Below are 72,089 nucleotides of genomic sequence, written 5' to 3' on the forward strand. Positions count from 1 at the left end.
AAGATGCTGGATTCTGGAGTGATACCCGATCAAGTTTTGTTTTTTACACTAGTTAAGGAGTACCCAAAAGGGCATGAGCTTCATCTTACACTCAAGATTTTGAGTGCTGTTGCTAAATATGGTTGTGGTATCGACCCTTTAGTTACTACCAAGAACATCGAATACAAAATCGACTATCTTTTAGGTAGAATCATTGAAAGTAAGCCTCATCTTGTTAATCTAGCTTATAGTATTTACATTATTGGATTATGCATGGGAGGAAAAAGTGATGCTGCTTTGCATACTGTGGTTTTCATGGTGAATCTTGGATTTCAGCCTTTGATCTCAGCTTTTAACTCCCTAATCAAGTGTTTCTGTCAAGAAGGATTTGTTGAGCATGTGAATGCCCTCATTGAACTCATGGAAGGCATGGGCATTGTTCCAGATTCCACAACTTATTTGGTGATGGTTAGTGAGCACTGCAAGCGTGGTGACGTGGCATCTTCCTTTGATGTTTTGAGTCAAATGGATGACAAGAGAATGAAGCCTAATGTTGCTATATTTGATTCCATTATCGGTTGTTTGGGTAAAGAGAAGAGAGTTTTGGATGCACATGATATGTTCAGAAAGATGCTGCAAAGTGGTAAAAAACCTGATGATGTTTTGTATGTCAGAATGATAAATGTCTACTCCAAGAATGGACAAGCAGTTGAAGCTAACAGACTTTTTAACCGCATGATAAAACACGGGATACAACCAAGTTCACGTGCTTACTCAGCGATTATAAGTGGATTCATTAAGAAAAATATGGTTGAAAAGGGTGTCATGTATCTTGAAAATATGTTGAAAGATGGTTTTATGCCAAATAAAGTGCTATATACCTCCATTATTGATCAGTTTTTAAGAAAAGGGGAGCTTGAATTTGCATTCAGACTAGTTTCATTAATGGAAAGAGGTCATATAGAGTGTGATGACATCACCTACATCACATTGATCAGTGGCATATCCAGGAATCTTCAATGTTACACGGGCACATGGAATGATTCTCATACAAAGTCTGGAAAAGAAAGGGAAAAGCTCTATCAGTTACTTTGTGAAAAGACATTGTTGCCCATGGAGAAGGATTCAAGGATTTTTATAAGGACCCATGAAGATATGAAGTTATTCGCAACGAAATTAATAAAAGGGATTAAAGATACTTGCGATATGCCTAATTTATACTTATACAACTCCATTTTATCTGGATATTGTCGAATGGGGAAGTTTGAGGAAGCATATGAACAAATTGATATGATGCAAAAACAGGGTGTGGGACCCAATCAGGTAACATTCACCATTCTGATCAATGGACATATTCAGGCAGGTGAAATTGATATTGCTGTTGGGTTGTTTAACAAAATGAATTCTGATGGCTGCATTCCAGATAGAATTGTATATAATATTATGATAAAAGGATTTTGTAAGAACAAGAGACCGATTGATGCGTTATCTCTTTCATATGGAATGTGTAAAAGAGGTTTTGCTCCTAGCAAAATTGCTTATGAGTACATGCTTATTAGTCTTTGTGATTCTCGTTTGGTGAATGAAGCATTGAGTATATTTGAAGATATGATGATGGGGTATAATTATTTACCTTCTCAACATAATGGTGAATGGTTGTTTCGGATTTTAATGGAAGAAAAGAAATGGCATGAAGCTCAAATGGTACGTGACATGATGCTTGATAAAGGAAGAAAGTTACAAAATCCAATGCGGCAAAGAGTTTTAATGAGATCATGAAAGATGTAAGAGTTGATTTCATTTGGTAAAATACACATGGTTATCATGTAAATTGGGAACACATAGATTCTCATATCAAAAGGAGGGATCCCCTTGGGTAATTCTATGAACTTTTGGCTAATTTTTTTAGCTTTGATTTTTATAATGATTTGATGTGATTTAGACGTATCTAACATGAGGTTTTGATGCAGGAAAAAGATTGTAATGAAGTGGGGATTATCTTGATTTGGGCATCAATGTCATTCTGGTTATTAATATGTATATCCCAACTTTGGCTGTGCATCAGGTATGTAAAGTGTCACCTGTTGTTGTTTTTTTACATGTATTCAGTTTTGTAAAATAAAGGTTTGAAAATGATGCCAGATAGTTGCTTGAAAGAAGCAAAGATTCATATTATCATGAGCAAGTGGGCAACGACTCCAGCATATGCACAAATGATCATTTATATGTAAGTTGAAAGTTGATTCACCTCAAAAATCATTTTAATTTTTTTTAATAATTGGTTTGAGATTTTGGGGAAATGTCCGTGTCCAGGTTGGGGAAGAAGCAGGAAGTGGCATCATTTATATGCATATGTTTGTGTTCATAAGTTGGCACATTTTGTAGACAGAAGCAGAAAAGGATATACTATCTTTATTTATTCCAATGTAATATAATCAAATATTGTATACAAATAAATATAAATAATGAAAATATGTAATCACATTCCTGCAGTAAACGACACACCAGTGGCGGGCAACCATTGTCTCCCAGCTATAAGTCCTTCCACGGTGAAGTCGTACGCTTCACTCAAACTCATTTGTGCATGGTATCCGGTCCAGTTCACACGGTTTTCTAAGGCGGCCCCACTACCAAAACAACTGTATTCACCGTAATACAACGTGCTAAAAGCAAATTCAGTATTCCCCCATGGGGACCACCCTTTTGGATTGATAAAACTATCCATATACGTTTTCAAGAAAACCGTTCTAGAATATTCTTGCCATGGCCGACCTAAGTAGGTCTGAACGGAGCCCACCACCGGAATCAGGTCCGGAGATGGAACCACGCGACAGTTGTGGATTGAAATTCCAGTGTTTTGAAACGGATCGCCACGGCCTTGGGCGGTGATCATGTTTGCCTGACCGTTCAAGGGTTTTCTGACTAAGATTACGCAGTTTTGGAAAACAACGGCGGCGTTACCGAATATGAAATCGACAGTGCCGGAGATGTAGCAGAGTTTGTAGAATTGTCTTTGGGAGACAGTGAATAGAGTGTCTTGATATCCTTCGAAGCTACAAGCGTAGAAGACAGAGAGGTCGGAGGCTGATCGGAGTGCCACCGCTTGAGCTCCTTCGGGGCCGGCGGTGTTTCTGAATGTTATGCCACGTGCAAAGAATCCCGACCCATCCACTCCTGAAATATTCCATTTAAATTATAGAAACTTATACAACCATTTATTTTAAAACAATGTTTGATAGTTGTTGATTGAGTCAGATCTAATTGAGGGAAAGTCTAATTGATTTACATAGTCTTGAATCTATCTAACCAAGTAAGAGTCTAATTGAGGGAAAGTCTAATTGATTTACATAGTCTTGAATCTATCTAACCAAGTAAGAGTCGTATCAGAACTCAGAAGAGTTGGGATGGGACCGAGCAGAAGTTTATAAGTTTGATGTCAAATGGTCTTATCTGACTGACTCATACTCATACTCAAACTCAAACTCTTGGTAGGAGACAATCCCCAAATCAACAAATCCAAAACCAAAATTTGATTTTTGGAGTTCATATGCAAATTAATTTTGATACAATAGAAAAATCATTAACGTGCATGTAAAAGAAATACGATGCAGTAATGAAGGGAAGAAGTTATCGTAAGTATCTTCTTGTACGAGTCCACCTTCCACTTTACTTCACTTTTAATATTCGTACGATGAATATAATTAAGAAACATTTTTATCATGTTTATTTATAGAATTCGTAGATCAAGCGTGTCATTAAAATATTAAAATTCTGGATTATCGAAAAAATGTCAACCATTTGCGTAAGTGAAAGTCTTACCGACGGTTGCTGAGCTATAAGTTGTGGAACCTCCGGCGACGCTCCGGTTACCGCTGATAATAGTGTATCTGATTCCATCACCCACAAACATGATGTTATTAAAATCGCTTCCAATCAGAATGTTTTCATTATATACGCCTGATTTTATGTAGATTATAAATCTCTGATTCAGACGCTCAATACTTCCGGCATAATCAAGAGCCGATTGAATGGTGGGAAACCTACTCCCCGCCGCTTTGGACACCGTCACGTTCGCAATTGACTGGATTGTCGCTGTCGTCAGCAGTCTCCGGTCACGGCGTGTTACCCAACCCGGGAAATCATCTGTTTGATCGGAACTCGATTTTTGCTTCAAGAACAAGTGATTTATGGCCAGACTGTTGCTTATCATCTCTGTCAAGTTACTCGACCTGATCGGAGTTACAAAGTCAGTCACGTTCAGTTCAACGCAACCGGTAAAACAAGTCTGGAGGTTTGTCAGGGCGGCGCTCAGCCACGTCTGGGCGTCGAAGTCAGAGCTCCGGTTGTTTTTCAGGCCGATTACCGTTTGGTTGAGTTGGGAAATAGTGTTATTGAGAAGGTGGTAACAGTCGTTCCATACAGCTTTCGTCACGGTGGTTGAACACATCTTCCCGAGGTTTTTTGCACATCCCTGAGCTTCGTTAGCGTTATCGATCGCCGCCTGTAAAACCCGCATTCGAAAATCGGCCCTGTGTTTCGGCGGAGTATGGTGACCCCGACCCCGACCCAGAAAGTAGTTGCATTGGTTAGGATGAGGAGTTGTTTGGCACCACCAGTTTATATCGCCGCCGGTCTCCTCCGTCGCTTGTATAAGCAAACTAAATGAAGAAGATAAGATGAACACGTACAAACAACACGATGAAATGAAGTTAATTGAAGCCATTTTGGACTTGGGTTTTTTTTTTTTTTTTTTTCGTGTTTTAGATTGAAGTACTCGATCTTGATTGATTATGGATTGAAATGATTAGAAAATGTATGATTGGGTGTTGGTTTTATAATGAAATAAATATATGAAGATACGGATTGAATCGATAAAATGTGTAAGTGAAGTTTAGTGAAATTAAGTAAAACAATGAATGCAGATTAAGGTAGAAAGATCGATGTTTGCTTGCTTGATGAAGATCAATGGATTGATGGGTGTTTTACGCCATTGATTTCGTTATGTTTATTCCAATGCACGGTGGTCGCCGTCGTTTTTATTGTTGAATTTCAAATGCTTTTCTTTTTGACAAAGAAGACAACAACAAAAAAAAAGATTTATTTTTTCTGAGTTAAATCAAACAAATTATAACACTTTCAACTGAACATGAAATTATTTCTGCATGTTGTCATAAGGAGATTTTTCGGTGTATTAAATAAAAAATATATGAAAATATAATGTTATAACTAGGTATATATACAAATTATAAATTCTTAAAAAAAATGAAATTCAAATAATATTATATAAAAATATAAAAGCAAGAATGCAAGATACTATAATACATAAAATATAGATAAGAATACGCTATATGAGTCTTTAATTTACAAGAAATTGTTATTAAAAAATGTTAATACTTTTCAAATTAGAAAATTTAATGTTTTTAGGAACATAAACAATGTTGTGTTTTAGATATCACGTGGCCGATCTTGGAAAAATGAAGCAATTAATAATGTTGCTTGATGTACGATACTATCGTGTGTTAGTGTTAATAAATCCTCTAATCAATCTTTAATCATTTATATTGCAAGCAACCATCAACCATGTATGCCTCATATCAGTTTTTATGTTTATGTCGAGTGAAATATTACATATAAAACATTAAGGGTGCGTTTGGTTGTGAAAAATTGTTTTCATTTTCTAAGAAAATGTTTTCAGAAAATAGAGTTGAGTTTTCGCTTTCAATTTTCAATGAAAATTTTGAAAACGCGTTTGGTTGAAACCGGGGGAGTTTTCATTTTCCATCTTAGAAATTTGGAAAACTGTAAAAATCATTTTTCTAATTTACATACAATTTGGAAAACTGAAAATTTTCATTTTCTTGGAAAATTTTGGAAAACTGAACGAACCAAACGCGTTTTCAAAATTTATATATTTGAGATTTTATGATCCTAATTAATATAATTGTTTCATCGATTTTTGAATAAGTTGAATCTTGGTTTCAAGGTATGTATAGCTTTTGTTACTTCTAGAAAGATCCTATTCATACTTCATACTAATCTTCAAAAAGTATGTGGTGATTTTTTTCATTCTTTATTTTCACATGTTTGATATTATTGCTTAGGATATTAAAAAAACAAATTCTGTTTTACTTTCTAATCTATTTATATAATAAACTAATTTTTATTATGTTTGTCATGATATGAGTTATGACTGATATCCGATTTGTTTAGGCCAAAGGGTATGGATGAGTTTTTCACGCGTGACAGCTGCCGTGGAGGGGGTATTTATGCGTGAACACCGCCCCCCTCTATAGTGAGTGTGACACGGATTGAAGCCATTCACAGACGATTACGAGCAATTTTATTGGCTGAATTTTTCTCCCCAATCATTCCTCCCGTTTCTCTCTATCTCTCTCTTCCTTTTCTCCTTGTTCACTAGTGAACACCATCCCCATTGGCCTTATCGGTTTAAGTTGTTAAAATACATTAGGCCTTCGGGTATGGAGGGGATTTCTACGCGTGAAATCCGAGCTAGCGCATTGAGTACGCGTGACCACCGTCCCCAAGCCTGGTAGTCTTGTTGTGGAGTGAAGCTATTCATGGATGATCACGGAGGCTGTGATTGGTTGAAGGATCGAAGCCATCTGTTTCTCCTCTACCTTCCTTGTTCTCCTCTGCCTTCTTTCCATATTTCATCCTCACAATCAACTCTATTCTCTCGCCTCTTGTCTCTCTGTTGTGAAAAGTGATGGAAAGAACGAATATGGGATGGACCCGTCGGTGATGATGAACGGAGGTGATTTCCGATCAAGTAACGTCGCGTCATTTTGTAATATGGATTTGGAACCGACTGGTATTCCTGAATCAATTTATTCAGGAGGCACGTCTTTTCTTATCGTTGTTTTATCTGATGTCTTTTGCTATTGCTTAGGTTGGAAATATGTGAGGGATTGTAATAGTGAGATAGTAGATGCTTGATGCAATGCATATAAACTGTTTGATGAAATGCATCAATGAGATGTTTTGTCGGATAAAGTTTCCGGCATATAAACCGTTTGACGAAATATCAATGAAATGTTTTGTTGGATAAAGTATTTGATGTGCTGATAATGTGCTGAAGAAACTCATAGAAAGCCGTAGAGATTTTCCAAAGGATTAAACTAAAATCCTTGGAAACATTGAAGCTCATGACGTATGAGATATTTGGTTGTTTAAAACTTCTCTATCAGTATAGATTAACCATGAACTTTTTAAAATTATGTTTTTTATTTACTTTAATGTAAATGTAAAAAAATTATGTTTTTTACATTTACTTTAAAAAAAAATGTAAATGTATTACATAACTTTCACATGACGGTTGATTTAGTTATTTTCTCAATCTTTCTCCATTTTAATTAATATTTAAACATGTGATAAACAATAAAGCATCAACTATGTCTTTTGAACTTATGGATATAATGATTATTTTGTTCATGTGAAAGACCTATAATTATTGTTCTCCGTTTCGGATTGCTTTAAAAACAACTTTTTGACTTTTCACTTTTCCAAAAAGTCAAAAAAATTGAAAAAATGTTTGGAAAGTTAAAAAGATATTTTGAAAACAACTTTTGGGCAAGGGAAAAAGAAAGTGATTCTAAAAGTCATAAAATCTGATTTTTGAGACTTTTGTATCTTTTGGAAAGCAACTTTTGTCTTTTTCCATCAAAACACATTTTAAACATCTACTTTTGGAAAAAAATATTTTACAAAAAAATCTTTTATAAAAATGACTTTAAGGCTAGAAAAGATATCCCAAACACCCCCTCATAATAACTCTTAATTTGAAAGATTAATTTTCTTCACCAGACTTATTTACCATTAAGTTTCTTAGATTTCCGGTGCATTAAACTTTTAATAATTCAATGGATTGGTACATTAACATTCTATTAACTATACTATTTTACTTATTAAACTCTATATTGCATTAAACTTTATTAAAATTTAATGGATCATCACATCAACAATTTATTATATATTTTTATAAATTATATTAATACGTAAAACTAAGATATTACTAGAAATCAAAAGTTACGATTACGAATTACTAATTAAAGATTTAATTAAAAACTACTAACTACAAATTACTAATTAAAGATTGCTAAATTAATAAACTAAATTATTGAATATAAAATAAATTAAATTATAAATATAATATAAATCAAAAAAATAATAATATGTAATTTCTTTATAAAAAAAATTAAATGTTCGCTTTTCTATGATAAATGGGTGATGTTAGATTGGGTAAAAGCAAAAAAATACAAAATTTCATAGCACCGTTTAATGTGGCGATTAAACCCCGTTCATTCAAAGTGGGTTTAATGTATTGCATGTCACCTTTTTAGTTATTTGCTCATTGAACACACTATTAAATCCTCATTGGGAACGGTCTTAAGAATAAAGTGTATAGGTTTATTGGTTGTGTTGATCCATCAACATATTGAGAATGTTTTGTAGTTTATAGGGATGAGCAAAACCGAACCCAGAAACCCAAAAACCGACAAAACCGAAACCGGAGCATAAACTGACAGTTTTGGTTTAGACTTTTCAAAAATCGAAAATTTCGGATTGGGTTTGGTTTTTGGGTTTGGTAAAACCGAGAGAAACCGAACTGAACCAAATATTAAGAAATATATGTATTCTGTGAATTATCTATGTATATATACGATTTTCATGAGTTAAAAACGCATATAGAAGTTTAGTCTGATGGTTAAGGCGTCATGTTATGATATTAGAGGTCTTTAGTTCGATTCTTATTTGCTACGTTTCATGATTTCTTTATTTTTCCAATTATAACCTTACTGTGATTTAGAGAAATGTACAAATCGTTGGTTCAGTGGTGAAGTGTTTGGACATATAAGATTATACTCTATAACAGGTCTCGAGTTCGAATCCCATCCCTTCTTCTTGTCTTTTATATTGATTTTTATTCTGAATGTTAGTTCGCATCGCACATCGCCCCAATACACAAACATATAAACATTTCTTCTCTTATATAAGAAATGCCACTGATTCTCCATCAAGTAAGGTTATAGTTGGGTTTGGGTTTAAACCCAAAACAGACCCATTGAAAACTGAGAACCCAAAAAACCGAACCCATTGGTTTCGGTTTCGGTTTGGGTTTAAATTATTGAAAACCGTAATTAACGGGTTGGGTTCGGTTTTAGCCCAAAACCGACCCAACCAGGCCCATGCACACTTTGACATCCCCAATTTCACGGTTAGAAAAAATCGATTTGTTTATGCTTTATTTAAAAATCAGAGTATCCTTTTGAATAATAATATTGCATAATTTTTTCCCAAAATATGATAAAGATATTATCAAAGCATTTCCGAAGAAGTGTATTTTAATTATATTAAAAACGTTGGGATGTCATCGTCAATACAGTACATATGAATAAACGGAAATAACATACACCTTACAAACATTTATTATTCTACCGGCCTATAATCCATAAATCTCTCATCTGATCATCACACATGTGCTCTTGTGCCACTACCTGTAATACAAGAAACTGAGTGGGTCAGGCTTGGGAGCCTGGTGAGCACATAGAGTTTTCAACCCACAATAATTAAATTCTTTATTTTCATCAAATCATTCAACCCGATTACCCTTTCTGTCCCTAAAGCACCTAATTTAAGGGACCTATCCTAAGGATTATCTTCGGGATATACAATAATGCTTAGAGGATTCCTTAGCAATATATGTCAGTAAGACAAACATGAAGGGGATGGAGTACACCTGGTGAACACTTAGTTCAAAAACACCTACAGGTTGCGAGCCTGCTAGCGTTCAACTGGATTGTCTAAAACAGTCTGTGGTCGTCATCTATACTCCGCTAGACGACCGGATCATCTTTAAAGTCAAGACTTCTCATCATTCATCTTTTACTATGCAACCATGTGGTGAGCACAAAACGAACTATTCTTTCGCCTTTTACTAAAAAAATCATTCATCTTTCATCATCTATATCATCTTTCATCTACCCATCTTTAGCCAACATATTTATAGGTATAAAATATATATACAGTTTAAATCAAGTAAAACATGTATAAATCGTTCATCCCACATAGATATCAGGAACACAGATAATAGGCACATATAGCATGTAATTTATATTAAATACTTCATATCTATGTGTAAGATGAAAGTAACTATGCACTCACTTGTTAAAGTGACGATTCGAAATTCGGACAGCGTTTCGCTTCTAGCAACTGTCTTTTCCTTTGACGTAACCTAGTATCATTATCACTAAGTCTTAGTCTAATATTTATTGCGACTAGTTATTAGTCTATATTCATCATTAATTCAAAGTCTATTGATCTATAGTTGATAAGGGACAACCAGGCAGGATCATATCAGGGGTAGGGTTCGTTTGGTATACAAAGTATACTGTTTGTAAATCCCACTTTACACACCTCACTAAATCCGGCCTAGACATCATCCCCGTAAGTAGATCAATAAGTATAACGAATTGGAATCACTGATAAATCTTTTTTATAGGTTCATAATAATGATAATGAACTTAAACATAAGTTATACTTAAATTACGGTAAGCATAACTCAACTTACGGGTGGTTTAGCGAGAAACTAGACTTTTTGCGGGCAGAGATTCTAAGCCGAAAGCTCTACTTCTCGGGGCATTTGGACACTCCGGAGCTTCGCTACTAACACCTAGGAAGTGCTATAGAAAGGCATTGATGCCTTGGGGGGGGGGGGGGGGGGGTTGGGAGAGAGTAGGATGGAATGGTGTGAAGAATAGAGTGAATTTTGACTTCTATTTATAGGATGGAAGTGCCCAGTACGCGGGGAGTACTTAAACATTACGCTTGGCGTAATGTGCCACGTGTTAGCATCTGGTGGCAAGCCGTGGGGAAGAAGGTGTGGTGCCAGATCGCGACACGTGTCGCCCTCTTGTTAATCCAAAAATTAATTATCTTGTAAAATCCATAACTTTTGCATACGAGCTCTGTTTTTGATGTTCTTTATATTCACGTGTAGCTATCGATGTAATCTACAACTTTCGTTTAGACTCCATCGACTAATTTTGATATTATTTTTAAAGGTATATTTTAACTGTCTTAGACAGTTAAAGTTCGTTAAAAATTCATAACTTTGTCGTCCGACGTCCGTTTTCGACTGTCTTTATATCGTTGAGATCCTATTAACGATATCTTTAATTCTACTTTAGATTATCTTGGATAAAAATCGACCGATTTAAAATTCGATTTCTGAGCTGTATATTGTTACGTTGAATCTTAGAAAATGCATAATTTCCTCTAACGAAGTCAGATTTAGACATTTTCTATGTGCAGGCTCTCGGTTTAACGACTACTGCGACTTTTGTTTAGATCACTAAGGAAAAAAAGTAACTTATAAAAAATTTACTTTTTACGATACGCGGAGCTGTGCTGGTTTAATAACGAACTTCGTCGGGTCATAACTTCTTCGTTATAAGTCGGATTCTAACGTTCCTTATATCTACAGAATACTTGTCACGACTATTTCAACTTCCTTCAAAAATATTAGGTCTAATTTCTATTTTATTTTAGACGCCTATTTTATTCCTATTTTATTATATTGTTATAAGCATGTATATTGCACATAATTTACACGTAAATCACATAATACTCAAAAAATTATTCTTCATTACTTCAAAATAGGTTACAATTTGTTGACCCTACTATTACATCATCATAATAATGCTTAGCCAGAAACACGGGCGTTACAATTCTCTCCCCCTTAGGATGATTTTGTCCCGGATGATTTTGTATAGAAACTCGACGAGTTGGAGGCCCCAAACTCGTCGAGTAGAGGTGGATTTGGGACGCGGATTGTGAAGTCTAATCGACGAGTTGAGAGCCTCAACTCGGCGAGCAGGACTGGCAGGATGAAACCCTAATTTTCAGGGTTTTGCACCTTATTTAAACACGTTAACCTCCAAATGCTGACCTTATTTACAGCCTCCATCATCACAAACCCGAGCTATGAAACCCTAAGGAATTATATGAGCTTGTGAGTCATTTTGAGTGAGTTTTGTGTGCGTTGAAGCTTGTGAAGGAAGGAGAAGCTTGGGGATTCAATAAGAAGCTAGTGAGTCACCCTAAGGCATTATATGAGCTTGTGAGTCACCTTATTGACTTTTTGGTCCAAGAAACATGATCCTTGGGAGATGGTCGTCCCAAGTGAGTATACTTTCAGATCTAGAATCATGGAGGGCTTTCATGGCATAAATGTGCAAACTTTATGGCCATTGAAGCCCCATGCAAGCTTTAGGATGTAATTTTGGCCTTTTAAGCTCCAAAAGGCCATGCATGGAAGGAAAGTTAGAAGATTTACGTATTTCTGAAGTATCTAGGGTCCAGATCTCAATGTATATGCCTTATTTTGGAGTATTGATGGCTTGTGGACCAAGATTTAGGTCCTAAAGAGGTAGGGTTTGAGCTAGATCCATTAAATAAGGGTATTAACGGGTAAAGTTGGAAACTTTACCCTTAAAAGGACAATTTCAGAGTATATGTGGAGTATGGAGCTTAAATCTGAAGAATAGGAGCTTAATCCATTAAGAAGGGCTTAACAGATTGAAGAACTCGACGAGTTCATAGCGGAACTCGACGAGTTGGGTCGGGGTGTCCCGATTCTGTTGATAGGAGGAACTCGACAAGTTATGATAGAACTCGACGAGTTAGATCGTGGTTTTAGGGTTTTATGATTATGGAACTCGGCGAGTTGATGGACCAACTCGACGAGTTGAGTCAACCCAGAATGTTGACTTTGACCAGAACGTTGACTTTGACCAGAATGTTGACCTTGACTTGGACTTTAACCAAAGTTGACCCTTAAGGGGTTATGAGTATGAAAAGGGAATTAAAGGAAATATTCTATGTATAGGGGTCTAAGGCACCAATGTTGGCCCACCAGTAGGTGATTATAGTAGAAGTGGGTCTAAGGCACCAATATCGGCCCACCAGTAGATGCTAGTTCCAGTTATCGAGATGAGTTACCTTCCAGTAGAAGTGGGTCTAAGGCACCAATGTCGGCCCACCAGTAGGTGATTATAGTTGAGATGATTGTATTTGTGATAATTGTCTGGTATGCCATTATCTGTTATGCTTTATGTGCTAGTATGCTACGTTATTATGCGGTAGTGGTAGGGGTGAAATAGTCCCTGGATACCGATTGAAAGAGACCGAAAGGGTAGGCCAACACCCAGATATGTTAGGCAGTATGTGATATATGTGTATATGTTAGGGTATTATGTGGTAGTGGTAGGGGTGAAATAGTCCCTGTATCCGGTTGAAAGATACCGAAGGGGTAGGCCATCACCCATATATGTTAGGCGGTATCCGGTTGAAAGAGACCAAAGGGGTAGGTCAGCACCCACATATGCTAGGCGGTTACTGGCTAAAAGAGACCGAAGGGGCAGGTCAGGCACCCAGATATGCTTGACAATATGTTATTATATGGTATGTGGTATGATGGGGGAACTCACTAAGCTTTGTGCTTACGGTTTACAGTTTTGGTTTCAGGTACTTCTTCTTCAAAGGGAAAGGAGCCGACGTGACTGCAGCGCATCACACCATGATTTTCCGCACTATGATATTATTGGGATTTACTCTGACATTATTAACCAATGACATTCTTTTGAGACATATGACTTATGGGTTTTTATGATATGAGATAACTTGATGATGTTTTCAATAATCTGTTTTATGAATTTTTAAATTAAAAATGAAAATTTTGTTCATGGATTTTGGGATGTTACAGTAGCGACTCATCATGTCACTAGGAGGCGGGAGATTGAGTTGGAGCTCCATACGAGGGAGCAGAAGCAGCCTCCAATGTAGTCGCAGCTTGCGGCGAAGCGGTTTAAGCCCGCTTATGTGAGATCTGGGAGTCAGAGGGGCCACACTTGTGGCAAGTGCGGAAAAGTTCATGAGGGTCTTTGTCGATCTACTTTTGGGTGCCACAAATATGGAAAGGAGGGGCATTATGCCAAGGACTGTCGTCAACAGGTTCCAGCACCGACCACCAGAATCTGTTTTTACTGTGAGCAGGTTGGCCATGTAAGGGCCAACTGTCATTTGCTCATTGCGGGAACGACGCAGGCTCAAGCACAATCTACTTTTAGGATCAATAATGGGCGACATGGTAGGGCGGAGCCCCTGAGGGCTCGAGGTTACGCTTTTTCAGTTCACGGCAGAGGAGGCCAGGGCGGCGCCAGACGTCGTTACTGGTATGTTTCTATTTATCATTCTGTCGATTATGTTATGCTATGCTTATGTTTATGTTTCTAATAGGTACCTTCTTAGTGAATTATTTACCTACTCCTGTGTTGTTCAACTCGAGCGCGAGTTGGTCCTTTGTATCTCGGTCTTTTAGTAGGGATTTTGATATGACCCTTAGTGAGTTGGAGTTTCTGTTGCGGGTTTGTATCGCCAACGAACATGGGATTTCTACATCCAGAGTGTATCAGGGTTGTGTCTGGAGATTTTCGGGGTGACTTATCCGATTAATTTGATTCCTATTCCCATGGGGGATGTATGCGTGATAGTGGGTATGGATTGGCTGAGCAGGTTTGGTGCTATGATATATCGCGAGGGTCAGCGAGTGGTAGTTCGAACCCCAAGTGGGGGAGAACTGGTTATCTATGGAGAGGGTACTAGGACTGGGTCAGGATTTTGTTCGACGTCTATGGCTCGGCAGTACATTCAACATGGTTGTATGGGTTATCTTGCCTATGTGGTTGATACACGGGTTGGGGAGCATACATCGGTTTCGGATGTGCCGGTTATCAGAGAGTTTGCTGATGTGTTTCCGGATGAGTTACCCGGTGTGCCTCCCGAGAGGCAGGTTGAGTTCATAATTGACCTAGTGCCAGGTGTGGCTCCGATTGCTAAGGCACTGTACCATTTAGCACCACCCGAGATGCAGGAGTTGTCTTCTCAGCTTCAGGAGCTGTTAGGCAAGCAGTTCATCAGACCGAACATTTCGCCGTGGGGAGCACCGATATTGTTCGTCAAGAAGAAGGATGGTTCACACCGGATGTGCATTGATTACCGGAGTTGAACAATTTGACGATGAAGAACCGTTATCCCCTTCCACGGATTGATGACCTATTTGATCAGTTGGCAGGTTGCGTCTTGGTTCTCCAAGATCGATCTAAGGTCAGGGTATAATCAGGTGAGGTTAAGAGAGGAGGATGTGGAGAAGACCGCGTTTTAGACTTGTTATGGGCATTACGAGTTCGTGGTGATGCCATTTGGGCTCACCAATGCGCCTGCAATGTTTATGGATTTGATGAATCGGTTGTGCAGGCCGATGCTCGACCGATCAGTTATTGTTTTTATTGATGATATCTTGGTATATTCCAAGACCAGAGAACAACACGAGGAGCACCTTCGAGAACTTTTGGGAGTATTGAGGCGGGAACGATTGTATGCCAAGTTCTCGAATTGTGAGTTTTGGTTACGAGAGGTACAGTTCCTGGGGCATCTCGTTAACCAAAATGAGATTTTGGTCGATCCGGCCAAGATTGAGGCTGTGATTCAGTGAGAGGTCACGAAGTCCCCCTTATAGATCATACGTTTCTTGGGTTTAATAGGATATTATCAGAGATTTATCCAGGATTTCTCCAAGATTGTTGTACCCCTCACTCGTTTGACGGGGAAGGGTGTAGATTTCTGATGGGGTCCTGAGCAGCATATAACATTTGAGACACTGCGATAGAGGTTATGTGAGGCCCGGGTGTTGACCCTTACGGAGGGTGTCAAGGATTTTCGTCGTGTTTTATGATGCATCTATCACTGGTTTGGGGGCGGTTCTTATGAAGAGAGGGCGATTGGTTGCATATGCTTCTCGGCAACTGAAGACGCATGCGACACGATATCCTGCTCATGATCTGGAGTTGGGGGCAGTAGTGTTTGCCCTCATTATTTGGTGACACTACTTGTATGGGGTCCGATGTACTATCGACACGGATCACAAGAGTTTGTGAAATCTTATGGACCAGTCGAACCTGAACATGAGACAACGCAGGTGGCTTGACGTGGTCAAGGATTATGACTGCGAGATCCTTTATTATCCGGGTAAAGCGAATATGGTCGCAGATGCTTTGAGCCGCAAGTCGTCTGGATCTTCAGCTAGAGTTATGTGTATGAGGATATCTATTGATTCTCCACTTTTGGATTTGATCATAGGGGCACAGGCTGAAAGAGTCAAGAAGGAGAACTGGAAACATGAGAGGATCAAGGCCGAGATCGACATATTTGTCACCAATAGTCGGGGATTGTTGACCCGGTGTGGTCGGGTATGGGTTCCGATTTCTGGTGGGATCAGACATATATTTTTGAAGGAGGCACATAAGTCTCGCTTTTCGATACATCCGGGAGCCACCAAGATGTATCAGGATTTGAGACTAAGATACTGGTGGCCGTGTATGAAGAGGGAAATAGCTTGGTACGTTGAGAGGTGCTTGACCTGTAGGATGGCCAACTTCGTGCATCAGAGGCCGCATGGCAAGCTGCAGCCTTCGGAAGTTACCATGTGGAAGTGGGAACAGATCACCATGGATTTAATCACTAAGCTATCGAAGCTTGCCAAGGGTTTTGATGTTATCTGGGTCATCATGGATCGATTGACCAATAGTGTCCACTTTTTTTCCATCCAGAGATGTGTATGTTTGTGAGATTGTTGCTCGTCATGGGGTTCCGGTCTCCATTATATGAGATCGAGATGTTTGGTTCACTTCCCGATTCTAGCAGAAGTTCTACGAGGAACTGGGTACGAGGCTACATTTCAGCACTTCTTATCATCCGCAGACCGACGACCAGAGTGAGCGGACCATCCAGACACTTGAGGATATGTTGCAGGCTTGTGTCATATATTTTGGTGGGAGTTAGGATTCCTACCTACCTCTTGCGGAGTTTTCCTACAACAAAAGCTATCACTCCAACATTGGTGCACCGCCCTTCGATCTTCTGTGTGGTTGGAGATGTTGTACCCTAGTTTATTGAGGGGAGGTTGGTCACAGAGTCATGGGGGGGGGGGGGACTGAGGTAGTCCTCTAGACTACAGATCTCATCCAACAGATTAGGCAGAGATTGGAGACAGCTCAGAGTCGGAAGAAGAGCTATGCCGACCGGCGTCGATCAGATTTGGAGTTCCAGGTCGGTGATATGGTGCTACTGAAGGTCTCACCCTGGAAGGGTGTGATACGCTTCAGGAAGAGGGGGAAGTTGGGTCCCTGGTATATTGGACTGTTCCGTGTGATCGCCAGGGTAGGCAGGGTGGCCTACCGATTGGATTTGCCGAGTGAGCTCAGCCAGATTCACAACACTTGTCATGTTTCACAGTTGCGGAAGTGCATGTTGGATGACAAGGAAGTGGTCCCTTTGGATAATATTCAGGTCGATGAGCGCCTGAATTATATTGAGAGGTCGGTAGCGGTGGTGGAGAGAAATATGAAGGTCTTACACAACAAGGAGATACCTTTGGTAAAGGTTCAGTGGCCGGAGAGGCTCCGAGTGGACCTGGGAGTCGGAGACGGAGATGTGGGAGCATTATCCTCAATTATTTGCAACATCGGATTTCGAAGTCTAGTTAAAGTGGGGGAGAATTCTAACGTCCCAATGATGAGGTATTTTCAATTTTAATCCTATGTATGAAGGAATATTGCATTTTGACCCTTGTGCATGGTATGTGGTGTTTTAGGGAACTCATTAAGCTTTGTGCTTACGATTTTCAGTTTATGTTTTAGGTACCTCTGGTTCCAAGGGGAAGAGCTCGGGTTGACTGCATCGCACACACCACATGGATTCCGCTTTTGAGATATCACTCTGATTGTTTTGATGTTGAGATACTTATTTTCATTTGAGTTGTATGGATAATGTTTTTGGAATACTGTTTTATTTAAATTAAAAATGAAATTTTTGGATCATATTTTTGGGACGTTTCAGAGAGTGTTCTTGAGCCTCTATGGGTATTTTTGGTGATTTAGAAGGAAGGAGAAGAAAAGAGGATTGCCTTGGAAGAGTGAGACACCTTAGATCCAGAATCTCATCACCATTTGGCATCATTTTAAGGTAAAAAGCTCTGACCTTGATGAATATTGCTCTTAGTTCTTGTTAGGGTTAAGTTTCATGCATTTTGGTCCCTTTTGCTTGGTGTTCTTGAGTATGGTCTTATGTAGACTTCATGAGTTGTCCTCTCAGAGGTTTGGGGTAGCTTGAGTCATAAAAATGGCTTCTTGGTCGTTAATATCCTTTCATGCATGAGCTAGGAAGTCTTAATGGGTGAAGGAGTTAGGGTTTTTGGTGTTGGACACTTTATATCCATGCAAAGTCATAAAGTTGGAAACTTTATGACTTAGGACATCTTTTGGGGCTTGGATTTGAGTCTTGGACGGAAGGGATTAATGAAATAAGCTCTTAATGAGGTTTTGGGACTGGGCAGCATACACTGGGCATACCTGGAGGTACGCTGCGCGTACGCGGTCAGCGCCCCGCTTTTGGTCAACATCCGAGTACGTTGGCCGTACTCTCTTGCTACGCAGGACGTACTCTGCTGGGAATAAATATTGACCTTTAAACCTTGACCGTTGAGTTTGACTTTGACCAGGGTTAACCAAGTTTGACTTAAGGGTACTTTGGGTATTTTGAGCTATAGTTAAGCCTTGGTCTCTATCCGTTGAATAGGTGACCAGTAGAGCCGGTATTCGGAGCAGTGTATTGTTCAGCTATTCGTCAGTCTGTGAGGTGAGTTTCTTCTCACTGTACCGTGGGTCGAAGGCACCAATGTCGGCCCAGTAGATTATTTATCTTAGGGGTCGTTTGATAGTTGCTGATTGGGTTGGAGCTGACTGAGTTAGAAGCCGACTGGGTTAGAAATGCTGACTGAGTCCACATCTGACTGAGTTTATGCTGTTTGATTATTTCTCTGACTAATTGTGCTGAATGATAAAAATGACCATATTACCCTTGTGTTGTCCCTTGTGCTGGATAAAATAATTATAAAAATACAAACTATCATATAAAAACAAAATTAAACATACATCATTTAAAATCCAAATACAAAGTGTAATACAAAATCCAAATATAAACTGTCATACATAATAAAAAAGTACATCATTTAACGTGAACCATTTGAAAGTAACTGATTAGCAATCTGGTCACGCAAAGTAGTCATATAGTCAACTGCTTCTGAACCCCATTCTATACCTTGTATGTTTTGGCCCTCACTTCCTCCACCTTCCACATCAGGAGTAACCATAGTGTTTTGTTCAAAGTTTGTAAATAAGTCATCTTCAATATCGTATTTCCTTATAAAATTATGGACCGCAACACAAGCAATGACTATGTCTCTTTGCACTGGAAAAGGATAAGGAGCCATTTGTTTTAAAATTGGAAATCTCGCCTTCAATACACCATAAGCACGTTCAATGATATTTCTAAGTTGTGCATGAGCATGATTTAACCTTTCTTCCTTAGTTAAAGCTCTGTTTCTTCAAAAATCGGCTAACCAATACCTAGTATTGCGGTAGGGAGCCATAAATCCACGGGTGTTGGTGTATGCAGCATCACAAAGGTAATATTTATCTGTAGATGATTGACAAATTTATCATATAAATAACATAAATAATAAAACTTATAGAAAAATTACAAACCTGGTGGAGGGAATGGAAATCCAGAAGTCGGATTAAATGCAACTTCTTTCAAAACTTTAGAATCATGTGCTATGCCCTCCCATCCAGCCCATACAAAGGTGAATATCATATCAAAATCACAAATTCCGATTACATTTTGATAACATTCACCTTTTCCTCTTCCCCTATAGCGAGTTTGTTGATCAACGGGCACAACTGCATGTATAAGTGTACCATCTAGTGCACCTATTGCTCCGGGAAATATGTGCATTAGTCGTCTATGTCGTTCTGAGGTATTTCTTGTTGGATTAGACGAGGTTGGTACTATAATTTCTCTTGCAAAACACATCATTGCACGTAGGACCTCATGAAAACATTGATGAATCGTTTGTGTGGAGTGATGAAATCTTTCTTTAACCGCTCGAAAACGTTCATTATGTCCTATAACATGTAAAAACATAGCCACCTTCTCTTCAACACTTATCGTCCTATTACATTGCAACCAATTTCTTTCTGTAAAATGATTGCATAATAGTACAAATGCATCTTGTGAGACACGCATCATATCATAACATTGTATAGGACATCCGTGTATCAAATCTTGCGTATACACATGTCCCTTTGCTACCGGTTCGCTAGCGCTTATTCTTTTAATTATTCTTTGCCTTTTCCGGACCAACATCAACCAATACCACGAGAATATCAGGAAATATAAAAAGTCATCTTGTTTATCCATGTCACCTGTTAAATGTCAAATACAAATTACATTTACAAAATAATTTAAATAACATTCCATAACATATAAAAAGTCATCTTGTTTACTAAACACATAACATTCCATAACATATAAATTCAAATAACATAAGTGCACTTAACAAAATAATCCATAACACATAACAACTCTAAACATAAAAATCCATCAAATGACCTTTGACATACTAAACTCAAACAATGAATCATAAAATACTAAAGTCAAACACCTAATCCAAACTTTCTTCCCGCATTTATTACCCACGACTCACAAGTCGACAAGTTAAGGCGCAACCAAATTTTCCTATTACCCGCACTTTCAGCAAATAACATAAGAGCTGTGGTGTATTTCGGATCAAATTCTCCCCACTCCAATCTTTCCAACTTCGCCATACAATCATCTATCTCCTTGTCAAGATTATTTGCTTGCGTGAATGCCTGTGCGGCCTTGACAATTTCTCTGGCAACTTCTTTCACCTCATCATCAAGTGTTGTTTCCTTGGGACCATTTCGTTTGCCCCCCTTGTTTTTAGTCCGCCCAGATGATTCTTCACTTGCATGTGAAGCACTAGTAGGTTGGGGTACTGTTGAGCTTGGGGTATCTGCATGAGGTGCTTGCTCTTCCATCACTGTATCCTCAAAATCATGTGTAGTAAAGACTTCATTGGGATGAGGTAGTGTCGAAGATGGACCCCAACTGTGAACACCGGTACAAAGATCAGGGCAAGGGAGGGGTGCATTTCTCAGCTTATCTACATACTTGTTCAACTGTTTGAAAATTTAATAAATATTATCAAAGTAGTAAAACAAAATTTAATATATATATATATATATATATATATATATATATATATATATAATATACCTTCGCTTCCGCTTCCCATTCTTCATTAGTCATGTTAAAAGAATTCGTTACGGGATTATAAAGATTTCCGGTTTTATTTTTAAGTTTTAACCACACTACATACTTTGCTTTCAAATAGTCGTATCGGTTTTTCATTTGTTTTTTCTCGACAACAAAATTATGATATTTTTTCAATTTCTCCGCGACTACAGTCCATGAGCTTGCTTTTAGGCCACTACCCTCCCTTCCATTACTTGTTAATTCGTGTATACAAGCTTCCAAAAAAGTTTTGTCCACAATCTCTGACTTCCAACTAACTCTAGTTCTTTTATCTGTCATGTCTATTGTAACCAAAAAAAAAACCCTAAATCATCCACATAACACACATTCACAACATAAATCAAGCATAAATTTGATTTCATCACATTTTTAACAACATATACAACATACAATTTGATTTCATAAGCATATAACAATTTTTGACTTTTGATTTCATACAAACATGTATAACATATTCAACATTTTTTTATTTCAACTATCTAAAATCTGATTTTATGCACACATAAGTTCATGTAAAAAAACGGATTCTAACAACATAATTATAGCATATTCAGATTTAAGATTGCCCAAACATATTTAATTTACAACATATTACAGATTGTACCAAAGCACTAATGAGCAAGAATGGCTTATAGATAGTGCTTTAATTTGGATGAGATGGGACTTTTAATTTATATGGATAAACTCAAATACTTTGTGTGTATGTGATCGGTGTGAGACAAATAAATAAAGGAAATTACGGATCTAATATTGGTTAGAACTTATGGAGCTTATATCTTCTACACATATGAGATATTTAAACGAAATTACTTTCACATGTGTGGTAAAATCATAATCAAGTTCATAAGAATATTCAGATTTCAGAGTTCATAATCTTTCACAATATTTTTTTCTACAAACCCTTAAAATCGTTGTCAGTTGATTTTAGAATTATTTTTTTTGCTCTCATACACATGCTTACAATTCATCCATAATTGATTACATAAAAGCAAAAGAAAAAACAGGAGGGGATGTTGCATGTGAAGGACGTCAACAATGAAGTTGCATGTGAAGGACTGTCAACAATGAAGTATTTGGGATGAAAAAAACGAACCTGCTGTCGCCTGTGAAGGATCGTTGGTCGGAGGCTGTCACCGGTGGAAGACGCCGAGGAGGAGCAACGACAACTGCTGTTGTTGTTTTCTGCCGGTCAGTTTTTTTCGTATTAGGCATCCAAGGCAATCGATGGTATATAAACGAAAATATAAGCGTGGTCTTTTTCTCTTTTCCAGTCAGCCATAATTTCTCAGCTTACCGAGTAAGCCCTTTGGGTCAGCAAAGCTGACCGAATCAGATTAAATGTTATCTTATCAAACAGCCCGACTACTTACCGGGTCAGCAGTCAGCACTTACTGGACCCTGTAAGTTCAAATCAAACAGGCCCTTAGTTAGGATAGTATGATGCTAGTTTGTGGCTGATTAGTAGATCTGCATGATTATCTATATTTTATGGTTTTGTGTTTATGTTTATCTGTTACATATATCGGCATATTGTGTTGGGTTGATGTTGTACTTCTTTGTGCGGTAGCCAACAAACTCAGGAGCATTCCAGATATGAGCTGAGGGCCCGATTGGCATGCCAGAATCACACTGAGGGCTCGGGAGCATTCCAGATTTGAGTTGAGGGCCCAATTGGCATGCCAGACTCATACTGAGGGCTCAGGGATAATCCAGTCTTTCTAGCTGTGGATCCGGTATATGCTGTCATATGTGTTTGTGTGCTGGTACTTTAGGGGAACTCATTAATCTTTGGCTTATAGTTTTTAGTTTATCGTTTTCAGGCACTTCAGAGGATCGTGGAAAGACAAATGTGTGATCGTACACAGCTTCCTGGGTCTTGGGGAAACTCTGACTTGAAATAATGCTTTTGAAACAATAACTATTTTGTAAACAATGTTTATAAATGGTTGATTTTGAAAAGTTTAAATTTATTGTTTTTTTTAGTGTTACAAGAGGCTTATAGCCGAAATTTTCCTCCCTTCTCCTCTCTCTTCATTATAGGTTTTCTAGGGTTTTGGGTGTGAGTCATTAGAGGCAACGATACTTTTGGTGCTAGTTTTCTGAAGAAAATATGAGGATTCTAAAGTGTTATATACGATTACATGTGACATCCCCATTTTTCACAGCGAGAAAATACTGATTTAATTATGCTTTCATTTTAGAGTATCCTTTTAAAATAATTATAATGCGGAATTTGTTCCCAATAATGTGATAATATTATTACCATGCATTTCTGCAGAAATGCATTTCATTAACAACTTCGGGATGTCATCATCAATACAGAAACATAAGCATAACGAAAATATTACAAGAATTACAATAGTTTATTACACTATGGCCTACAATTATCCATAAATCACTCAACATCCTTGGGCCTTCGTGCCGCTACCTGTGATACAAAGAAACTGAATGGGTCAGACTTGGGAGCCTGGTGAGCACATAGAGTTTTAAACCCATAATAATTAAGTTCTATATATATTTCACATCAATTAATTTACCTGATTACCCATTCCCGTTATTCTCACATATTGATCCTAAAATACTGATCTCAAGGGAACTATCTTAAGGATCATCATCATCAACGGGTAGACAATACTGCTTGGGGGATTCCTTTAGCAATAAATGTTTGATGACGTACCCCATGACAATCCGTCTTGGCATGACTAGCGCAACAGAAAATAGCCTAGCAAGGCGGCTGCTAGCTCGACCAGACAGAAGAAGGAATAGTTGAACGGCTCTGCCCGACTATTTATATGGATCAGTAGGAGAAACCGCCAAGACAGGGTCTTGGCGAGACAAGCAGTATGGTCAGCTTTCCTAGGCAGCCAACTAATGCCGTTTGAGTAGCAAAGTCTCTTACACCCTACACATATTTGTTGGTTGCCGTACGGAGGGAAACGTTAGTTGTGCATGAGCCACAACTATTTATTCCCTCTGCGCCAATCAGAGTAAAGGGTGAATTAGACAGGGACAGATAGACCAATCAGAGCTTGGTATCAGGAATACCGTTACTATGGTCCCTTCGCCTGACCATAGGCCTTAACTATAAAAGGATAAAGGTAATACCTAAGGAGGGATTCAAACTCTCATCACTCCTATCGCACTAAAATTACTCACCCACATAGCTGACTAGATCGTCGACGCATCCTCCCGGAATCACCTCCTGGGGAATGACTGACGTAGTATTTGATTGTGACTACATGTTCTAGGCGGAAATCACTCAACCAAATCGAGATCTAGCCCGCGGAACAACATCACAACAATGTCAATAAGGAAACCATGGTGGGATACAGTACATCAATGAACTTATAGTTCACTAACACCTACAGGTTGCGAGCCTGCCAGCGTTCCACTAGACTGTCTAGAATAGTCCGTGGTCGTCATCTATACTCTGCTAGACGACCGGTTCATCAATAGTCAAGTCCTCTCATCATCATCTCATCATTTTCATCACCCATTACTACCCAACATATCTTATATAAATATATAAGAAAATACATACATTATTAATCAAGTAAAATCATATACTTTATATAACATAGATATAAAGTAATTCAAATAATATGCACAAATAGCATTTAATCCTCTAGATACTTTATATCTATGTGTAAACTGAAAGTAACTATGCGCTTACTTGTTAAAGTGGATGACTGGAAAGTTGGACAACACTTCGCTTTAGCACTTGGCTTTTCCTTTGATGTGACATAGGTTTAATTATCACTAATTCTTAGTTTATTATTCTTTATGACTAACTAACAATCTAGATCTCTCAGTAACCCCAATGTCTATTGATCTATAGCTGATAAGGGATAACCAGGTAGGATCATATCGGAGGTAGGGTCCATTTGGTATACAGAGTATACTATTTGGAAATCCCACTTTAAACACCTCACTAAATCCAGCCTAGACATCATCACCGTAAGTAGATTGATCAATAATATGATGTCGGAATCATTGACAAATCTTATTTATAAATTCATAACAACGACTACGAATTTAAATATAAATTGCACTAAAATATAATAAAGTGTAATTTAACTTACAGAGATTCCCTAGAAAAAAGTTTGGAAATTGCAGTGACAGAGCTCTATTTGATGGCAACTACTTGTTGGGTACTCACGGATCCAGGGCTTCACCGTAATACTAAGAACTAGGAGAGTTTTAATACACAAAGAATTTTGAGAGGGAAACGAGTTAAAGGTGTGGGGAATGTGCAGAGTTTCGAAGGCTATTTATACCCGAAAAAGTAGATGCGCACCGTGCAAACGGTCGGAGAGCTGACATGGCAGTCATCTAATGGTGACACATGGCGAGATCTTAGGGGTTGTCAGAGGCGTTCCACGCCTTCTGTCTGTGCGCACGGATGCGCCCAGATTTTTATAAAATCTTATAAAACTCATATCTTCTTCATACGAGATCCGTTTTCGACGGATTTATATCCGCGTGTAGCTATCGACGAGATCTACAACTTTCATTTAGACTCCGTCAGCTAATTTTTTACTTTATTTTTAAAGTTATGTTTTTAACAGGCTTAGACTGTTAATGTTCGTTAAAAATTCATAACTCTCTTGTATGACGTCCGTTATCGACTGTCTTTATATCGACGAACTCCTATTAACAAGATCTTCGATTCTCGTTTAAATTGTTTTTGAAAGAACCCCTTCTAAACTTTCATATTTCTGAGAGTCCCAAACTTTCATACTTGACAATTGTTACTCCGAAACATGCTACATGCATATTCATAAAAACAATATTTTATATTGATAAAGTGATTACAAACTACTGGATACAAACCGACTATGTTTTAATATTTTACATAACTACCCATGATATTGTAATTTTATACAAACATAAACCGAAATACAAAAGTAATAGTAAAAACTATTCTACATCTTCCGACAGTATATAACCATACTGGTTACTTATCTCCGGCAATTGTTAAACACTAAGAGGGGTAAGCGGTGACGCTTAGTGAGTTCAATAATAGATACAATATAACGTTATGCCATATATATACTTCAATATGGCAGAAGCAAAGAGGAACAAGGAACAACAAAGGCATATGCGAATCATGTGACAAACTTTCCACATCAATCAATGATTTGATACAAAGATATACGATCAATAAAGCTTCGGCCCAAATGGCACAAAAGACATACACTTTCAGATTTAAACATTTCGGTAGATTTCAGGCTTATAGCCCTGTCTAACCATCTGCCAATGCCATAGAATAGAAGTCATTCTCTTACGGAGACATGCTCTACATGGCCAGAGGCTACGTACCAGTACCACCGTGAATCTAAGTCCTTTCACTGATCACATGGTCAAAGGTATAACTTTGCTATCATAAATAGCCGAAATAAAAATAACACGGGAAAATAACCCGGAATAATAACACTGAAAAGCACATAGCACATATAACACATAACATACAATTGTTCTTATATATTAAACTCACCGTGAAATAATCGGGGGTTAAAATAGTAATTTGGGCAGCACTTCGACTCTAAATATAACTTCCTTTGTTGAAAACCGGGAGATTTATTAAAAACCGGGCTCTGCGAGGGTTGGGCTTCAAACCGAAAAGATAAATTTCTCGGGCTTCTCGGGCACTTCGGGGCGTGTTTCGGGTGTTGGAAATGACACCGGGGCTTCGGGGGAAGTTAAAATAATAAAAATATTGAAAAATGGTAATTTCTCCAAATTACCCGAGAAATATCGCAGGCCTCCCTTTTATAGGGCCGAGGTTCGGACCGGAGAGGGCAGGTGGCAGCAGGTGCGAAGGCCACGCGGCAGCAGCAACGCGGCTCGGATGCGAGGGTCGGACGCCAGACGGCTCGGCTCGGACGGTGACATCTTGCACGCTTCAGACTTGACACAGAGATGACACGCGTCGGAAGGCTATTGGATCTCTTCGGACTCGTCATCAGCATCGGACACGGGGCAGGTGACTCACCGAGATCAGACTTATCCATGCGAGGTTTCTCGGAAATTGTGCCCCGAACTTCTAAAATCCGTAACTTTTGCATACGGGCTCCGTTTTTGACGTGCTTTATATGCACGTGTAGGTAACATCATGCTCTACAACTTTCGTTTAGACTTCGTCGGCTAATTTTGACTTTATTTTTAATATTATTATTTTTAACAGACCGGGACAGGAAAATCCGTTAAAAATTCATAACTTCTTCATCCGATGTCCGTTTTCGTCTGTCTTTTTACCGTTGTACTACTATTGACGAAACCTTCGATTCTCATTTAGGTTGTGTCGGATAAAAATCACTCGATCTAAAATTCGAGTTTTTAGCTGTCTACTATTAAGCTGAAACTTAGAAAAATCATAACTTCCTCATACGAAGTCAGATTTTGGCGTTCTTTTTATCAAAATTCTCGGTTTAACAAATACTACAACTTTCGTTTAGCGTTCTTTTTATCTAATGAAATTATCTACAACTTTCAATAATAAAATTTTACTTATTTAAAATTTTATATTTTCGTTAAATTTCGATATTTGTCTTTTAATTGGAATCTCATAAGACTTCCAATATGTTCCGATTGATTCTAAACATAGTTTTACTTCTTTTCTAGTAAAAACTATCCGTTAGAACTCAATACTCATAATTATATAATATTTCATAATATTATTTACTTAAAACACGATTTCAAAACGTGTATGTTACAGTTTTGGCTAATAATCAAGCGATCTGAAATTCGATTTATGAGTCCGCACTGCTACGCTGAAACTTCGAAAACTCATAACTTCCTCATACGAAGTCAGATTTTGACGTTCTCTATATGTACGCTTTTGTTTTTACGATTACTCCAACTTTCGTTTAGACTACTTATGCTAATAAGCGATCTATTTCCGATTCACTGTTTACGATATCTGTAGCCGTATTGGTTCGAACGCGAAACTTCAACGCATCATAACTTCTTTGTTATAAGTCAGATTGGGGTGTTGTTTATATCTCCGGAATCCTCATCACGACTACTCCATCTTTCATCAAGGCTATTCGTCCAAATTATTATTCTATGTTGGACGTATATTTTATTCTTATTTTAGTATATTGTTTTAAGGACGTATACTACACATAACTACGTAAATCACATAATACTCATGTAATTATCTTTATTAACTTCATAAAATGTTACAATTGTTGACCATTACAAATATATAATCTTATTAATGCCTAGCGAGAAACATGAACGTTACATTATAACACAAATGTATGTATTCCATTCTAAGAGATTCGATTATATCATAGGGTTCTTAGTTTAGTTTCATAAGTATGTTGCTATTAATTGTAAAAGACATAGATCCTTTATGTTGCATGTACCCTTAAGAGTTAAGTGAAATTCCGTGTGTACAATGTTTAGTAACCTATAAATTCCATCAGTGGTATCAGAGACAGCCTTTTCAATTGATAGATCATAACACTTGAAAAACGAAAAAAAATCGAGAAAAGTGTGGCGCGCCTTTTCATAAATCCATTTTTTTCGGGTTCTGATTACCTAATTTGATTAGTAGGGTAAATTTTAGTCATTATCTATTATTTTAACTGTTAAAATCCGAACCTAATAATGCTAGATAAATTTAAAACCCTAATTCGAATTTTGAGGAAGTAAATAAGAAAACCTAATGTTTAATTATATGATAATTAAATGGAATTATCCTTAATGGATTTTAACATAAAATTTAAGTAATGGTTATTTAAAAGATAAATATTAAATCCATAATTGGTTTAAAAGATTAATTAATTAATCGTTAATTAAAAAATTTGAATTTAAACCTAGTAATTTTAAAATGTTTTAAAATACACCCTATATACATATAAGAGCTTTAATACTATACGTATAACTAAAAAATTCAGTCGAATCTCTAGTACGCTTCATTCACGAAGCCATATTATAAGAGAGGTATAAGAAACGACCTATAAAATGACCATTGATGTAACATCTGGTTCCAGGTAAGCATCACTTATGAGTTTACGAATTAAGTATTAAAGGATGAAAACCTTGGCCACGACGTGAGCATGTATGTGTCACGACGTGACGGTGCCTGAGGAAGAACATACATCTCATTGGTTGTCACGACGTGACAACATGTTGGTCACAACATGACGACCCTACATGCAAAAACCTTAATTATAGGGTTTGTGCCCCTATTTAAGGGAAGTGAAGGCTAAGGTTTGCACACCCTCAGCCTCCATCACCTCCCTTCACCCTCAAGAAAACCCTAATCCTCCATTATTGATTGTGAGCTCCTTTTTGGCTATTTCTAGCCTAGAAGAAGAAGAAGAGAAGGAGTTTTGGTACATCATCTCAACTAGCAAGCCTCTCTCTCATCATCTTGAGCTGTACTGGGACTCTTGTATGTCCTCAAGTTCCTGATTTTTAGCTCAATCATGTTAGATCTAGAGTTTTGTCCACTTTTCTCAATGTTTGAAGAAGTTTGAATGTTGGAAACTCGTAAAGTTGGCAACTTTATGAGTTCTTGAGGCTCCTTTGTGATTCCCTGTTCTATATCGGGAGAGTCAGTGATTTATGAGTCCATGCCTGATATTATATCTCATTTTTTTCCTTTATTTTGACCTAGCTTGTGTTCAAGACATGCATTTCTAAAAAGCAATAATTTTTATGGTGCTTTGATATGGGGAAAACATTTTGGAAAGTTTGAGTGCTTTGCTTGATGGATTAACAAATGCATTAAGCTATCTAGAGCGATCCTCACAACGTGATAGGTTGGTTGTCACAACGTGACGATGGTCAGCTTCATAATTATTTTCTCCTCATGCTGTCACAACGTATAGCACCCGAGTCTCCATGTATGAAGTTAATGATTCATTCTATTTTAATTAAAGTAAAAAGGTGGTGGAGGACCCGTGAGTATGTTGAGTGTACATTTGGTACGCACGACGTACTCCTTGCATGCGCGTCATCGAGTGATCCCCGACATACGCTGGGCGTACCCATGCGTATGCTGGACGTACTCAAGTCATGGGCAAACCTAATTTTTTGGGTTTGCACCTTATTTAAAGAACTTAAGTCCCTCAAGTTCGTTACCCTCTCATCCTCCACTGCCCTTTTAGTGTCAATCTTGAACCCTAGCCTTCTTGAGTGCATCTTTGAGCTTACCTTGAGTGTTTTGGTGTTCTTTGGTGGTTTGAAGAAGAAAGAGGTTTGGGAAGAAGAAAAGGTGAAGAAGGAGCTTGTAGATCCAGAGTTCGTGCTCCATTTCTAGCCTATTGAAGGTATAAAGTTTGAACCTTGATCATTACAAGCTTAGATCTAGGTTTAGGGTAGAATATGGCATCTTTTGGTCCCATAGCTTGGTTTCTTGGAGTATGTGCAACTCCAAGCCATTTGAGTTGTCCTTTTGGACTCTTGGAGTTTTGTGGAGTCATAAAAATCATATATTGGAAGTTAAGTCCCAGCCATGCATGTGTTAGTGACCCCCTAAGTTAGTTAATGGGATTAATTCATAGTTTGAACCCCCAATAATGCATGAAAAAGCATAAAGTTTGCAATTTATGGCTTAAGACGTTATTTTGAGCTTGGATATAAGTTTTGGACGTTAGGGCTTAAAGGATTAAGTCATGGGAGAATTTTTGGCTGACTGACCAGTATGCTGGGTGTACTCTAGAGTACGCTGCGCGTACTCGGTCAGTGCCCCAATTCCGGATGGTCATCAGCGTACGTTGGGTGTACGAGCCGTGTACGCCGCGCGTACGCAGTCTGTAGGCTTAGATGACTTTTGGGCTCGATTAGTGTTGGGATTTTGGACTTGTCTAGGTTGGGCCTTAGGGCCACCTGTGGTAACAAGACATTTTTGGGCCTAAGGCCATGTTAAGTGTTCTTGGGCCATATTGGGCCTTAGAGGACTTATAGTTGGGTTTGGATGCCTTTTTGGACTTTGTATAGATTTGGGCCTTGGAGGGTGGGAGGCCCAATAAGGCAAGGGTAAATAAGCCCTTTTTGCCTTAAGTCAAGAATTAGGGTTTGGACTTTCGAGTTAGGATGTGGCCTAATTTCTAATTAGGATTTTATGCTTGTGAATTAGGAAGCGGAATCGTGAGTCATCCGCCGAGTGCGATTTGATAACTTCAGTCTGAGGTGAGTCTTCCTTCGCAGTATCCGAGGGTCGAAGGCACCAATGCCGGCCCACTAGTTTATGATGTAGTGTGATGATTGTCTTTGTGATAAATGTCAGTTATGCATGTATTTGCTTGATGACTCTGTGATTCTTGTTATGATATTATATGGTAGTAGTAGGGGGTGAAATAGACCCGGTATCCGGTTGAAATAGACCGAAGGGGTAGGCAAGCACCCAAATATAATTGATAGTATCCGATTGAAATTGACCGAAGGGGTAGGCAAGCACCCAAATATGCTTGGCAGTATGTTTGTTTAGTATGTGATATTTTGGGGGAACTCACTAAGCTTTGTGCTTATAGTTTTCTGTTTCTGTTTCAGGTACTTCTAGTTCGAAAGGGAAGGGTCCGACCTGATCGCACCGCATCACCCTATGATTTCCGCATTTAGAGATTTTGGGAATTTGTACTCTGATAACATGTTACTATGATACCCTTTTGACTATTTTGATACTAGTGTTTTATGATTGAATGAAATTAAAAACAAAAATTTTATCCGTATTTCTACGATGTTACACAACGTAACCAAAGGGTGGTCACGACGTGGCGACCGACTGAGTGACCTTTAAGTGTTGACTTTGACTATGACCGTTGACTTTTTGAACAAATTTGACTTTACGTCAATATGAGGGTTTTGGTCTGTATTTTGAGATTTGGTCCATGTTGTTGTATGTGTGACCTGTAGTGCCAATTATTGGATCTGTGATTAGTGTTGTTATCTGCTAGATTGTGATGTGAGTTTTCTCACTATAGTTTATACTGCAGTATGTGTCATTGTGTGTAGGATGTTGTTATACGGCAGTGTTATGTTAGATTGGTAGATCTGCTATGATTACATGTAGTTGCTTATTATTGTTTTGTGCATATGTCGACTTAAGATTCATTAAGCTTTACAACCAAAAGTTCCTGAACATAAACAATTGAGAATTGTAACTAAAACTTGGATAACAAAACTATTGTATCTTTACACTTAAAGTTCATTAAGCTTTACAACCAAAAGTTTTCGAACATAAACAATTGGGAATTGTAACTAAAACTTGGGATTGTTGTGGAAGTTTCTCATTCATCAAACTAAGAACATCAACTTAGTGAAGTCCTTTGTAATAACCGTTAATCCTTGTGAGCGAAATGTAACGTCCCAAAAATACCGAGTAAAAATTTCATTTTAAATAAGTTAAATCCATTCATTCATTGTTCCAAAAGACGATCAGAGTCAAAGTATTCTCAAAACATCAGAGTAATTTGTAAATGTTCAGTGCATAATAAATCTCTGGGGGATGCAGCTACAACCATCAGAGTAATGTGCGTATAGATATATTCGGGTTGATACCTCCCGTATGTGGTTGCTAGCTACAACCATCATTTGTCGAAATAAAATGGACGATAACTTCTTGTTTTTATCTTTAGTCTTTTTATCACGATGTCGATGAAGCGTCGTTAGGACAACGAGCACCAATCTGATTTTCACTGTGCTTCACGGAGGCAGATTCAAGTCATATAGCTCGGTTATTGTTCCACAAAATCCTGGATTAAAAAAATACTAATACATACTAAGATAATGTTGTATGTAGTATAGAGATTCACAAGTAGAATGTTAAACAAATTGATATTGTTTATTTACATAGAATAAACACTTAATATTAATATGTTGATTTTTACTTATTCATCATAAGTAAATTAACATGAATACTTGTATCAGATTACAAGTATGAGTTTCACATAAATCATATCAGTAACATTTTTGGTTATATACTTGCACAAACTTTTCTTTGCAAACATTATACGTTTTATAGAAGTTATTTTTTATAAAACTCACTATAGCTTGGTTATAATTCCACATTGCCCGAAATTCACTTCAAAAATACTAATACAAGTTAGAATATAACTGTATGTAGTATAATGATTTACTCTTAGATCAGGATTAAGAGTGTTTTATTTAAATAAAATAAACACTTAAGAGTATACAAATCATGTTGAATTCAACTTATATTTCATAAGTGAATCAACATCCATACTTATATGGGATTAAAGTACATTTACACTTAGGTCATGATGACGCTTCTCATTGTTATTTTACAAGTATGAATTATAAAAGTAACATTTTTATATAATCTGATAACAGTTCACTTTTATATACAAATCCTCTTTTAACAAGACAAACAGAGTCAGAAAAACCTGTAGAACTCACCAATAATTTTTGTTGACGTATTTCCAAACGCGTGTATTCTCAAGAAGTTAGAAGCTGGATTTCAAGCCTCATGAGTTATGAAATAACCTGTCTTTTATTGTTGGCCAACCTGTTCATGCCTTTTTGTTTTTGTTAAATTACGCCTTGCAGAACTTGTTTTGTAAACTCGCATTTCCGAAGTTTGAATTAATGTAATCCTTGTATTCAAATCTATGAAGACATGTAATATTATTCAATTCTTGTACTGATCAATGTATGTTTGTTAACTGTGATCCAATTTTCGACGTCGCAACCTCGACGTTTCCGCCGCCGGCCGGGGTGTGACTAATAGTGCACTGCCCAAACTTGTTTCACACCGCTTCACCATAGACCGATCTCAAATCGATTTTAATGCATAGAATGCCAAACCTATTCAAAACGCCGATTCAATTTATATGAAATAGGTTTCTACCGAAACCGGTTCGATTTCAAACACCTGGTTCGATTCTTAAACCAATTTTTTTCGCATCCATAATACACTCAAAAACTCCTTTCTACCTAACTGTCTCATTGAAATGTGCTTCAAAATCTTCGACAAATTTGCTAAAATTAACACTAGCCAATACCAATGCATATTAGGCTTAAAAAGGAAAGGTGTCTATTATTTTTGAGCATATAAAAATCTACAAAAGCTGTTATTTTTGAGCTGCCACAAATCTAAATTTCAAGATGTCAAAATTCAGCAAAACCATCCCCTTATAGCCCCAAAAACATACTTTTGTTTAGCCCAGGACACAACGTTTTTGAGCCCAAAAAATATTTCCATTTTAGCCCAAAAAAAGTTTAAAAGTTTAAAACACACAAAACGGGAGCGAAAACGAGTAGACCTGCAAAAAAGGATTGGTCTCGGACTGAATCCAAAACAAGACCGAGACTGGACCGGTCTCAAACAAGACCGGACCGAAAAAAGATCGGTCATAAAAAAGACCGGACCGAAAAAGACCGACTCAAGACAGTCCAAGACCGGTCCGAGAAAAACTGGACCGTTCTGAGACCGGTTCCAAAAAAGATCGGACCGTTTCGAGACCGACACAAGACCGGTTTGAGACCGCTCTAAAAAAAGTCCCGAAACCAAAGTTTATAAATATATCATTTTTGTGTTAATTACATAATGTTTAATCACACACTATCTAACTTCATTTCTTTTTTTATTTTATTAAACTTTAGTTTATTGTTTTAATAATGTTTAATCTATCATTTTGGTGTTAATCACATATTTGTCAAGAAAAAACTCGAAACCGAAACTAAAAAACCTAACAAATACCGAAACCGGGCCAAAATAACCCGAAAACCGACCGAAAAAACCCAAAAACCGAACAAAAAAGACATATAGAAAGACCGCGAGACCGGACCGAAAAAGAACGTGACCGGTCCCAAAAAAAGATCGGACTGAAAGAGACTGATCTGAAAAAAGACCAGCCCGAGACTGGATGGAATCGGTCCTAAAAAAGACCGGACCATTCTAAGACCGACCGCAAAAAGACCATACTGTTTCGAGACCGACCCGAGATCGCAAATACGCATGTCTAAAAACGAGATGGGATATCAATTTAGCACATATATCAAATTTTGGACTTTTATACATTATAATTTTCAGATGAATTTAATCTAAAAGATATAATTTCAGCTTTTTCAAAGAAAAACTTGTGATATAAAAAGGTTAAAAAAAGACATTAGCTGATACTTGTTCAACAAAAACTTGTGGTAAAAAGAAAAGTATAACGCCATCCGTGGGACTCGAACCCACGACCACGTGGTTAAAAGCCACGCGCTCTACCAACTGAGCTAGAACGGCAATTGTTCATAAATCAGATTAGTTATATTATATACGATTAATTTGCAGTCGTTATTGTTTATACACAGGATTTACTATCTTGCGCCGGCATCAAGTGTTTCTTTCTTCCCTTCCTTTCTCAGCAGAAACAGAAGCCGCTCCACCACCATCACCTTATACACCGCCGATCGCCACCACCATCGAATTATACGCCGCAGCTTATCACCGGTGCACCCCTGCTCTATTCAATCCCTTATCATAAAAAACATTTTCCCTTATTTTTTCTGTTGTGAACTGCTACGACGTTCCTTCACTACCGGAAGCACTTGCCCAGGTAAAAAACAATTCATCTATTCTTCTTGTTTAATGTTTGTGTACAATTTAGGGTTTAAATCGGTTATTGATTCCTACAGTTTTGATATGGGTTTGATTGTAGTTGCACCCGTTCAATAATTAGGTTTCGTTTTCAACATTTTCACCTCTTTTACATTTTAGGGTTTAGAAGTAGCTAAAAAAGTGTTTAACTAACAAAAGGCTATAGGCCAAGTCTTCAGTCAAATTACAATCGTTTATTGCAGACTCTTCCCTCAAAATTTTGTTTCAAATTGAATATTTCACATTACTTACTCGGTATTCTATCAGCCTCAGTTGGGTTTTGAACTCAAACCTATTATCTGGCTGAGTCTTGACTGAAATTTGGTTTCTGAATATTTCACATTTTCAACATTTCCACTACATTTTAACTTGACGCAATATAGTTTCTTACAGCTTTTAAACTTCCTGAATAACAGTTAATCTTTTCATCTGATCATCAACTATCTGTGAGCACATTCTATACACATTTGAAAGTTGTAAAAAAAGCATGTTTAATAAGTTGCAAAAAGGTTATTTTGTAAACTTTTAGAAAACATATAAAAACGAAATTGTGAAAAAAAGATGGGAAATTAATAAAAAAAAACAAGTTTTAACCAATTTCATAATAAAAAAACTAACCATTTGTACCATTGCCCAGATGCAGCAGAGAAATTCTGGCAACCGGCGTCCATCGGGAACCGATGGCTCCGATTTCTCATACAGAATGGTTGTGGACAACAGTATGTCTTTTTTCTTCAGTATGTAATTATAGTGTTGTATGTTTCATCTTTATAATTTCAACTCTGTATTTGGATCTTAACTTTAGGATATACAAAGGTAGCCAAGGGGAAATCCACACTCTCCAAAGTTCTTGTGATTCAGGTACGCTTATACGGGCTCTTTTGCTGCTTGCTGTTTTGTATAGTTTGTTAAAATCTTATATGATTATTTGCCAAGTTTTTAAATGATAGATATGAAAAATTGTTTGCATCATTTGTGTAGGCTTTTATGTTGTTTTCTTTGATGGTTGTAAACTTGAGTAACAAGATATCCATGTTGAATGCAATGCAGGCAGTGGTAGTGGTACTAGGAGTATTTGACATTCTTTTCACTCTGTTAAAGAAGGAGCCTCTTGAAATATTAGCTGCTGCATCGATATCTTTAACTTTGATTGCAATTATAATTGGTGAATTGGGTAAGCACTGTTATTTTAGAAAATGATATGTTTGTGTATGAAGTTATTTATTATTATTATTATGATTGTTTTGTTATGTTGCAGGTCGAAAGCGTAGCAGAGTGAGCTTTTTGAAATTCTATATGGCTGCATCATCTATAGGAATACTTGGATCAATTGCTTCAGGTATCGAACTGAAGGCAAGCACACCTCTTGTTGGTCTGAGTAACTGGGAAACAGATAAGTTTGATCTGTTGAAGATTGCTTGTGTTTCTGTTGGTGAGTATAATAATTAATAAGCCTTTGTGCCAATCTGTTAATTTGAAAATATAGTTGGACAGCTTAACAATTGGGGCTTTATTGTGTGGCACCACAGGACTGTTTGTGCAAATATTTTCTATCAGTAAAACAACTTCTCTCATCGGGAATATGTCTCCTCCAAAAAGAGCTTCTTGATGCAAATCCTCACTATTCATCATCTCTTTATCTCTTGTCTTACTAGAGATGCGTTTTTCTTATTGATTTAGTTTTGTTATTTATTACTCTTGGATTGTAATCCCGATTTTAAAATCATGAAAAAGGATTGGACATCTTCTATGGTATATTGCTGTGTATAAGCTTCATACTTGGATAGAGCTTTTTGGGTGACGTTCAAATTTTGAAAAAATTAAATTAAATCCAATCCTAATTTGAATTTTGAATTCATCAATTCATCGTTTGATATAAAAATCGTACCCCAAATTAGAATTCAAATTCATTCCTATCTAATTAAACATTCTAATTTTAAATAGCCAAAAATTATGGGTTATCCCATAAATTAAGGATAAATAAACGGCTCACCTTATTTTTTCTTCAGAAATCGTATTAAATTTCTTCTTATACCATCAGCCTATAGAATCGATCAGCAAGAACTTATTTTGCTTCTACACAATTATAAATAAACAAACAAGACAATACCATGTAACTTCTATCAAAGTTCATTGCTGTAATATTCAATGTAAATGTATGTCAGTGTCTATGTTGGTTTCTGTTGTTTTGTATCTTTCATACTAGGGGTTGGTTATGTTGGTTCTCTTTTCTTCCTACATATTCAAATAAATAGAAAACTAAAATACCTTTTTTTTTATGTATCTGTCATCGTGTCTGTGTTATAATGTTTGTCTTCATAAATCATGAAGGTCTTTCAATGGTATGTCTCATATAGAATAGATACTTAATCTCATAACGTTTTTTTTCTTCTGTTTTTCTGCATTTTTCTATTTGCCTACATTTTTTATTTGTTATTTTCTGTTTTTCTGCAATTTCTATTTTGGATGCGTGTATGTTTAGCACTGTATGTTTTGATGAAGCATGAAATAGCAATGTGCTTTCAATGGTATGTCTCATATAACATCCTACTTTTATTGATACATAGTACAAATTTTGATTTTCAAATCAAATAGTAAAATACATTACTATTTTTTACTTATTACACATGGACTTTATATTATATAATTTTTATATAGCATCCTACTTTAAATTCATACTCACATATTTTTTTTAACCAACGATCAGGAACATTGCTATGAAAGTAGGAATAACTATGTGAACCCATCTAATATTCGAATCTTTGATTTAACTGGAGATTCAAATTTATCCTTAGTTTCAAGTTTTTTTCTACAATAGTAGTTTATACTCTGCAACTGAGCATACACTTTTTTAAGAATAGTTGGGCCAAATGCCATAAACAGCAATCCTACCAAAAATGTAAAATCAACATCTAATTTAGACATTGTCTTTTTTTAAGTTTTATTATTTTAGTCTCTCTATTTTCAAGTATTTACATCTAGGGCATTGTACTTTATTGTCCGATCAATCTAATTATCATTTCTTTTTTCCTTAACGTCATTTTGTAAAATTATAGTTTTTTAATTTAAATCTTAAATATGTATTTTTAAACGTAACATATAGCAAAACCCGAACCAAAGAAAATTGTACTCTAATTAAACATTAAGCAAAAAACCGGTCATAGTGGGAGGGCTTTGCTAGACTCTTATAAGAACCGTTAGCTAAACATTACGTATAACATCTATGTGGCATTGCGACATAGATATGCATTATATATTATTATGCACTTTTAGAGACTAAAAAAGAGGCCCTATTTTTTGAATGTTAATGATTGTATAATCCAAATATTTTATTTTTTTAGTCGATGATAATTAGTTTATATTATTAAAACCTTTCGATTACTTCTTTAACAAAATGTCACAAACATATAAACTTGAAACTTACAAAATGTTTACCTTTAATAACTAATTGTATATCATCTTTATTTAAAGCAATTTTTTTTTTGCAGATTCAAAGAACATGGAGTATATTATCATTTAAAAGAAAATTTAAAAAGTTATACTTGAATAATAGAAAATCTAAAAATATGTATACTATATAAGTCATTCAAAATTCATCCACTATACATGTTTTTAACATGAACGAGAATAGTTATAGTCGAAGTTATATATATATATATATATATATATATATATATATATATATATATATATAATAGTTTTTTTTTTCATACTTAGTATATCAAATTTAAATATATCATATTACATCCTTATGTTTTTCTCATTAATAATGATTTATATAACATTATTTCTTTTTTGTAACAGTTTCAGATAATAATTAAGAAAGACGACCATAAACTTACCAATATAGATCAATTATATTATACATATAACTGGTTGCAAAAGTATGACTAAATAATTTTTTTCCTTATTATATAATTTTTTTTATTGTCAACCGTGTAACACACGGGTTATAACCTAGTTATTAATATTTGATATAACTAAACGAAAGATGCCATCTTTGGGGTAGTGTATTCCTAACCCTGCTTATATAGACATTAGAGAAAACTGCAAATTTGGTCCTCTGTTTGTCAAAAAAATTGCAGTTTTAGTCCCTTAAACTTTCAATTTTGCATAGATCGTCCTTGTGAGCATGTTTCGTTGTGGTTTTGGTCCCTCAAGATAACACCATCTGTTTAAGTCCGTTAAGTCATGCCAAAATGACCTTTTCATCCTCTATTTTAAAGATGGTTGGAGCAAGACTTTCCGGAAGAATGATATACCACCGGCGTATTTTGAGGGAATGAGCAAGAGAGAAAAGTGGGTGGGGTGCGGGTTATTTTTTTTTTTTATCTAATATCAATATTTTTATTTAAAATAGTGGGTAAAATAGTCATTTGTAGCATGTGTTAACGAACTTAAACCGATGGTGATAATTCGAGGGACCAAAACCACAACGAAATATGCCAATAAGGACGATGTATGCAAAATTGAAAGTTTAAGGGATTGACCTAATTTTTTTTTGTCAAACATAGGACCAAATTTGCTGTTTTTTTTCCCGAGATTAGCATATATGAATTTTTGAATACTTCGAGAGTCTCGTAGGGTTTTATGTTTTAAGGGTTGCATGCCGACTTAATGAAAAACGGTAACTCATTGAATGTTTGAGATATGTATGAAGTTGGCACTTGGGAGGGGGCCTCACTTCCTACAAATGGGACTCACTACATGCCAAGTTGGACCTGTTGGGCCTACAAAATTACAATCAACATTCTGGCCCACACCACACCACAATTGGTATTCAACTTCAACAACCTCTCTCTCTCACACACACACACACACACTATATCTTCATTAAAGCCTCATTTCGAATACGTACCTTGATGTGTGCTTGAGGACATTACCTCTATGCTACTAATTGTTGGGGAACTCATGTTACAAGATGTCATTGTTAGGTTTATGACTGACATACACAAATTAGGATGTAGAAAAAAAAATAGTTGGTTGTCATTGCAGCTGATACGTCCCTGGGCAACCATCAGACTCCACAACTCAACAACTTAACAATAGCTTGGGTGACACCAAATGAAATCTAGTAGGGTATAATCCAATCAAAGTTACGACAAAAACTTGGAAAATTTTGTGTTAGGCTTGTTTGTTTCGGATTTTGTGAGAATCTACAATTAGTGACAAAGTTATGTATATATACAAACGGTTACATGTAATTGGATAAACATCATGAATTAGGGATGAGCAGTTTGTCTCAAATCCCGATCCCGTACCAGTACCGTACCGGAACCGGTACCGGTACCAAACCGTACCGAATGTAAAAATATGGGACGATACTTGGTACTCCAAATACATGAAATTCGGGAATTGTTACCGCCGGTACCGGTACTAGTACCGAAAACCAGTACCATTCCCGGTGATGTTAATTCGGTTCGGTACTCGGGATTGACTTTCGACCAAATTCGGTTTTCGGGAAATCGGGAACGGTACGGGTCGGTACCGGTTCCGTCCCACGCTCATCCATATCATGAATGACAGTTATATGGTGGTTGACAACCATTTAAACATGTCCTGTGCATGCTCCACCCTTCATAACTATACTTACCTCTCAAAACCTACCACACAACTGTCCCTTCACAACTTACATTTTTTGGGAGTTACCGCGTATTTGTTGGCCTTTAGTACCTTTGACCTTCGAAACTCGCTAGTAGTTGATCCATTAGCTTTGTAGTCCTTCAAAACTGTTTAGGCCACAGTGCGTTGCCCTTGACCCTGCCCGCATGATCGACTGTCTACAAAGGACGTTCACTCTAGGGTGTGTGACGAACGTTGTTCCTAAACTCGTACTTTAGCATAGACCAAATCCCCTTTTGTACCCGTGTAAATTCCACTCACCTAAAATGCTTGATGAAACTAACATCACCAACATTTTTATCCCCAAAATCCTTTCGGAAATAGGGTTGCACACGAGCTGACCCGAGCTGGAGCTTGACCGGATGGTGTTCTAGCCTCAATAACTTGATGTAGGTTTGAGCTAGGCTTAAAGAAAAAGTTATCATAGTTTATGTTTAATAAAACAAGTTTGATACAAGCGTGACTTGTGAATTTATATTAAAACTTGACCCTATGTGAACTTATATCAGAACTTGGTTTGTGACATTCTTAGAACAACTTTCGAGCAAATTGAGATATGATAATAGAATATATAAAAGCAATACAAGAAATGATAATATCCTCGAGAGATTATTAGTACATGACAATATTTTCAAATTAATAAATTCTCTCAATAAAATACGTTGCATTTGCAATCAAGGCCATTCACACATTACTACAAGGCAACAAAAATAAAATTCTGCATCTTATATATGCTACATTGAACTATCCGTGTATAGAAGAAGCATAGATGTTGATCAAAGCCAAAGCATTACTAGCTAAATGGGCGACATTCACAATCTTTCCTCTCACCACACTTTTCATTTTCGGATCATTATCAAATCCTTCAGAGCACGTATCTTCATCCGTCAATGCAGAACTCACCCATGTTTGTATATCACTCATCACCAACCTGAAATCTTTAGAACCCGGTCGACTCATCTCATCAAGTGACCTTTTCAACTCGTACACCGTGTCACTCAGCAACTCAATACAGTCTTTCATGGCAGCAACCTCCCGGGGAGCCATGCCATGCACTTGTGACAATTTTACCATTGCTGTGGATGTGGTGCGGGTGGTGTCAAGTGTGACTGATAGAGCTGTTTGGGCTAGCAGCTTAGGGCTTGTTTGGATAGCACCTGAACGAGTTGACAATGAGTTGAAGCAGAGTGTAGGGTAACTTGTCAAACTGCATGATGTTCTGATGAATTCCACATTTGTTTTGTCAAGGCCGGAGATTAAAGTAATGGAGGAAGTGGAGAGAAGTAATATTAGGAGAATGCTACGAGCTAGAGAATATATTGAATATAGGCCTTCCATATTTGAAAATTCTTTTTGGAGGGTGTGAACAGAATGCTATCTGGTTTAAAGTTTGAAGCTAAGAAGGTAGGTTATGATTTATGAAAGTTGAACAAATGCACTCCAAATTTATAGGAAACCAAATGTTAGATATCTTCTACAATTTTTCCTTATTGTCCCCTTTTGATAATCTTACATGCCCACCAGCAAAAATTAATGGAAACCTCTAACTCTAGTCTCTATCTAAGAAGATATGTACATGTCATAGTCTTATGTGAAAATATCTACCAAGTTGTACTAAGCAACTTGCAATTATGCAAACCTTTAGCCATCCTTTATTGATTTGTCATATTTGATAAGTAAATGAAGGGGAATTCTTGGGAGTAGGCTATTAGATTACATCCTGTTATAAAAAAACAATATTTATGTTATAAGATTCATGGTATTTAATTTAATTTAATATTTTAAAACTGTGTACGTTTTTTTCAATGTGATATACACACTTTTTTAGAATACCTACATCACATATATTAATTATTTAAATGTAGATACAATATGTTTATATCTAATTTATTTGGCAATAAATCTTTGTTTGATTAGAGTTTATTTTTTACAATAACATTTTTTCTTTATTTTATTGATTTATTTCTAATTGCATATAACAAACAATAAGTTTGAACGACTCATTTCATTTTTTAGGTCAAACGACTGGTTGTGTTACTTTGCTTGTTCAATTATTCATTTCTTTGGTCATTTTATTCCATCCTACCTATAACAGATCCTTGGTTCTATATACACCAGCAGTTCAACAAATAGCATGAATTCTTCAAATCCTTCATCTTAGTTTTCAAGTTTGTTTGTTTTAAGGGTTGCCAACATCATGAAAGAGGATAAGTTTGAAAGTCAGATATGTATGAAGTGGAGGGGGCTTCACTGGGGTCTAAAGATGGGACACTGCGTTTAAGTTGTCCGGCTGGGGACTACACAATTACAATCAACTTTCTGGACCACTTTCTACTCTCTCTCTCTCTCTCTCACACACACACACACACACACAAACACACAGACACAGATGAATGCATTGTTTTGGAATGGTGGATATTTATGGATATTTCGAGAGGTAAGCCTTTTAATATCTTGTAGATATTTTGAAATTGTAATCACGATGAAATTTGTGTTGTTTGATGTGTTGAACAAGTTAATTATACAGTAGAATATCCTGATGTATTTCTCTCATCTCTATTGCTCATGCTTCGCTTATTTGAAATGGTGATTAAGTTTTGGAACTGAGGTATCATTGACTAGTTTTCGACTAATGAACAGCAGTGATCTCTAGGTATTTTCAGGATCGGAGCATTAGATTGTTAGATCCCTGTCAACTTTGATTCCAGTTTTCTTGGAATCAAATCCCTTTTCCCCACTTTTTTGGTCATTAGATAAGAACATGGATTCGATTGTTTTCGCCAGTTCACCAAATTGTTTTTAAGTTTAAACAAGATCTGTGTAAGATCCCATCTCATTAACGTACATGGTTATAGTCCCAATGGTCTTGAACATGTGACCTTATGACGAAAATTTGTGATTCTTTAAAGGCAATGTATTAATACCATTTGTTTGTTCTTGATTTTGTGTTTTTAGTTATTATTTATCATAAGCAATGGATAAGGTAACATAAAAGTTCATATAGAGACACACCCTTTTTCTCTAATGCAAAAATCTCGAAACCATACATTCCACGATCCACCCAATGGTACAAAGATAAAAGATTGTTTCTGTAGATAACATTTGGCATATGAAAAGCATGGTGACTAGAAACAGGGGAGGGATAACATTCTTTAAAGCAATATGAGAGATGATACTAGAATGTATAAAAACAATATCGTCAAGATATTGTTAATACATGATAATGTTTTTCAAATAGATATATATTTTCACTCAGTAGTCTAGTACATTGCATTTGCAATCAAGGGTAGCAAAAGTTTGAAATACATTCACACATCGCTATAAGAAAACCAATATAAAATTTTATGATTAGTGTTTGGATGTTTTGCGATTTCACTGCCTTACTATGTGATTCTTAAAATAGATATAAGCATCAATTCTCTATTTTCCTTCAACTATCCACGTAAAGAAGCATAATTATTGATCAAAGCCAAAGCATTGCTGGTTAAATGGGCAACATTCACAATCTTTCCTCTCACCACACTTTTCATTTTTGGGTCATTCACAAACCCTTCAGAGCACGTGTCTTCATGCGTCAATGCAGAACTGACCCACGTTTGTATGTCACTCATCACTAGCCTAAAATCTTTTGAACCCGGTTGACTCATCTCCTCGAGTGATTTTTTCAACTCGTATACCGCGTCACTCAGCAACTCAATGCAGTCTTTCATGGCAGCAACTTCTTGTGGAGCCATTCCATGAACTTGTGACAGTTTTATCATTGCTAATGAGGTGGTGCGTGTTGTGTCAAGGGTGATAGAAAGAGCTGTTTGGGCTAGTAGCTTAGGGCTTGTTTGGATTGCACCTGATCGAGTTGAGAGTGAGTTGAAGCAGAGTGTAGGGTAACTTGTCAAACTGCATGATGCTCTGATGAACTCGGTGTTTGTTTTCTCAAGGGCAGAGATTGAATTAATGGTGTAAGTGAAGAGAAGTATTATTAGGAGAATGTTAGAGGCTAGAGTATAAATTGAATATGAGACTTCCATATCTAGAAGTTTTATTAATTAGGACTTAGGAGGGTGTGAAGAGAATGTTGTCTGGATTAAGTTTGAAGGTAAGGAACTAAGGAAGTAGGTTATGAAAGTCGAGCAAATGGACTCCAAATTTATAGGAAACCAAATGTAGGCTTATCTTTTACAACTATATTCCTTGTTTTTTCTTACAACCAATAGTTAATGAAAGCCCTCAAGCTCTAGTCTTTATCTAAATGTGCCAAAATATTTATCAAGTAGCTCTTAACAACTTGCAATCATGCAAACCTTCAGCCGTCTTTTATTGAATCGTATACGCTTGACTTTGATTTTTAATGTTTGATATAATTAAATGGGGGCTTCACTGGGATCTAGAAATGGGACTATGTACAAGTTGGACCGCTGGCGGCTACAGAGTTACAAATCAACTTTTCAGACCACTTGCTAGGTTCAGGCACAAAACTGGGAATGAATCACTAATTATTCATTTAATTAAAGCTTGTTTGTTTCAGATAAAGTTTTTTATATATACCAATTACCAACGGTTACATTCAAATGGATAAACATCAAGAATGACAGTTACGATTGACAATAGTTTTAATCATTGAAGTTGGCCCCAAAGATTTGTGCCTCACATGTTGGCCTTCAAGGCCTACACTTTGAGTTGTTGGTTTTTTTTTAGCATTTCATAGGGAGTGGTAATATTCCTATCACTCAATTTTTTTCTTTTTCAAATTTAATTAGAATATATATATTTTTAAAAACAAAAACAATTAATATTAAATGAATTTTATTTTTTTAAACCAAAAGCAATTAACATTAAATAATTTTTTTTAAACACAAATATTTCATATTAAATTAAAAAAGTTACAATAAATTAAAACTTAAAATACCTAGAAACACGAGTTAATAGTTCAAACCACGACAAACATGACTTGATACCTAGAAACACGACTTAATACATAAAAAAACATACTTCATAACAAAAACACAATTCATAAAAAAACACACTTCATAACTAAAACACCTATTGCGTCCTATAGAAATGAGCCCTTTCATTTGTTTAAAATGTTATATTCTGATCATTAATCTCTGTCTTTCTTACAACTTCAAAACACAGTGAATATATACATCCCAGATTTTTTTTTGTAACATGCATTTCCTCCAAACGAATTATATCCATATGAAGTGCGGTTGAGATTGGGTCCCTAAAGAGCCCAGGGACATGAAACCATTTTGTAACATCATGTTTCGAAAAGTTTCTTATTTCAGGATTGTGGACGATAAATGGATCAAGTAAATGCCTTGGGCTTCAATGGAATAAGGTTTAGACACTATTGGATGGTGATAATATTGGTTGTGCGATCCAAGCCCTTGATTGCGTTTTGGTGTCAAAGGGTAAAACGGGAAAAGTGGTGTTTCAAACTTCTTTCATGAATTTTGATTTAAGTTTGGAAAGTTCTAAAGCAAAGGAGATTTGATAGGATTATAGAGCTTCTCATTACCTTTCCTTGGATATAAGGATCATCGAAATCAGAGTTGGAACGAAGAAGTTATTTAGCAAACAACTCTTACGTAGCGCGTACTGGCCAAAGGTGGCGTACGTTGGGCTAGGGGTGTTCAAAAATATCCGTATCCGAAATTCCGATCCGAAATTCCGAAATTCCGAATCCGAATTATCTGAAAAATCGGATATCCAAATTTTTGGATATCCGAAATTTCGGATATCCGATTTTTCGGAATCGGAATTGGATAGTGTTTTTCAGATTTTTCGGATAATTCGGATATCCGATATCCGAAAATTTTGATTTTAGTTTATACATTATATGTTATTTTAATCACATATGTCTTATAATATGAATGTTAGTAACTAAAACATATTCATAATACCCTTAATTAGATACATATATTACTTCATATGCCTTTCTATTTTAAAAATATGTTTTTCTAATATAAAATTTTCAAATTTGAACAAAATTACAAATTTTCGGATATCCGTTTTGGTATCCGAATCCGTATCCGAAATTTCAGATACGGAATCGGATATCAAAAATCAACTATCCGAAATTTCGGATATCCGGTTATGAACACCCCTACGTTGGGCATAGATTGAGTACACTGGGCGTACTCAGTCGTTTGACTTTCGTTGACTTTTATGGTTTGAGCCATATTTGGATTATTAGGGTTTTGGGCTTTGTTGGGCCACTAAACTTTCTGACTTTGGGCCATTGTGAGGCTTTGGGACTTCTTGGACTTGGGGCCATATTGGACTTTGGGAGTCCTTTAGAAATTGGGCCATTATTGGGCTTTTAGTGCCATTAAGTTTGGGCCTCGGTTATTGGGCCAAGTGAGGGAAGGGTAAAATGGTCTTTTATCCTGGGTGTTGGACAAATGAACTAGATTCCCGGTTATGGTTTATGGCCCAATTATTAATTGAGGTTTTATTTGATTGGTTAGCGCGTGGATTCTCCGGTTCAGCAGCCCGAACATATGTTCGATTGACAACAAACTGATATGAGTTTGCTCACTATACTGTAGGACAGTAGGATATGTTATGTGCTTGCAGTCTTTGTGACTCATGCTGTATGTGTTATATGCCTATTTGCTATATGTATGTGGGGTGAAATAGACACGGTACAACCTTGTGCTGACACATGAGTTGAAATAGATTTGGAGGTGAAATAACCCGACGCAGCTTTGAGCTGGTAGGTATGTATGGTATGCGGTATTTTAGGGAACTCACTAAGCTTCGTGCTTAAGGTTTATGTTAAAATGTTTTTCAGGTACTCCCGGTTCGCGAGGGAAGGGCCCGACTTGATCGCAACACATCCACCCACGTTTCCGCACTTTATGATTTTGAAATTGTACTCTTATAACGATTCTACTCAGATATACCTTTGAATGATTGAAATGATTAAATGGTGTTTACGGTTGAATTAAAAATGAACTTTTTACCTTATAATGTTTGGGACATTAAACATTTCCTACCCAAACCATGCATGTCTTCCACATCGGTAATCTTCCAATGGGCCTACAACAAATTTTTTCACATGATGGGACAGAATGGCATACCCTATTACCCCATATATATATATATATATATATATATATATATATATATATATATATATATATATATAGGGGACGATTCACTTGAGATTAAAAAAAATTGAGATCTTGAGATTCAACCTCAGTCACATATTTCTCATTTGCCGCTCTAACACTCCAGCGTATCGACAACAGATGGGTATGTCTAATCATAAATGATTATATGGCAAAGAGGTATAATCATATATGATTATACAAGTTTATACGTATATGCCTGATCATAAATGATTATACATATATGTTCACAGATTGAGTAATCATATATGATTATAAGTGATGGATGTGATAGTGGTGGGTTCGATTGGTGGCAGAGGTGGTGGTAGTGGTGGTGGCGGTGGCGGTTGTGGTGGTAGGGAAGGTGGCGGAGGTGAAAGGAACAGACGACGCTACATAATCATTTATGATTATAACTGACCCGCCGCACCAATACTCCGGAGGGTTAGAGCGGTAGATGTGAATTATGTGGCTGATGTTGAATCTCAAAATCTCTATTTTATTTTGAATCTCAACGGAACCTAGCACTATATATATATATATATATATATATATATATATATATATATATATATATATATATAGGCTTAGGTTATTGTATTTTAACTATCTATTGTGTGGATGTAGGATTGATTGTGGACCAATCATTTTAGTTATTTTAAGAAAGTGATTAATTAATATTATTGAATTAAAAATAATTGAAAAATACAATCTAATTTCACTATAAGGGTATTTTAGTCAATTGAGATAAAATTAAAAAAGGAAAATTCCATATTTTTGGGGTTAATTAATTCTCTTGATTTAAAAATTCTGATTTTTTAACTAATTCAATTTTAATTCTAACGTAATTTTTAATTATACCCGATTTTAAAGTAAATGATGACATCTCAGTAAGTTGCATCGATTTTGGTTACTGTTTGATATGGTTTAACTATTGACTTTTTTTTATACCCGGTTTTATTATGTTAGAATGACATTCTGTTAGAAAAATATTCAATAAGAATGTCAGGATACATATTTTTGAAAAAATACATATTTTGATTAAATGAACTTCTTGAAGAAAGACAACATTCTTGAACCATTAGTTGAAAAATAACAAGATCATTGTATATCCATGGACATGTAAATGTAGATTCATACATATTCTTACAAAATGTCATAAAAATTAAATAAATTCTTAGAAAACATAGCATGCTTAAATATACAACTATTAAGCAAATGCACTTGATCTTCTTCAATGAGCCATATACGACTTGATTCTAACAATTCTTACGAGAATGACATTCTGTGCGACTAACAGCAAGACGAGAATTACATTCTGTAAGAATATCATTATGTGAGAACACATTTATCTTCATCGTCTAATATATGTCATGCTCATGTCTCTGCCAAAAAAATACACATTATCAAATCCTATAATAGAATACCCTTATAAAATTTGTATAAGAACCCAAAGAATTTTGTATGAGAACCCAAAGAATATTCCTTCCTTATGCTGAAAGAATATTTTCCTTTCTTATTCTGAAAGAATATTTACCTTCCTCATTCTAAATTTTTCGTCATTCTAAAAGAATATTAACATTTTGAAGGGATAATCGCCATCACCTGATTTCACATAAAGAATAACATTTCACATAAAGAATAATGAATGAGAAATGGAATGAAAGATGGAGGTGGTAGTATGGGGATCCGCTGAAAATACAAGTTCAAAATATGGTTCATATAAGTTGAAAATAATTCAGTTCAAACAAATTGCAAAAAAGGATTTCGGATATGGAATTCTCAAAATCAAATACCCAAATTTGATTACAAAAAATGCATTAAAAAAATGGATCAAAGGAAAAAAGAAACTTACTTTATCGATCAATTTCTGTTTTCCTTGGTATCTCTGTATCACTTATTAGACAAGTCTTAGCCATACCTCTTCATTCTCATTTGAATTGCTCATATGCTATAATAAGCATCTGGTTAAAACCAATTTAACATATGAAAAATAGTAAGTGTCGATAAATGTCATTTGCTTGTAAAGATATTTGTATTTTGGAAAAATCACCCAACATCTCCATTAACCCAATATAAAATGCACAAATACAGTCTTATAATCCAAAACAGGCAAAAATGTGATGTAAGTTGATACTCACATAGTTTGCTGAGCTTTGGCTCTTTCAAGAAAAAAAAAAAAGTTGATACTCACATATCTTAAACTTAAACAAAAAAAAAGTAACTTTTACATAAGTGATCCATAAACTAACCTTAATGTTACCTGTAGCTTTAAAAGTTCTATGTCACCTGTTAATACTCACGAATCTTAAACCAAAAAAGAAGAAGTCACTTTTACATAAATTAATAATAAGAAAGAATATAATGACATAAAACATACATAATTTTACAAAAAGGAGACTACAATTCTTTAATTTAATAAAGTAGAAAATAACATGATTTATTGTGGATTTACTTAAAAAGTGAATTCTATGAACTAAACCCAATTAAAAAAAAAACTATGATATATTAGGAGAAATCGAGACCTAACATCATAATAATCCGCATAACAGAGCATTCATCTTAGAGAGAGGCAGGCCCGACCCATGGGGGTGGGTAAGCTGGGTGACGGCCCAGGGCCCATCGTTGGAATGGGGCCCCTAAAAAATGGACGTTAATAATTATATATAATTAGTGTTATATTTTTAACAAACATGATTACAGACCAACTGAAAAAGGTGCTGCCTCTGTTCAAATCTTGTACGTCCCGAGTTCAATTCTTGTAGTTAATGTGGCTTTTTGAATTTAGATTAAATGGGTACAGTAATATTCATTAGTTTAAACCTTAAATAGACCGGCCCAAATCTTGGTTTACACACATATTTACGGCCCAAATGGTTTACACACATATTTAATGACAATTAGTTTAGACTTTACACACTCAAATTATTTTTTAATATCACACAAAATTCTAATTATAAATTATCAAGTCTATTTATTTTCTTATGAAATAAAAGTTAGTTATTTATCCATTTTTGATAAAAATCATACTCACTAAAAATTTATAAAACGAGTTTTATTAAGAGGGCCAATTTTAGAACTTGACAATAGTTTATTTTAAAAAAATTTAGTTTATATTTAATTATTATTTTTTAACCGAAAAATATAATTCACTTCTAAACTATTTTTAATTTTATCTATGTTTTAAATAAGACGTAAACTCTCCATCTCAAAAAAGAAAGGAAAACATTTGATACGGTTACACTAAAAGCAATTTGTTTTTCGAAGGGCCCCATTTTTGTTTTTGCCCCGGGCCCAAAATATCCTTGGACCGGCCCTGGAGAGAGGAGTAGAGTACCTTTGGGAAGGGAACGAGGGATGCCAATGCAAAAAGTGTTACGAGAATTTGATTTTAGCATTGATAAATTGGATTCTGGAAGTGCATTTCTCGTTTAACAACTGTAGATTGTGGGGTGGGGTGCTCACCTTTCTGACTTTGATGGCTGTATAGACAAAAAATAATGTTTTTCAATATAAACATAAGATTTTGATTCTTGATAATACAAAATGAAATGTTTATATATCCATGATTAAGACAAAAATCTAGTATATTTTTAAGTCACACTAAAATCATTCACGTTGAAATCACATTGTTGTACTAATATACCTGTAAATTGAAAATTTCTAAATACAAAAGAACCTAAAACTGCAATGAACAAGGTGGGTGTATTAGAGATAAAACGTGATTATCTCTAGATTTAGTTAAATGTATTTAAATTATAAGTTATCTTGTATCTTATCTTGTAATTGTTGTACTATATAATTTCAATCAATACAATGGGAACATTAAGCGTGAATTATATTCCTTATATGGTATCAGCTTCATATTCCGATCCTATATTCTTCATCCTTCATCTTTGCCGACTCTACTAGCTTGCCCTAATGGCCGCCGACGATCTCTCCTCCACAGAAACCACTCTCCCTCTTGCAACCATCTTACATCTCCTAACAGTTAAACTATCCTCTACCAATTATCTTCTCTGGCGAAATCAGATTGCTCCTCTCTTGATCAATCAACAACTTTTTTCACATGTAGATGGAACTGCTGTTGCACCGCCTTCCACTCTACCTCCTATTGCCACCTCTAAAGAATCAGAAGGCTCATCTACGCCAAACCCTGCTTATGCAACATGGCTAGCAGCCGACCAGCGTGCGCCTCTTATTATTCAGTCCAACCTCTCTGAAGAAGCGATGGCAGAAACTATCGGTATCACCTCTTCTCGTGACCTCTGGCAAGCTCTTGAAGCATCATATAGTCATGATTCGGTGGAACGCATGCAAACTCTGTGTGATTCCCTTCGCCAATTGAAGAAAGGTAACACCTCTGTTCTTGAATATGGTAGGAAGTTTAAACTTATCTGTGATCAATTATCTACTATTGGTCACCCGGTTTCTGATGCTGATAAAACTCACTGGTTTTTATGTGGTCTTGGATCCACATTTGAAACTTTTTCTACTCCTATACAAGTTACTAAACCCAAGCCATCATTCCGTGACATACTTGCTCAAGCTGAAAGTCACGAAATTTTCATTAATACTATGCATGGCTCGAGTAGTACCCCACCTGTTGCTGCGTTTAACGCACAAACTCAACGCCCCACAAACAATTCCCGTAGAGGCTACTCAGGTACACGAGGAGGACGATCCTTCTCCTCTCGTGGAGGTTCATTCGGTGGTCGTGGTCATGGTAAACGACCACCACATTGTCAATTGTGCAGGAAAAATGGACACTATGCTTCTTCTTGTCCAGATTTGTCTACATTTGCTCAGAATGGTTCGTCTCCAAATGCAAATTTAGCTGTTGCTTTTCATTCTCCATACAATGTCAACAACAACACCCCTAACTGGTATGTTGATTCAGGTGCATCTGCTCATATGACTAATTCCCATGCCAATCTTGACTCATCAACTACATATACGGGAAAGGATCAGGTCGTATTTGGTAACGGTAATGTTCTTAACATTTCTCATATTGGCAAAGCTAATCTTTCCAAAGACATTCAACTATTAGATGTGCTAGTTGTTCCACATCTCACCAAGAACCTCTTATCAATTAGCAAATTAACAAACGACTCACCCATGAATATCTTGTTTTCTGATTTTTTTCTTTGCCATCCAGAATCAAGCAACCAAGGAACCCTTCGCCAAGGGTAAATGTGAAAACGGACTGTATGTGCTGGAACATGGCAGCAATGCATTCTTAGCAGCACTTAAAAGTAGAAGACTCAAAGCATCTTTTGAATTATGGCATAATAGATTGGGACATGCATCTTTTGATATCATTTCTTTGTTGAATAAATTAGGTTTCTTAGCTGTTACATCTGTTTTACCAAAACCCAATTTGTGTTCATCTTGTCAACTCTCTAAAAGCAAACGGTTGCCTTTTGACAATAATTTTAAACGTTCTTTACATGTGCTTGATCTCATACACTGTGACTGTAACATCCCAAATTTCAAGACCAAAAATTTCATTTTTGATATAACAATTTGGAAAACATTTATAAGAAAACATAATTGAGTCATATCATTTCATAAAACCATAATCTCATGTCTCAAAATCATATCGTAAAAATAGTAACAATGTCAGAGTACAATCCCAAGAAATCTCATAGTGTGGAAATCCTGCGTGTGTGTGATGTGCCGCTACCGCGTCGGCTCCTTCCCCTTCGCTGAAGAAGTACCTGAAACAAAACTGAAAACTGTAAGCACGAAGCTTAGTGAGTTCCCCCATCATACCACATACCATACAATCTCATAACAAAACATACTGTCGAGCAATTCGGGGTGCCCGACCTACCCGGTCCGACCATTCTGGGGTGCCGACCTACCCTGTCAAGCAGTTCTGGGGTGCTGACCTACCATGTCAAGCAGTTCTGGGGTGCTGACCTACCCATCGGTCCTAACAACCGAACTCTGGGGACTATCTCACCCCTGCTACTACTACCACATATATTATAACATAACATACTGACAGGCATATCTGGGGTGCCCGACCTACCCTTCGGTCCTAACAGTCGAACTTGGGGACTATTCCCTCCCTACTACCACTATCACATATAACATATCATGCTAGCACATAAACATATCAGGTAGTAGCAAACCTAGATGAATATCACAAAGACAATCACCTAACATACAACTCCTACTAGTGGGCCGACATTGTAGCCGTAGACCCACCGCTACTGGAAGGTAACTCACCTCGATGTCGTGTAGTATCTGCACGGTCCTCGGCATGGGAATCGACTCGTCTCTACTCCCCAATCCCTACACAACAACCTTTTCCGATTACTATTTCATACTCATAACCCTTACAAGGGTCAATCCCAATCCAAGTCAAAGTCAAGGTCAAACCCTGGTCAAAGTCAATCATCCAGTTGGCTTGACTTGCCGAGTTGGTCCACCAACTCGTCGAGTCCCTATCCTTTCAAAATGATACAACCCCCGTGTAATGCCCTGTTCATTTAATAAATTAAATAAATAAAGTAATGAATGACTCGTAGCCTAACATCAATAATTATATAGCGAGGTGTGATTTCGAGAAGCTGATTGTCACAATTTCAGTGGTCAGGGGTTAAAAGTGTAATTCCGGATTAGTTGTAAAGAATTTTGAAGGTCGAGGGCTGTTTAGTAAATTAAGGATTTAATTTGAAAGGAAATTTAGAAGCACGGGCCAAAAGGTAAATTTTGGATTTAGTTTGAAAAAGAATTGGCAAGGAGGGGCTGGTTGTGACAAAAGTGTATGGAAGTTTGGTATATACATGGAACTTGAACCCGACGGCTTATACCCTCTCGTATGAAGGTTCAGCAGCGAATACCCTAACCCTAGCATTCTATATCGCCGCCATCGTTCTTGGAGCACCTCAGCCACCACTTGCGTCACCGGTTCCGGCAGCCGCCTCTCCGCCTGCTACCTTATCGCCAGACGCCACCGTTCTCGGCAATGCCTTTGCCAAGGTTGGATGTCATTCAGCGCCTCTATTTATCTCGCTACCGGCGGCGACGAGGTTGGCGAACAAGCATCTCTCTGCTGTCGTTGCTGCCTTTTTCCGATGGATGAAGAAGCCAGGAGCCGGAGCTAGACGCTAGACCGTCGTCGTTGCTCCCAATGAGGGTTAACCGCCACCACCCCATCGTCTTTCTCTTCCCTTCCCCGTTTTCCTGTTGCCGATTTCCCGCCGCTGTTGTTCTCCGGGTGGTTGCTGCTGGTCAGGGAGCCAAAAGAAGTCACCGCCACCACTGTGAGGTGGTGGCTGCCATCCGAAAACCTTGCTGTCGCCGCTATGACCCACCAGGTGGGTGGCTGGAGTTGCTTTGCGACCATATAGGGTGTGTTTTATGTGTGCAGCTCGTATGTGTGTGTGTGTGTGTGTGTGTGTGTGTGTGTGTTGAGGGTAGTGTTGATGACTAGAAATGGAGAAGAAAACCACCATGGCCGCCAGCCATGGTGGCTGCCGCCACGAGCCGCCGCCGGCCACCATGGTGTGCCTGTGTGTGCGTGTTAGTTTGTGTGTGTGTGTTAGTTAGTGTGCGTGTGTGGTTATTTTGAATCAAAGCGCTGTAATTGTAATTAGCAATAATAATAAAAATAATAGTAACCACCACCGTAAGGTGGTGGCCGCCGCCGTGTGTTGCCATTGACCACCACTACCCAAGGTGGTAATGGGTGGTGCCCCACAAGCAAACCCTAATTGACCTAGCAAAACCCTAATGGGCTTAAAGATTTATTTTGGACCATGTTTGGGAGAAAACCCTAATTAGGGTTTAGAAAACCCTAATTGTGAGTATTGGGCCTTAGACCTATTGGACCCACTTTTGGGCCATTGAGATTGGATTGTGTATTAAGCCCAATTTCACCATATCATTTATTTAGTAGAGTAAAGGACTTAAAGGATCAAGTCCTTAATAGGTTAAGTAAGAAACACTTAACCCTAATTATTATTTTATGTGAAACCCTAATTTCACTTGGGCTTTGTGTTGGGCCATCCAAGAACAAGCAAATGGACTAAAATAATTTAATGGGCTTTAAGGTAAGGCCCATATGAAGGATTGGGCCCAATTTGGAAAATTGGGCCATAGATGGGCCATAGTTTGGGCCTAGATGGTTGTATGATGTTGGGCCCTTAAAAGGAGACATGTTGGACCGGACTAAACAGTTGGGCCTTAAGGGAAGTCCATGTAGAGGTTTGGGCCCAATTTGGAAAATTGGGCCAAAGGTTGGGCTTTGAGCCATAGTTGGACTTTGGACCTATGGATTGGGCCTTGGGATTGAGTCAAGCTAAGTTAAGGGTAAGGTAGTCTTTTACCCCAAGCATGGAATTATGGATATGTGATAGAACCCAATTATTAATTGGGTGTTATTTTGGTGTTGACAGTTCGGGAATCTGTCATCCAGCAGCTAGGGGTTGAGTCTGCGGGACTTCAGCAGTGTGGGATTGTGTCTAAGGGACTTCAGCAGTGTGAGGTGAGTTTCCTTCAGTAGGAACGGGTCTACGGCCACAATGCCGACCCGTTTAGTTAGCAGTAGTTCCGGACTTTGGTCCGATGCAGTAGTTCAGTGTGCTTGATGTCTTTGTGATGCAAGCATGTCTTTGTGTTATGTGTTCCGGACTTCGGTTCGATGCAGTATGTAGTATATGTGTTTATGCTAGTAGATATGATTATGATATGCTACGTTCAGTCAGTTTCCGGACTTCGGTCCGATGCAGAGGGCGAGGCCCTGGTTAGTTCCGGACTTCGGTTCGATGCAGTTTCCGGACTTCAGTCCGATGCAGAGGGCGAGGCCCTGGTTAGTTCCGGACTTCGGTCCGATGCAGTTTCCGGACTTTGGTCCGATGCAGAGGGCAAGGCCCTAGTTAGTTCCGGACTTCGGTCCGATGCAGAGGGCAAGGCCTTGGTTAGTTCCGGACTTCGGTCCGATGCAGTGGGCAAGGCCAGTAGTTGCTTTATATGTTATTGTATGGTATGTGGTAGTTGGGGATACTCACTAAGCTTCGTGCTTACAGTTTTCAGTTTTGGTTTCAGGTACTCAGTTTTCAAAAGAGGAGCTCGGGAAGATTGCAGTGCACACACCATTTGTTCAGCCCGGGATGTTTATACTCTGATATACATGACAGTTGCTATATTATTCTGAGATACATTGTTGTGATTTTTCTATGACGTATGATGACTATGGTTTTATTACTGATTTAAAACGAAATTTTCAGATTGTATTTTTGGGATGTTACAAGTTGGTATCAGAGCCTTGGTTTGAGGGATTCGGGCGGACTCCCGAGTGTGTCTGAACTCAAACTAAGGAAGTGGTATAAAGTTTTCAAAAGAAAAGAGTTTTAGAAAAGCAAAAACTAACTTAAAAAGAAAAGAGTTTTAGAAAAGAAAAAAGAATTTTTAGAAAGAAAAGAACTTTGAAAAGAGAAAAAGGGTGTGGTGCATGCAATCAGCCGAGCTCAAGTAAGTACTCCCAAATTACCCATACAAGTTTATGTTCTGATATGAGTATCAACTTTATGAGAAATGCATGCTAGATTAGGACTAATGATCTAGGAAGGATGCCTTATGTGCCTATTGTATGAGTATCAACTTTATGAGAAATTGAAAGAACCCCTTTCTATACTTTCATATTTCTGAAAGACCCAAACTTTCATATTTGACAATTGTTATTCCGAAACATGCTACATGCATATTCATAAAACAATATTTTATATTGATAAAACGGTTACAAACTACTGGATACAAACCCACTATCTCATAGTGTTATATATTACATAACTTCCCAGGATTCTATAGATTTATACATATGGGAGTGCAAAATACAATAGTTTCAAACTATTCGAAAATCTTCTATCAATACAGCAGTTTCAAACTATTCAAAAATCTGCTACCAGTATATAACTATACTGGATGCTTATCTCCTGCAAATTAGTTAAACATTGAGAGGGGTAAGCGGTGGCGCTTAGTGAGTTCAATAATAGATACAATATAACGTTATGCCATATATATATATACTGTAATATGCCAGAAGCAAAGAGGAACAAGGAACAACAAAGGCATAATGCGAAAAGCTTTCCATATTAATCAATGAGACATAACAAATTCCATACTTGATATAAAATCAATAAAGTTTCAGCACAAATGGCACAGTAAATACTCAAGAATATCATTTTGCTAGAATATTTAGGCTTTCAGCCTTATCTTAGCATACTACCGAAGCCAAAGTGATGCCTATGTCATACACTTCATGGTCAACGGTTCATACCAATACCCAAGTGATGCTTATGTCATACACTTCAAGTCAGAGGTACAACCTTGCTATAAAATAGCAGATACAACAACTCGAGATGATAACATGGAAAAGCACATAGCACATATAACACATAACATACAATTGTTCCTATATATTAAACTCATGAGAAATAACCGGGGTCAAAATAGTAATTCGGGCAGCACTTCGGCTCTAAATATGACTTTCTTCGTTGAAAACCGGGAGTTTTCTTGAAAACCGGGCTCTGCGAAGGTAGAGCTTCGAAACCGAAAAGATAAATTTTCGGACTTCTCGGGAATCTCGGGGCGCGTTTCGGGCTTTGGAATAAGTACCGGGGCTTCGGGGGAAGTCGGAATGCAAGAAAATGTTGAAAAGGGGTGAAAAAGACCAAAATTCAAACTCTTAACCGGGAGGTCTCGCACCCCTTATATAGGTGCGAGCCTCGGATCCGAAGCGAGGGGGTGAGGGCACGCGGCTGCGAGGTTCGGACCAGGTGGCAGCAGGGCGAGGCTCGGACGGACAGGTGCTTGCTTCGCATTGGTTGGATGATACGGCTTCTGGCTTCGGATCGGGTCGGCTGCTTCGGTCCAATGGGAGATGGACACGAGGGTCCGAGGAGTGTCCGCGGGGTGTCTCCTGCGAAGGTGTCCGGGGCTTAGTGGACCGCGGACTTGGTCCAATCAGAAGGTGACACAGCGAACCTCAGTCCTATCAGGAGGTGACACGTGGAGGCTGCATGCGAGGGATGACGTGGCAACACTATTCATGCGATTTTTCTCGAAAATTGTGCCAAATCTTGTAAAATCCATAACTTTCTCATACGAGCTCCGTTTTTGACGTTCTTTATATGCACGCGTAGAGAAAATTATGCTCTACAACTTTCATTTAGACTTCGTCGGAAAATTTTGATTTTATTTTTATATTATTATTTTTAACAGACCGGGACTGGAAAATCCGTTAAAAATTCATAACTTCTTCATCCGACGTCCGTTTTCGTCAGACTTTTTACCGTTGTACTACTAATGACGAGACCTTCGATTCTCGTTTAGGTTGTGTCGGCTAAAAATCACTCGATCTAAAATTCGAGTTTTTAGCTGTCTACTGCTAAGCTGAAAGTTGTAAAAATCATAATTTCCTCATACAAAGTCAGATTTTGGCGTTCTTTTTATCGAACTTCTCGGTTTAACGAATACTACAACTTTCATTTAGATCACTAAGGCTAAAAAGTAGTTTATCGAAAACTCACTTTTTACGTCATTCGGCACCGTGCCGGTTTTATCGCGGATCTTTGATTGGTTATAACTTCTTCGTTATAACTCGGATTTCGATGCGGTTTTCGCCTATATGTTTCTAAAGAGATTATCTACAACTTTCAACAATAAACTTTTACTTATTTCAAGTTTTATATTTTTGCTAAATTTCACTATTTAGCTTTTAATTGGAATCTCATAAGACTTCCAATAATTTATGAGTGATTCTAAACATAGTTTTACCTTATTTCTAGTAAAAACTATCTGTTAGAACTTAATACTCAATATCACATAATATTTCATAATATTATTTATATAAAACACGATCTCAAAATGTGTATGTTACAGAAATGCATGCTAGATTAGGACTAAGGATCTAGGAAGGATGCCTTATGTGCCTATTGTATGAGTATCAGCTTTATGAGAACTGCATGCTAGATTAGGACTAAGTATCTAAGAAGGATGCCTTATGTGCCTATTGTATGTGTATCAGCTTTAACTGCATGCTAGTTTAGGGCTAAGGATCTAGGGAGGATGCCTTATGTGCCTGTTATATGTGTACCAACTTATTGAGAACTGCATGCTAGTACAGATTAGTCAGTATGATAGCCAAAGTAGTATATGCTTGATTATGTGTACTCAATGCCCGAATGCTGCTTGCTTTGTGCTTTTAGGAGTTCTCGTTGTCTTTCACTAACTAGTAAACGAATATGTTAAGTTACATATTGCAAGGACTAAATAATTTCAGAAGGTTAGGTCTAGCTCTATTTCGCAGCTCTTGTTTGAGTCCAACCGTTGTAGGGTAGGATCTCTCATTCGAAGAATTATCTAGTCTGAGTAATATGTAATAGTATTCGCAAGCTAGTTAGGGGAAGAAAGCAGAGACTTCTTATGCAGCTGATGGCGGAGAGTGGGTTGGTGATTACCCTAGGGCAAGCCTAGGATGAGATTAGCAAGAGATCAGCAGTAGTAGTAGAAGGGACTTGGTGGAGTCGAGGCAGTACTTGAGGAAAGTACGGATATATGTGGAAGGTAGTATGGGCCCGTACTATTGAAAGCAGAGGATCCGTACTCGAATCAAGGAAGGCTGAGATGAACCCAGGGAACTTGTAGTGTGTGAGATCCCTCGAGTTTGGATGAGTATTGTGATGTTAGTGATGGTATGTTGCCGAGTATAGTGACGCTACGTGGTAGACCAGATGGTAGTTCTGGCGTCGACAAGGGGTCAGGCTCGGACTCTGGAGCCAGGCAGATTGATGATCAGATGAGGGAGTTCATTCCATTTGAGAGTACGCGCAGTATCATTGATCAGACTCCTATGATCTTCGCTGTGACCAAGGAGAGCAGTTTAGAGATTTGTGATGAGAGGCAGAGTGCATTCCGCACTGAGATGGCAGTCATGATAGGGACGCGTACATTGATGTTTCGGGAGTTCAGAGCTTGTGAAGCTTCAGATTATCATAGGGGTTAGGGACCCCATTGTTAGCAGCAGATGGTTGGCAGATGTTGCCGACACTTTTAGTACCAGACGTTGTCTCGAAAGGAGACAAGATCTGACTTACTTCCTGTCTCCTGAGGGATAGAGCACAAGATTGATAGGAAGAGGTTGGTAGTGAGTTGAGTGATGATGAGGTTAATGCTATGTCATGGGATGACTTTTAGACCAGATTCTGGGCAGAGTGTGCCCAGGCGATTGAGGCGCAGCAGTTGGCGCAAGAGTTGTTAGATCTCCACCAGACGACTGAGATTGTGGCAGATATCACTGCCAAGTCTCGGGAAAGAGCTTATATGGTACCCCAGTATGCAGCAGATGAGGAAAAGAAGAAGGTAAGTTATCAGAACATACTATAGAATGATAGCAGAGATCGTGAGTGTCTCGGGGTACAAAACCCTGAATGATATGACTTCTTGAGCCTGAGAACGAGATATGGACTTGGATCACATTGGTAAGAGGGAACCATATCAGTTTCTTATAATGAGGGGTCTCGGGAGGGGACCGTAGATTTCAGATCATCTTCTGAGAGGCCAGCGGGGTCAGATTCGGTGCAGCACTTGCGGGAAACTGCACAAGGGAGCCTTTTGTTGCAAGGGTTGAGTAAGTGTAACCCTGAGTTATCCTTGGTTTGTGTCCGAATTATATTTTTGAGAGATGTCATATGCCAATTGCATGCCGAGAAGCATTAGCGAATTGTGATAGAGCAATTCCCCAGATTACGGGATTAGGAAAGTACAGCGCCATCTTGGTTTATTCCAAGACTGAGGAGCAGCACGAGAAGCACCTGAGGGAGGTGCTAGAGACTTTGAGGAAGGAGAGAATTTTCGCAAGGTTCTCCAATTGTAAGTTTTGGTTGCGCGAGGTGCAATTCCTTGGGCACCCTGTCAACCAGAAGGGTGTACTAGTCGATCCGGCCAAGATAGAGGCCGTGATGCAGTGGGAGATTTCGAGGTCTCCAATTGAGATTCAGAGCTTCATGGGTCTAGCAGGTTATTACCGGAGATTTATTCGGATTTTTAGAAGTTGTGTGATCTTTTGGATTAGCTGGTGTTGAAAACACTAGCAATGGTAAGCGTGGTTTCTAGCAGATTGGTCATGGGTGGTGAGAAGGATTGGGAATTCTTCCAGTTTTGTGTGCTGTAAGGCATTAGCTGAATGAAAGTGGGGGAGAATCGCCCAAGGATTCAGAAGCGGGAGCAGTTTTGAGACTAGGATAAGTTTTGCATCCTTGTCTGAAAGGAAGACAGCCCATGTGGCTGTATGGTTCGAGGAGAGTGTGATATGGAAGTTTGGAAAAACTTGCCAATGATGAGATCGCGTTCTCGGAATTTTTACTAGCAAGCCTTAGGGAATCAGTCCAAGGATTCCAGTCAGGACATGGGTTCAGTTTTGGATGAGGTCGCGTGTATGCTCGACGTCGGATGCGTTCGGATTAATAAATATCGAATGAGATAGTGTGCGAAAGTGTTGTAAGTCTACGGGTGTAGTCGTAGCATTCACTAGCAGCCAGATAGTGTTAGAGTGTTGTAAGTCTGCGGGTGTAGCTGTAGCATTCACTAGCAGTCAGATAGTGTTAGAGTGTTGTAAGTCTTCGGGTGTAGCCGTAGCATTCACTAGCAGCCAGATAGTGTTAGAGTGTTGTAAGTCTGCGGGTGTAGCCGTAGCATTCACTAGCAGCCAGATAGTGTTAGAGTGTTGTAAGTCTGCGGGTGTAGCCGTAACATTTACTAGTAGTCAGATAGTGTTAGAGTGTTGTAAGTCTGCGGGTGTAGCCGTAGCATTCACTAGCAGCCAGATAGTGTTAGGGTGTTGTAAGTCTGCGGGTGTAGCCGTAGCATTCACTAGCAGCCAGATAGTGTTAGAGTGTTGTAAGTCTGCGGGGGTAGCCGTAGCATTCACTAGCAGCCAAATAGTGTTAGAGTGTTGTAAGTCTACGGGTGTAGCTGTAGCATTCACTAGGTTGGTAGATAGCGTGAGTGCATTGTTAGGACGCAGGAAGGACAGTAGTACCCACCAGTTCGGGTGTAGCAGTGAGGATATGGAAATCCACAGATTGGATTTCGGAGTTTCCCAAACGGATTAGACCTGGTTAAGCCAGTGATAAGACTGTAGAAGTGCCACTACAGCTATGAGAGCAAGGAGGCAGTGGACTGCTTAAGTTCATTTATGACATAAGGCTACCAATGGTCATGTAGCAATCACTTTTAGCTTTGGGCTTGGTGACGTTAGGATTCGACGCATGGAACCAATCAGTTAGATCAGAAGGCCGTTAGGGCCACAGTGACAAGATAACTAGTAGCAGCTAGATCCATAGAAGGATTTCGTTCAGAAGTCGTGCGAGGCGGCTAAGCAGGGAGTCCTTTGGCTCCGCAGTTGGGCTGGAACCCGATATTTCAGATGATTGGCGGAAAATTGAGACCAGGTAGGTCTCGGTAGATGTCGGGAAGCAACCATGTGGCAGCATACAGTTTCAGGCAGTTCAGTGTGTCAGGTAGTTCAGTGTTCAGACAGTTCAGTGTTTCGGACAGTTCAGTGTTTAGACAGTTCAGTGTTTCGGGCAGTTTAGTATTAAAATAGTTTCAGCATTGGGCAGTGTTAGCATTTGTGTTTTAGGTTGCGAGTATGGACGGAATAGCTAGATGATTTGGGGAGTGACAAGTCACTCACAGCGGGAGTATCTGAGCCTTGGCCAAGTATCAGGGGTATGCAAGGATAATTAGGTCTGTGATCCTGTTATATTGTGGGAACCTCGAGTTACCAGGAGTTGAGTAGTCAGTTGAGGGGTAAACGAACTGGATTCAACGATCATGATTCAGTATGAGTGGTCTGTTAGGGAATCAAACCATCTCAAGACAACATATTTCAGATGGAATAGATGTGATCTTGTTACGAGGAATTCGTTCACCTGTAGATTTTAGGGCCTTCCGAGGAGTGGTCACGGCTACCCTGGGTAGGCTAGGGTGTGCCCATGATGGTGACCATGATACTAAGGTAGTTGGGGGTGTAAGGAATGGTAAGGAATGATTTCGAGGACGAAATCTAATTTAAGTGGGGGAGAGTTGTAACGCCCTGTTCATTTAATAAATTAAATAAATAAATTAATGAATGACTCGTAGCCTAAAATCAATAATTATATAGCGAGGTGTGATTTCGAGAAGCTGATTGTCACAATTTCAGTGGTCAGGGGTTAAAAGTGTAATTCCAGATTAGTTGTAAAGAATTTTGAAGGTCGAGGGCTGTTTAGTAAATTAAGGATTTAATTTGAAAGGAACTTTAGAAGCACGGGCCAAAAGGTAAATTTTAGATTTAGTTTGAAAAAGAATTGGCAAGGAGGGGTTGGTTGTGACAAAAGTGTATGGAAGTTTGGTATATACATGGGACTTGAACCCGACGGCTTATACCCTCTCGTATGAAGGTTCAGCAGCGAATACCCAAACTCTAGCATTCTATATCGCCGCCATCGTTCTTGGAGCACCTCAGCCACCACTTGCGTCACCGGTTCCGACAGCCGCCTCTCCGCCTGCTACCTTATCACCAGACGCCACCGTTCTCGGCAATGCCTTTGCCGAGGTTGGATGTCATTCAGCGCCTCTATTTATCTCGCTACCGGCGGCGACGAGGTTGGCGAACAAGCATCTCTCTGCTGTCGTTGCTGCCTTTTTCCGATGGATGAAGAAGCCAGGAGCCGGAGCCGGACGCTAGACCGTCGCCGTTGCTCCCAATGAGGGTTAACCGCCACCACCCCATCGTCTTTCTCTTCCCTTCCCCGTTCTCCTGTTGCCGATTGCCCGCCGCTGCTGTTCTCCGGGTGGTTGCGTCCCGATTCTGAGCAAGACTCATCGAGGTGAGTTGCTGCTAGTCAGGGAGCCAAAAGAAGTCACCGCCACCACCGTGAGGTGGTGGCTGCCATCCGAAAACCTTGTTGTCGCCGCCATGAGCCACCAAGTGGGTGGCTGGAGTTGCTTTGCGACCATATAGGGTGTGTTTTATGTGTCCAGCTCGTGTGTGTGTGTGTGTTGAGGGTAGTGTTGATGACTGGAAACGGAGAAGAAAACCACCATGGCCGCCAGCCATGGTGGCTGCCGCCACGAGCCGCCGCCGGCCACCATGGTGTGGCTGTGTGTGCGTGTTAGTTAGTGTGTGTGTGTTAGTTAGTGTGCGTGTGTGGTTATTTTGAATCAAAGCGTTGTAATTGTAATTAGCAATAATAATAAAAATAATAGTAACCACCACCGTAAGGTGGTGGCCGCCGCCGTGTGCCGCCATTGACCACCACTACCCAAGGTGGTAGTGGGTGGTGCCCCACAAGCAAACCCTAATTGACCTAGCAAAACCCTAATGAGCTTAAAGATTTATTTTGGGCCATGTTTGGGAGAAAACCCTAATTAGGGTTTAGAAAACCCTAATTGTGAGTATTGGGCCTTAGACCTATTGGACCCACTTTTGGGCCATTGAGATTGGATTGTGTATTAAGCCCAATTTCACCATATCATTTATTTAGTAGAGTAAAGGACTTAAAGGATCAAGTCCTTAATAGGTTAAGTAAGAAACACTTAACCCTAATTATTATTTTATGTGAAACCCTAATTTCACTTGGGCTTTGTGTTGGGCCATCCAAGAACAAGCAAATGGACTAGAATAATTTAATGGGCTTTAAGGTAAGGCCCATATGAAGGATTGGGCCCAATTTGGAAAATTGGGCCATAGATGGGCCATAGTTTGGGCCTAGATGGTTGTATGATATTGGGCCATTAAAAGGAGACATGTTGGACCGGACTGAACAATTGGGCCTTAAGGGATGTCCATGTAGAGGTTTGGGCCCAATTTGGAAAATTGGGCCAAAGGTTGGGCTTTGAGCCATAGTTGGACTTTGGGCCTTTGGATTGGGCCTTGGGACTGAGTCAAGCTAAGTTAAGGGTAAGGTAGTCTTTTACCCCAAGCATGGAATTATGGATATGTGATAGAACCCAATTATTAATTGGGTGTTATTTTGGTGTTGACAGTTCGGGAATCTGTCATCCAACAGCTAGGGGTTGAGTCTGCGGGACTTCAGCAGTGTGGGATTGTGTCTACGGGACTTCAGCAGTGTGAGGTGAGTTTCCTTCAGTAGGAACGGGTCTACGGCCACAATGCCGGCCCGTTTAGTTAGCAGTAGTTCCGGACTTTGGTACGATGCAGTAGTTCAGTGTGCTTGATGTCTTTGTGATTCAAGCATGTCTTTGTGTTATGTGTTCCGGACTTCGGTTCGACGCAGTATGCAGTATATGTGTTTATGCTAGTAGATATGATTATGATATGCTACGTTCAGTCAGTTTCCGGACTTCGGTCCGATGCAGAGGGCGAGGCCCTGGTTAGTTCCGGACTTCGGTTCGATGCAGTTTCCGGACTTCAGTCCGATGCAGAGGGCGAGGCCCTGGTTAGTTCCGGACTTCGGTCCGATGCAGTTTCCGGACTTCGGTCCGATGCAGAGGGCAAGGCCCTAGTTAGTTCCGAACTTCGGTCCGATGCAGTTTCCGGACTTCGGTCCGATGCAGAGGGCAAGGCCTTGGTTAGTTCCGGACTTCGGTCCGATGCAGTGGGCAAGGCCAGTAGTTGCTTTATATGTTATTGTATGGTATGTGGTAGTTGGGGAGACTCACTAAGCTTCGTGCTTACAGTTTTCAGTTTTGGTTTCAGCTACTCAGTTTTCAAAAGAGGAGCTCGGGAAGATTGCAGTGCACACACCATTTGTTCAGCCCGGGATGTTTATACTCTGATATACATGACAGTTGCTATATTATTCTGAGATACATTGTTGTGATTTTTCTATGACGTATGATGACTATGGTTTTATTACTGATTTAAAACGAAATTTTCAGACTGCATTTTTGGGATGTTACACCCCGACTCTACTCGTCGAGTCTAGCAAGATCTCGACGAGTTCACCTTCAACCATAGCATCGGGACCATCTTCAACCGACTCGCCGAGTTCATCCTTGAACTCGTCAAGTTCATTTTCGTCTTATGAATGTGTCCAGTCTATGACTCGCCGAGGTCTATGAACAACCCGTCGAGTCCGTCTTCATGAGTTGGGAGATTTCCTTGGACTCGCCGAGTCTGTTCATACACTCGTCGAGTCCTAAGATTTCCAGTTCCAAACAAACCCCTAGCAGCCTGAGTGTTCCTTCCACTTAACCAAAACCATTTCCAGAAGTCGTTTTGGGGGAAAAAGCGTCCCGACTCGCCGAGTCACCCAAGTGACTCGCCGAGTCCCTCTTCATCCAAAACTATACAGCCGATTATAATGGGTCTTAATGCGTCAAAACCATAGATCTGGCCTCCTAGGGTCCATTTTATACGTAAAGCTTCAAACTTGATGTACATGCATGGGGCCTTTGGCTCAAAAACCCATAAAAAGGGGTTTATATGATGCATGGGTCTCCCATGGCCATAAAGTTGGCACCATTATGCCATGGGAACCCTCAATGGCTACAGATCTGAAGTTCTTATCCCAAAATCGTGGTTGCATCCAAGTATGGCTCCAAAATGGCTTCCAAAAGCCCTAAGTTATTCCAAAAGAGTATCTAAGGAAATACAGCAAAACCTCTGGATCTCCTTGCTCCTTCTGAAATCCCAAGCTCCTTCTTCTTCTCTTCAACCTTCTAACTTGCACAAAAAGGCACAACAAGCTCAAAATCACTCAAAAAGGGTTTAGGGTTTCAATCTAGGGTTTCTCTGAGTTGGGAGGGTGATGGAGGCTGGTTTGGAACGAGATAAAGTGTTTAAATAGGGTGCAAACCCTGAATATTAGGGTTTTGTCCAGACAGCTCCTACTCGTCGAGTCGGTCTTCCGAATCGTCGAGTAGGTCACTTAAGCCCCCGATCAATAATCGAGTCTACTCGACGAGTTGGGCCTCCAACTCGCCGAGTCCCAGAGTAAATTGCAACATTTCTTGAATTTAAATACGTACCAGGAATCGGGTGCTACAAATCAGCCCCACTTATTTTAGACTTCGTCCTCGAAGTCTGCTGCTGAATCTGGAAAAAGCTCGGGGTAATGTTCCCTCATCTCTTCCTCTGGCTCCCAAGTCCATTCCGACCCCTTGCGGTGCTGCCGTTGCACCTTCACCAGCTCCACCTTCTTGTTCCTCAGATCCTTCGACTTCTTGTCGAGGATCTCCACTGGTCGCTCGATGTAGTTCAGGCTGTCATCCACCTGACTATCCTCCAAGGGCACTACTGCCGAGTCGTCCACCAGACACTTCCGTAACTGGGAGACGTGAAACGTGCTATGAATCTGACTGAGTTCGGCTGGCAGATCCAGCCTATACGCCACCTTGCCCACCCGGGCGGCAACCCTGAAAGGTCCAATATACCTGGGGCCCAACTTGCCCCGCTTCGTGAATCGAATGATGCCTTTCCAAGGCGACACCTTCAGGAGGACCATATCCCCGACCTGGAACTCCAAGTCCGAACGGCGCTTGTCGGCATAACTTTTCTGCCGACTCTGAGCAGTCTGAAGCCTACTCCTAACCTGCTGAATCCTCTCTGTCGTCTTGAGCACCACTTCGGTGCTCCCCATGACCCTATGTCCGACTTCACCCCAACATATTGGGGTCCTGCACTTCCTCCCGTACAACATCTCAAAAGGAGGACGATCGATACTCGCGTGATAGTTGTTATTATAGGAAAACTCGGCCAAAGGAAGGGAAGTATCCCAACTGCCTCCGAAGTCTAAAACACATGCTCGCATCATATCCTCCAGAGTCTGGATGGCCCGCTCACTCTGACCATCCGTCTGCGGATGGAAAGCAGTGCTGAAGTGCAAACGAGTACCCAACTCGTCGTGAAACTTCTTCCAGAATTTGGAAGTAAACCGCACGTCTCGGTCCGAAATCACCGAAATTGGCACTCCGTGCCGAGCCACTACCTCCCAGATGTAGATATCGGCCAATTTCTAGGCCGAGATGCTCTCCTGGATCGGTATGAATTGAGCACTCTTGGTCAACCGATCCACGATGACCCAAATCGAATCCACTCCCCGTGCAGTCCTGGGAAGCTTGGTGATGAAATCCATAGTAATATCTTCCCAATTCCACATGGGAATTTCTAGCGGCTGCATCTTGCCGTGTGGCCTCTGGTGCTCGGCCTTGACCTTCCTGCAGGTCAAGCACCGCTCTACATACTAGGTGACGTCCCGTGTCATGCAGGGCCACCAGTAATCGGGTCGAAGATCTCTGTACATCTTCGTCGCCCCGGAATGAATCGAGAATCGAGATTTGTGCGCCTCCTCCATCAGAACATGGCGTACACCCCCGTGGTATGGAACCCACACCCTGCGGTGTAGTGTCAATAACGCTCGGCTGTCGTAATCGAAGGAGGAAACCTGGCCCACAATACGCTCACTCTTACGATGTTCCTCTTTCATAACCTCCTGCTGGGCCTCTTGAATCCACTCCAACAGCGGAGTCACCAAGGTCATCCTCATGCAGATGTCTCTAATCGGCTCCGCCTTGCGGCTAAGCGCATCGGCCACGACATTGGCCTTCCCCGGGTGGTAAAGGATCTCACAATCGTAATCATTCACCACGTCTAACCACCAACGCTGCCTCATGTTCAGATTCGGCTGATCCATGAGGTACCTCAAACTCTTGTGGTCCGTGTAGATGGTACATCGGACCCCATAGAGGTAGTGTCGCCAAATCTTGAGGGCGAAAACGACCGCCCCCAACTCCAAATCATGCGACGGGTAGTTCGCCTCGTGAGGCTTCAGCTGCCTCGAGGCGTAGGCGATGACATGCCCTCTCTGCATCAAAACTGTGCCCAAACCCGAAATAGACGCATCACAATACACCACAAAATCATCCACGCCCTCAGGCAAGGCTAAGATTGGCGCCTCGCACAATCTCTGTCTCAGCGTCTCAAATGCGGCCTGCTGCTCAGGCCCCCAACGAAATACAACGACCTTCTTCGTCATTCGGGTCAAGGGTACGACAATCTTGGAGAAGTCCTGAATGAATCTCCAGTAATAGCCCGCCAATCCGAGGAAACTCCGAATCTCAGATGGAGACTTCGGAACCTCCCATCTCATCACGGCCTCCACCTTGGCCGGGTCAACCAATATCTCGTTCTGGTTGACAAGGTGCCCAATAAACTGCACCTCGCGCAACCAGAACTCGCACTTGGAGAACTTGGCATACAAGCTCTCCCTCCTCAGGGTACCTAACACCTCTCGAAATTGCTCCTCGTGATGCTCCTGCGTCTTGGAGTAAACCTAGATGTCGTCAATGAAAACTATCACGGACCGATCCAGCATCGGCCTGCACACGCGAGTCATGAGATCCATGAACACGGCATGAGCATTGGTGAGCCCGAAGGGCATCACCACGAACTCGTAATGGCCATACCGAGTTCGAAAAGCAGTCTTCTATACATCCTCTTCTCTAACCCTCATCTGGTGGTATCCTGACCGTAGATCGATCTTGGAGAACCAAGATGCTCCCTGAAGTTGATCAAACAAGTCATCTATCCTCGGGAGCGGGTAACGGTTCTTCACCGTTACCTTGTTCAGCTCCCGGTAATTTATGCACATGCGATGCGACCCGTCCTTCTTCTTGACAAACAGGATCGAGGCTCCCCAAGGTGAACTACTCGGCCTGATAAATCCCTTGTTTAACAGCTCCTGCAGCTGTGTAGACAACTCCTGCATCTCGGGAGGAGCCAACCGATATGGTGCCTTGGCTATCGGAGCCGCACCAGGGACTAGGTCGATCCTAAACTCCACCTGTCGCTCCAGAGGTATCCCATGCAGCTCCTCTGGGAATACATCCGCGTAATCTCGCACCACCGGAACATCGCTCACCGTCGCCTTACCCGCCTCCCGGGTATCCATAACATAGGCGACATACCCAGTGCAACCCTGCTGAAGATAGCGCCTAGCCCTCACTGCTAAACATAGCGCTGGTCTGCGCTGTGGCCTCTCTCCCTGAATCACCAGCTCTCCCCCACTCGGGGTCCTGATCCGAACCAACTGCTGCGCGCAGTCGATCACTGCCCCGTTGGGGCTCAACCAATCCATGCCTATAATCACCTTGTTCCCACGCAACGGAATGGTAACCAAGTCTACCAGGTAGCGCTCCTTGAATAGCCTCAGAACACAATCTCTGAAAACCGCTGACGCTCGTACCGATCGGTCGTCCGCAATCTCGACCTCTAGGGGGTAATCCAACATGCCCGAAGACTCAGGGAACCTCTTGCTAAGCGCAAGAGAGACAAATGATCGGGTAGCGCCCGAATCAAACAACACCTGAACTGGGATACCGTTCACATGGAACGATCCTAAACAAGACATATCACCTGGCACATCAATATCATAAGCCACATAAAATAAAAGCTAAGGAGAAGAAATCATACCCGTCACCACATCGGGTGCGACGCGTGCCTCCTTGGTAGTCAACTGGAAAGCTCGGCTCCTCACCAC

General features: G+C 38.8%; 3 protein-coding genes, 1 long non-coding RNA gene, 1 other non-coding gene and 2 pseudogenes across 7 annotated transcripts in view; 3 read left to right on the forward strand and 4 right to left on the reverse strand.

Moving 5' to 3' along the window:
- Nucleotides 1–2,476, forward strand: part of LOC145131728 (Tetratricopeptide repeat (TPR)-like superfamily protein) — a 4,011-nt gene extending 1,535 nt beyond the window's left edge. Inside the window, exons 1-4 of one of the 2 annotated variants that reach the window (XM_079066387.1) lie at nt 1–1,855; nt 1,950–2,044; nt 2,126–2,206; nt 2,293–2,476. The exon at nt 1–1,855 is cut by the window's left edge and continues 1,535 nt beyond it. In XM_079066387.1, the coding sequence (XP_078922513.1) occupies nt 1–1,758 (1,758 nt within the window). In that variant the 3' untranslated portion in view covers nt 1,759–1,855; nt 1,950–2,044; nt 2,126–2,206; nt 2,293–2,476. Of the gene's footprint in view, nt 1,856–1,949; nt 2,045–2,121; nt 2,207–2,292 lie in introns of both variants that reach the window. The other variant, XM_079066386.1, reaches the window with a different exon arrangement.
- Nucleotides 2,459–4,763, reverse strand: LOC145131729 (putative pectinesterase/pectinesterase inhibitor 33). The gene is made up of 2 exons (XM_079066388.1): nt 3,799–4,763; nt 2,459–3,153 (listed from the first exon to the last, which is right to left on the reverse strand). The coding sequence occupies exons 1-2, from the start codon at nt 4,700–4,702 to the stop codon at nt 2,459–2,461; spliced, it is 1,599 nt and encodes a 532-aa protein (XP_078922514.1). The 5' UTR covers nt 4,703–4,763.
- Nucleotides 4,764–35,427: 30,664 nt separating this feature from the next.
- Nucleotides 35,428–35,500, reverse strand: TRNAK-UUU (transfer RNA lysine (anticodon UUU)). The gene has a single exon. It is a non-coding gene; the product is annotated as a tRNA-Lys (tRNA).
- A 75-nt stretch (nt 35,501–35,575) lies between these two features.
- Nucleotides 35,576–37,609, forward strand: LOC145131732 (jagunal-like protein). 2 transcript variants are annotated; one of them, XM_079066389.1, is made up of 6 exons: nt 35,576–35,813; nt 36,492–36,573; nt 36,660–36,715; nt 36,905–37,028; nt 37,113–37,286; nt 37,384–37,609. In XM_079066389.1, the coding sequence occupies exons 2-6, from the start codon at nt 36,492–36,494 to the stop codon at nt 37,461–37,463; spliced, it is 516 nt and encodes a 171-aa protein (XP_078922515.1). In that variant the 5' UTR covers nt 35,576–35,813; the 3' UTR covers nt 37,464–37,609. The 2 variants fall into 2 exon arrangements, with proteins under 2 accessions (XP_078922515.1, XP_078922517.1); XM_079066391.1 differs by having other exon boundaries at nt 36,498–36,573.
- Nucleotides 37,610–42,014: 4,405 nt separating this feature from the next.
- On the reverse strand, nt 42,015–42,964 carry LOC145131730 (21 kDa protein pseudogene; annotated as a pseudogene).
- A 539-nt stretch (nt 42,965–43,503) lies between these two features.
- Nucleotides 43,504–44,414, forward strand: LOC145131734 (uncharacterized). The gene is made up of 2 exons (XR_013717815.1): nt 43,504–43,913; nt 44,130–44,414. It is a non-coding gene; the product is annotated as an uncharacterized LOC145131734 (long non-coding RNA).
- Nucleotides 44,415–44,702: 288 nt separating this feature from the next.
- Nucleotides 44,703–45,606, reverse strand: LOC145131731 (pectinesterase inhibitor 10 pseudogene; annotated as a pseudogene).
- Nucleotides 45,607–72,089: the final 26,483 nt, after the last annotated feature.

This window comes from Lactuca virosa, chromosome 8 (genome assembly GCF_052849685.1).
Source record: "Lactuca virosa cultivar CGN04683 chromosome 8, Lactuca_virosa_CGN04683_v6, whole genome shotgun sequence".
Taxonomy (NCBI): domain Eukaryota; kingdom Viridiplantae; phylum Streptophyta; class Magnoliopsida; order Asterales; family Asteraceae; genus Lactuca; species Lactuca virosa.

What these genes read in the sequence shown, in the direction of transcription:
- LOC145131729 (XM_079066388.1), bottom strand. Translation starts at nt 4,702, where the DNA reads ATGGCTTCAATTAACTTCATTTCATCGTGTTGTTTGTACGTGTTCATC. An exon ending in TTATAGCTCAGCAACCGTCG is followed by an intron (nt 3,154 to 3,798) that starts GTAAGACTTTCA and finishes GGAATATTTCAG; the next exon opens with GAGTGGATGGGTCGGGATTC.
- LOC145131732 (XM_079066389.1), top strand. Translation starts at nt 36,492, where the DNA reads ATGCAGCAGAGAAATTCTGGCAACCGGCGTCCATCGGGAACCGATGGC. An exon ending in AATTATAATTGGTGAATTGG is followed by an intron (nt 37,029 to 37,112) that starts GTAAGCACTGTT and finishes GTTATGTTGCAG; the next exon opens with GTCGAAAGCGTAGCAGAGTG. An exon ending in GATTGCTTGTGTTTCTGTTG is followed by an intron (nt 37,287 to 37,383) that starts GTGAGTATAATA and finishes GTGGCACCACAG; the next exon opens with GACTGTTTGTGCAAATATTT.